General features: G+C 37.3%; 4 protein-coding genes across 6 annotated transcripts; all 4 read left to right on the forward strand.

The window, feature by feature from the left end:
* The first annotated feature begins 1,904 nt into the window (after window positions 1-1,904).
* On the forward strand, window positions 1,905-13,167 carry LOC139141941 (uncharacterized). The gene is made up of 2 exons (XM_070711716.1): window positions 1,905-2,046; window positions 10,021-13,167. The coding sequence occupies exon 2, from the start codon at window positions 10,022-10,024 to the stop codon at window positions 11,924-11,926; it is 1,905 nt and encodes a 634-aa protein (XP_070567817.1). The 5' UTR covers window positions 1,905-2,046; window position 10,021; the 3' UTR covers window positions 11,927-13,167.
* Window positions 13,168-17,156: 3,989 nt separating this feature from the next.
* Window positions 17,157-24,010, forward strand: LOC139141942 (echinoidin-like). The gene is made up of 5 exons (XM_070711718.1): window positions 17,157-17,255; window positions 17,866-18,257; window positions 19,091-19,490; window positions 23,456-23,535; window positions 23,836-24,010. The coding sequence occupies exons 3-5, from the start codon at window positions 19,123-19,125 to the stop codon at window positions 23,862-23,864; spliced, it is 477 nt and encodes a 158-aa protein (XP_070567819.1). The 5' UTR covers window positions 17,157-17,255; window positions 17,866-18,257; window positions 19,091-19,122; the 3' UTR covers window positions 23,865-24,010.
* Window positions 24,011-27,246: 3,236 nt separating this feature from the next.
* Window positions 27,247-35,552, forward strand: LOC139141943 (interferon-induced protein with tetratricopeptide repeats 2-like). Its single transcript, XM_070711719.1, has 5 exons — window positions 27,247-27,444; window positions 29,525-29,656; window positions 31,683-31,814; window positions 31,956-32,077; window positions 33,598-35,552. The coding sequence occupies exons 2-5, from the start codon at window positions 29,584-29,586 to the stop codon at window positions 34,786-34,788; spliced, it is 1,518 nt and encodes a 505-aa protein (XP_070567820.1). The 5' UTR covers window positions 27,247-27,444; window positions 29,525-29,583; the 3' UTR covers window positions 34,789-35,552.
* A 993-nt stretch (window positions 35,553-36,545) lies between these two features.
* Window positions 36,546-43,751, forward strand: LOC139141944 (interferon-induced protein with tetratricopeptide repeats 2-like). Of its 3 annotated transcripts, none has more exons than XM_070711721.1 (4): window positions 36,546-37,175; window positions 38,780-38,940; window positions 39,108-39,229; window positions 40,188-43,751. In XM_070711721.1, the coding sequence occupies exons 2-4, from the start codon at window positions 38,835-38,837 to the stop codon at window positions 41,382-41,384; spliced, it is 1,425 nt and encodes a 474-aa protein (XP_070567822.1). In that variant the 5' UTR covers window positions 36,546-37,175; window positions 38,780-38,834; the 3' UTR covers window positions 41,385-43,751. The 3 variants fall into 3 exon arrangements, with proteins under 3 accessions (XP_070567822.1, XP_070567821.1, XP_070567823.1); XM_070711720.1 differs by having other exon boundaries at window positions 36,546-37,117; XM_070711722.1 differs by lacking the exon at window positions 36,546-37,175 and adding an exon at window positions 37,183-37,361.
* Window positions 43,752-72,089: the final 28,338 nt, after the last annotated feature.

Raw genomic sequence — 72,089 nt, forward strand, 5'->3', positions numbered from 1 at the left:
CCAGGAATATGCAAATTTGCTTGTGGGTGCCTTGCAAGACGGATTGCCACACGCTAATGACGTGAACTTGAATAAGTAGACAAGTCACCCTTTCTTTTCTTCATGGACCAGTTAAGCAATCGACTGCACAACTAGGGATCCTGCAATAGGTCAGGTACAGCTTCTCTTGAAAGATATGTTCGCAAACGATTTCTTTGCTAATTATTTATTTCCTATGAGCAAGCAGGAAACGGGCGGACAGGGCTTCTCATCAGCTGGTGTGGAGAAATTATTTTGCTCTGAAATGGAAAGACAGGTTTTGCGGGTAAGAATTCGGTCTAATAGATTTTTAGGGGAAGGCCGAGCATGTGGCACAGACGGGCACTGGCTAGCCTCTTCAGTTCTAGATCAGAAAGGAATTTTAAAAGATTAAGAGGCCAAATATATGACCCGGGGCGCATTGCACCTTAAAGTAATTCAAATGGATTTAGTGTATGAGAAAACATCGTTTTGCTGTTTCCTTTGGCAAAAATATCTGTGTATGATTTTTGTAGTATCAGTGGAAAGGCCATCGTACAAACAATAGATTTTTACAAAACCTATATTCATATATTGAGTAACGCAGTGACACAATTTCAATAATAATCGCAGAATTTTGTTTTGTTTTGTACATCGAATATTTGTGGAATCAGTGAAAAAATCAATTTTGATATGAACGAGTGGCCTATGATTTAGGTGTAGCCAAGATAGATACTGTAGTATCAGTGGAAAGGCCATCGTACAAACTATAGATTTTTACAAAACCTAAATTCATATATTGAGTAACGCAGTGACACCATTTCAATAATACTCGCAGAATTTTGTTTTGTTTTGTACATCGAATATTTGTGGAATCAGTGAAAAAAATCACTTTTGATATGAACGAGTGGCCTATGATTTAGGTGTAGCCCAGACATAAGAGGAATGAAATCATACAGCAATTATAATGTAATTAAAAGTTTGCAATTTCGTACGCAAAACAAATAAACGTATTTCTGAGACATAATATCATAGTAAGCGTTTGTTATGTCTGATAATTTGCTTTCATACTTTATGTGTTTTAGAAAGTTTTATCTGGCAATTAAGATAAAGGATTCTGAAGATGCGATAGTCGATCAGAGCTCTTGTTTCTGTGAGGGTTCCAACTGTGAGTTATCACGCTAATATGTTTTCGTACGACTGTTTTGAGGAGATGCACGGGTCATGGGAGATTCACGATTTTGCACAGATTTGAAATGCTCTTGTAGTTTCACAAACACGGAGCTGAACGTTGCATGTTAAAATATCCGTAATCAAAACTTCTCTGTTCAGTTGAGCATACTGAACAACTCTGACTCTGTAAAGCGCCATTGAACACTACTGCGTTTTGGAGATTGGCAATATAGAAATCCAAGGAATGATTGGTTGATTAATTAATTGATTGATCCGTTACCAAAGGATGTTATCGATTATCGGGAAATCTTTGACCTTATAGTTATACACCACAAGTGTGAGAGGTAAACGTATTTTGACATTATAAATCGGTCAACATGTCTTTCTCGACCTCTAGTCTGAATAGGTTTGGGTCATCGTTAGGCTGACTATAGGGCAACCATTAAACTAAACATAGAGGAGAGCACTCCACTATTTTGATAAGTTCGATTTTGTTAAAAGCAAAGCATAGGAAAAGCTGTCAGAGGCTTTTATTTTTCTTTAAGTAACCTCCAAAATGTTTTGCGTAATGACTACACAGAAAGAATACTAAATAATAGTTTTTTACATGTATCACCCAAGTACAAAAGTAAAGAATGTAACACGACCTTGCATTCATCTGACAAACGACCCTCTTTCACCCGCTCTGAATGGACTAACCCATTCCGTGTGACCTACTCAATACACAATACTGCACATCCTTACCCGACATTTTGAGTACAACACGTCGAGGTACAGGTCGGTCGCAGAGTCTATCAGCACAACAAATCATTCTACCCCGGGGAACCAAAGTCACGGCATTCTTGCGTCGGCTGTTTCTTTTATTTGTGTGTAAAGGTAAGTAAGAGCGTTATATATGGGTGCAGTTGCAAATATACTGAAATTGAGCGTTGGAACGTCGGAGCGTTGGGCCGGGGATAAATTATGCGTTCTACAAGACTATAGCAGTGTTAAGAAGAAACAGAATGATGTCATAGCCGTGTGTTAGATGTTCCACTTGAAGCACTAGCCTTGAACATACACACGGTACAAGGTTCTGCTCAGCCAAACGGACGCAAAACATGACGTCAGAACGCAAATATGAGAATAATGGATTCTTAGGCGCCCCATTATTGGGTCTTTTGTAGCAGCAGCTTGGTTGTAGTTTGAGAATTAATTATGATAAACATGATAAATCATAAAACAGTCGCCCTCGACCCTGGGCGTTGGACACTTTTATAGTCATGAAAATTATTCTACCAACAGGGTGATAGCGAAAACAAAGGTTATTCTACTAACAGAGATAAACAAATTTCTCGAGCAAAATGCCTCGTTATCTACAGTACTTGGCGTTGTTTTGAATGTACATCACGTATTTGCAGTCGATTATGGATAATGCATAGCGTACTTGGCTCAGACTTCGGATTACGCTGCAAACATTTCACTGTGCATTTACCCTAGTGAGATTGCTTGTGAAATTTTAAAAGGGAGGTTTTTTTGGGGGTCAGAAACGTAAAATCGCAGGCCAAGAAAAGTGCCAAGCGGGCTACAAAATAAACTTAAGGGTAGAAGATAACATTTCATCAATCTAAATTGCTGGAATAACTTGCGAGGAATTATGAAAATATTTCGAATTACCCTTCACGTAGATTGTATTAAAGACACACTGAAGGTATGAATGTGGGAAATATCACTAATATCTTTGCATACTATAAGCCGCCTGAAGGATACAATATAGGTTGATAGGTCGGACTCAAATTACAACGATAGCTCATTTCTTCCATCGTCAGACAGACAACCACTTCACTACCGCATAAAATAAGTGATGCTTGCGCTGTGAATAGGAATACGAATTCGTTCGTCGAGTAAAACGGCCACACCAGACACATAAAAGTGCATACTATTTAATCCTGTAACTGGGTCAGTCATTTAACATTTGGCTAGCTCACTTCCTGAATTCACTGATGGCCCCATCCATGCTCAACGTTTACAGAGCGTCTGCTTGACATGGAGAACCCTGGGCGACAGAGTTACGATGTAGATGCTACCGTGTCAAGGTACGTGCACACATTAGATGATTGGCCAATAACACCCTCGTGGGCCTCCGAGTACATGTATTTCTATTTCCATGTGTCATTTTTGCGACACAAGCGAGAGCTGAAAGTCTGGGTCTGATAATTAATTCATTTAATAATTGTCATTTAACTTTCTTCGTTGTTAGCTATCGTTGTTAGTTTGATTAAAATATCACCGACTTAACAGATTCAACAGTTTTCGGGAAACCGGTCAGGATATAGAGCATACTTGAGGTCCCCTTGTTCATCACAAAATATGATAAAAAAGCAACAAAGAAATCGTCGCATTAACAATAAAGGGTTGAAGATTGTTCATCTTAACATGTGTTCTATGAAAAATAAGGAATTCAGGAATTAAGAAGTACCCTTTCCCGGTCTCGCCGTCAAATTTCGATACTCGGCATAACTGTGAATTATTTAGGATAATGATCTATTTACCCGTTATCAATGTAGATATACATAACTGTTTTTTCAATATAATTCATATATAAGTTACAGGGTAAATAGGAAATGGAAAAAATAGCAAAACTGCTAGTCAAAGTCCATTTCCTCAATGAATACAATTATGATTAATCTAATAAACACATATTTGAGGGCGATAGTACATCAATTCTTGTGCAACATGAAATAATTCTCCGTCATGTCTATGGACGCATCTTTTTATGTGTATGTCAACATTATTTTGAGGGATTGTCGGAAGGAGCTAAGAGATGGTTTTGATCTAATATCATGTGGTAGGGTGTTCCATAAAATACTTCCTGTGTAAGATATTGCATGTTTGCCCATAGTTGTGTTGATAGTTGGAACAAAAAGGTTTCCTATCTCTTTATGTCGAGTACTATAGCAGTGTGATGGAATGGAACAGTAATTTGAAAAATGATGAGGCAAGGTATCGTTAATTAACTCGTACATAAAAGAACAAACTTGTAATTTGTGAAGTTTGAAAATATCAAGAATGTGTAACTGTCGAAATAAATCGGATGAATGTGCTGTGAAATGACTAAAGGTCATTGCTCTAACTGCCATTTTCTGTGCTAGGTGAATACATGTCAAATGAGACTGGTATGTGGATCCCCAGACCTCTAGTCCGTAGGTTATATGAGGTTGAATGAAAGCTTTGTAGATTAATACAAGAATGTGTTTGGGAAGGTACTTTCTTAGTTTGAAAAGAATGCCTACTTTTTTCCTGACTGTAGATTTTACCTGTTCAATATGTTTTGACCATGTCAGATGCCTGTCAATAACAACACCTACAAATGATGTGGCTTCCACTTCTTCAATAATCTCACCATTGATATGGAGTGAACCTAGCTGAGTTATTTTTCTCTTATTACTTCTAAAGAAAATATACTTAGTCTTAGCACGATTTACGGTAAGTTTATTAACATTACACCAATCTGTAACTTTTTTGAATTGCAAGTCGACATCATGTAGAAAAGTAGTTTTCAGGGAATGTGTGGAAAATATTTGTGTCATCAGCGAACAAACGAGAATTGAAGAAGTTTGATGAGCTGGCTATATCATTGATAAATAGTAAAAACAATGTAGGGCCCAAAACTCTTATGGCTCGACGATAAAATAACAGACGAAATCTTAAAAATAAATGGTTTTAATCATATTGGACGTGATAGATCTGAGACGACAAGTGCGAAAAAAAAGAAAGATAGTGGCATTCTCGCTTACATATCGGTTAATATTGCCCACCACTGTCGAACCGATCTTGAACGACCTGACATCGAGATGATTGCCATTGAAACTAACCAACCAAAATCCAAATCTATCATTGCTTTGTTCATCTATCATCCCGCTGGTATTGATATCAAAACTTGGTTCGTCTCCCTTTCTCATACATTGGATACAATTAACACGATTGGAACTAATTTGGGATAATTGGATGTTGAAGTAATGTCTTTAAAGTCTGCAAATGTAAACTTATCTTCTTTTCTTTTTACGTTACACACTTGTTTTTATGAGTAATTTGTAATATGAAGACATTCAGCTATAGGGCACCTACCATTTTTGAGAAATTTGAAAAATATGAAGATCCAATTATCCCAAATTAGTTCTAATCGTGTTAATTCTCGTGGAAGACAAGGAAACATTGTCCTAGGTGACTTTGACATTGACTTGTCTATAAACGACAAGAAGTCATTAATGTGGTCTCGTTTCATGACAAACGACTACGGTTATACCCAACTGGTAAATGAGCCAACTAGAATTACTCCTATTTTCAAGTCCACGATAGATCATATTTTATGTCTCATACCGCTAATATAACTAAGATCTTCGTACCCAAGTAGAGTATCAGAGACTATTTTCCAATTTGTGTCACGCGTAAATTATCGTCACCGTATAAGAAAAATACACATGACAATATTACGTATCGCCGTATGAAACAATTTATCCTGGACGACTTTCTCTCGGACTTACAACAAGTCCCCTGTCACATCATTGAATGTTTTGATGACCCCGATGACGTCATTGAAATGTGGACTCACTTATTCATGTCTGTTCTCAACAAGCATGCTCCTATGAAAGAGAAACGAGTTCGCCACATGCGTCGCCCTGATTGGTGGAACGAAGAGATATCAAAATTAACCAAAATACGTGACACAGCCAAAAGGACGTCCTGCTTCTCAGATAGACAGTTAAGAAAGAGGGTCGAAAATCTCATTTTAAACTCCAAATTACAGTTTTACAATGACCTCTTATCATCTGGTGACACGAATATATCCAAGTACTGGAAATCATTTCGTGAACTTGCTTCATCGAAATTGTCAAGTACACCCACCAAACTTAGATCTGATAAAAACATTTTCACTGACCCTAAACACATCTCAAATGCATTCAATGAATACTTTATCAACACCGTCAACAACCTGTCTTCCAAATGTAACGGTAGCCTATTCAATCTCTTTCAATTTTTGACACCCAACTCACGTCTTTTTAACTTTGTTCTCTCCCAACTTAAATCTCTAAACTGTAAGAAATCTCCGAGTCAAGATTTTTTGTCAACAAATTCTTAAAAATGGCAACCAACACTATAACACCTTCCCTCAGGTATGCATTTAACCGCTGCATTATCAAGGCCGGTGTCCATCTTTATGGAAATTGGCTCGTGTATTATCCAATTTATGAAAAGGTCCAATACATGAACCTGGTAACTACAGACCAATAAGTGTTCTGTACTTTCCAAACTTCTAAACATCATATTCACAATAACCTTGAAAAATTCATGGAAACACATAATCTTTTCTTTTCTAACCAATCTGGATTTCGCGTCAAACACTCTTGTGAAAGTACACTTGCTGGTCTGGTCGACTCATGGACTAAAGAAATCGATCGAGGAAACATCGTTGGCTCAGCATTTTTAGACCTGAGCAAAGCGTTTGATCTCGTTGATCACACAATCTTGTAGTCAAAACTAAAAATCTATGGGTGTTCTGATCATACCCTGTCATTTTTAAAATCATACTTACTCACACGTAAACAATTTGTGCAGTTTAAACGTACTAACTCAGATGTAATTGACGTCAGTGTCGGTGTGCCGCAAGGTTCCATACTGGCAACATTGCTCTTTATTATTTATTTAAACGATATGCCCCTTCAGCTTTCAAGTTCACCCTCTATTTCCTTTGCAGACGACACCACATTTCATGTTTCAAATAAATCCTTAAACACCATATCTACTTACCTCAAGACTGATCTAAAAATAGTTGAAAACTTGTCTTTTACTAACATTCTTTGTATCAAGCCTAGAAAGATAAAATCATTGATACTCAAAACTTCTCAGAAGAGACGGCACGTTGACAGCGAAAACTTCAGCCTCACTTTGGCTTGTAAAACCATTGACCCCGTCTCATCAGAAAGGTTACTACTAGGGGTCACTATTTCTAATAACCTGGACTGGTCTGAACACATTTCAATCATTAAAAATAAATCAGTTCCGAAATGTTTCTATTGGCACACAACAAATTTCTTCCTCTGCACTCACGCAAACTATTCTATTACTGTTTCATCTCACCACACATCAATTACTCTTCTTATGTTTTCGAGCTTTACTACCAATATCTATGCATTTGAGCGTCTACAGAGACGTGCAATGAGACTTATTCTTGACTGTTCCGCCTCTTTCCACTTATCAGATGTATACTCAGCTTCATTAGCTGCCGATTAACACGAAACTCCGTCTCAACCGTAGGGTCCGAATTTACAGAGTAACTCACAATCTAAGGGAGCGTTCAGTTATTATGGCCGGGGGTGGGCCGGCAAATTCTTCCTGTGCATTAGTCAAAATAAGTGACCCCCCCTACACATTGCACCAAAAAAATTGATGACCCCCTATTAAGATGACAAAAATTTCATACCCCCCCCCACATTTCTGAGTAAAGCTGCACACACAAACACCTCGGCGTTGGGGTAAGGGATAGAATCAAAAAAAAGATTCTCAGATATTTTCAAATGACCTGACCTTACAAACTCACAAAGTGTTAATGTTCAAATTTCCTCTTCTGACTTGCTATAATTTTGAAATTACCCCTGAAAGGGATTGGACAAAAATTACTGGTGGATGGCAATTTTTTTGCGGAAGCGTGTGTGTACAACATTTTGATATTTGGATTCAATTGGTAATCAGCTGGTGATAATGTTGATTCAGTATACATGATAGTGTATGAGAAAACTATGTAATACTTTTCAATACAAAACTATATCTATGCATTTATAGATATTTGATAATTGACATAAATGTACTTAATTGGAATAGGGTTGTTACAACTGGTATGTGGACAAAAAATTTGACTTTAGAATTTCACCAAAAATGTTCATCCACTATACATGGGAGTCTATGATAAAATTGTGAATAATTTTTTTCCAATGAAAAACTTGCTATACTTGTGCATATACAGACGTTGAATAATTAACATAATTGTACTTGATTAGAATATGATGGTTAGAGGTGCATATTATGTGTACGAGAAATCTGATTTTGGAATTTCACTGAAAATGTTCATCCACTATACATTGGAGTCTATGAGGAAACTATAAATATTTTTTTCTAATACAAAAATAAGGTAAATCTGTGTATTTATGTACTCTCGATTATTAATATTAATGTACTTGATTAGACTAGGGTGGTAACAAATGGATGTGTTCACCAGAAATTGGATTTTGGAATTTCACCAAAATGTAGATTCACTGTACATCGAACTCTATGAAAAAACTACGAATAATTTTTTTACAATGCTAAACTCAATTAATTTGTGCTTTTATAGGTGTTTGATAATTGATATAAATGTACTTGATTCAAATGGAGTATTTGAAAGTTCAGATGTTGACAACAATTAATATATTGGAATTTCATCTAAAAGAATTATTTAATTTTTCATGGTACTATATAGTAGTCTATACAGGTGACTGTTAAATAATTTTCCTGACAAAACTTGCTATATCTCTAATACGTAAGTAATAGGAATTGTTCATTGCCCTCAGTGAGCTTTATTTAGAATAAAACAAGCCTCAGAGTTGCCAAGTCAAGATGTTCATGTAAGTCACAGATAATTATACTTTTGTTCAGATTTACAATTAGGCCTAAAAGACTTCAGAGAACAAAATCATGATGCAGCGAATCATTTTTATCTCCCAGATTTTTATTATATTTCTGAATACTGAAACTGCTTTTTGCGGACGGACGATCTTATGAAAATTAAGTGACCCCCTTCAGAGCTGTTTAAAAAATACATGACCCCCTCCCTTTGCAGTTTTCAAATTTGAGGTGACCCCCCTCCCTGGATTTTGCCGGCCAACCCCGGACGTAATAGCTGAACGCTCCCTAACCCCTGATTAAATAACTGGTATGTTCAACCCCTATATCCCTTCAGATCACTGCGTTCTTCCGATCAGAATCTCCTTCAAGTTCCCAAAGCACGTACAATTCTTTATCAAAACACCTTGTCTGTTGTGGGTGTGGACGAATACAACAATTCCCAAAAGCCAACAGGGACTCTAAGTCATTGACTAGTTTTAGGAACTCTTGTAATGACTTTCTGTATTCTAATTACTTGTCTGATGCTTCTTCGGAGTTTTATTTTTTTGTTTATACTTCTGTGTTACATTATGCTCTCAAGTTTTTTGTACCCGTTTTATGATTGTTTTCTTTTATCTACACGACCGCCATGAAAAGAAGTGTTTGACCTATGGATTTCTCGAGTTTCAATAAAGATTAATAATAATAATAATAATAATAATAATAATAATTTTTAGAATGACCTATTAATAGAATGTTATAGGTCAAGAAACGAATGGGGAACAAAACAGTAATCTTCGATAACATTGTTTACAATTACTATGAAAAGTATCGGTTCATCTGGCAAAATTTAATGAATTCTTTGTTTAAAGACATTAACATTGATTTCCTTGCTTGCTGCTGTCTCTAACATATTATTTCCGAAATTCCACAAAATATATTTGGCTTGACTGATGAAAAATTGGCGTCGTTCCCGGGCAATCATGTAGCATCTCATTTATTTTTTCTAGTATTTTACATTTGCAGAATCTTTTGCAATGTCGTGAAATGTACGATCTCAAGCACTCTTTTCAACGTGTTTTGATTCTGCTGTTTGCACCGTTCATTACTTCTTCGTTGCAATATGGAGAAGCAGTGAAAAATCACCACGGACGCGTTAAAATGTAGAAGCGCAAGGGTTTGTTATTCGCGCATTTCCACCTCCTAATACCTGTTTTTATTGTTACATTTCAGAATGGCCAGCGCTCCAGATAATTCTGCGGTAAAATCAGACGAGCTTCGTAAAGTTGGTATGGCCGAGGATCCGCCAGAGGAGACAGAACCAATAGGTTCAGCAACGGATTCGGCTGAAGCAGTTAAAACAGAAGAAATCGAAGCATATGGTTCCAGGGAGGTGACAAAAAGTGCAAAATCTACAGAAACAGATCCAACTAAGGAAGACAGGAACAGAGGAACTACAGCACAGGATTCCACTGAGGCAGGACAAAAGCAAGAAGATGGTAAAGTAGGAACGGCCAAGGCTGGAAAAGGAAACGAATCTTCGGGGCAGGATTCTAGGGAAGCAGGAAAAAGTGACGAGTTAGCGGACACACACTCAACTGAGGTAGCTGAAACAGAAAAAACTTCAAATAAAGATACCAGCGATGTGACGAGACACACAGGTCATGAGGCCGGAAAAAGTTACGAAATTAAACAAGGTGCTAAAGCAGAGAGTGACACCTTTGGACGAAGATTGGACTTCATGGAAGTCTTGAGCGTCAAATGTGACGGCTTTTCAAATGTTTCGCACGTAATGGTAGTCGAATCAAAGGTCGAAATAAAAGAAGACGTCTTGCGAAAAGCGGCATTTCTTATGAGCAGACGACATCCACTGCTGAGGTCAAGAGTCACGGGCGAAGTTGACCCCAGAAAGAGAAAAGAAGTGCTGTTTTACAGGGAGATTGAACTGGAAGAAAACTTGGTAGACATACGGGTTGTAGATGATGTTGACTGGCACGAAACACAAGTAACTGACGGAGAAACTCAGTACGATACCGAAAACGGACCACTTTGGCGACTCTGGCTTTTGAACAGTGTTGAAATCACACCTGAAGAAAGTGAAACTGGTCACCTGTTCAGGACCAATATTGTCATTGGTTATCACCATGCGATCATGGATGCCAATGCTGGAATGAAATTTATGGACCAGTTGCTTACCTATCTAGAAATGGTACATGATGAATCTGATAAAGCTGACGAAACAAGTCTGCCATTTCTGCCCTCTTTTTTTGATCAACTTCCGCCACAAGCTCTCCGTTTTCCCTGGTGGCAAAAGCCAAAATTAGCAATTCTCGCGCTAAAAGAAACGTTCAAGTCGAGCAGGAATCTTTACATGAAACATCATCAAGCTGAGATTGATAAAAACCCAGACGTTGCTAAGCGAACTGAAATCTTTCCTTTGGTTATAACGAGTTCTCTGACGACGGAGATACTGAAACGCAGCAAACAGAACGGCATCACCGTTCATGGCGCCATCACTGCAGCCGCAGCCGTTGCCATGGTGCAGCTTATATTCGGCGAAAATCTTCAATCAAAAAAGGAGTTATCGACCATGTTCCAAGCTAATTTGAGGAGGTACCTAACTTCTGATGCCGAGGACGATCAGCTAGGGGCCTTCTTTGCTGCAGCTGAGCTTCAAATCAAAGTCCGCAGAATGACTACAAATGAAGAATTTTGGAAGCTTGCAAAGAAGTGTTATCAAGGTGTACATCGTATGCTTGGCGGACAAGTAATGGAGATTACGAAGATATTCAAGTTTTTATGCGATGATCTCGGAGTAGACCTCGTGAAAATGCTCGTGAACGAGGATAAGGCCCTGCATGGTCGTATGAGAGCTGTATTCAGTATTTCAAACATGGGCAGATGCGACTTCGTCACCAGAGAGAATGGCCGTCCTTTCGAAATTACTGAAACTTACATGGCTGTCGCTGCTCCAAGATTTGGACCCATATTTGTCAATAATGTATTCACCTTTCGGGGCAAAATGTACATAAGCGTGGTATATTATACGCACATAACCAACAAAGCCCGGGCAAAGGAATATGCTGAATTCTTTGTTAAAGCTCTAGAAACTGGCTGCCAGTTGAACGACAATAACTAGTCATCGTAGGATATCTGAGATTGTCTGTCGTCCCAAACGAAACCTTTTAAGTCATCTGACTCTATCAAACTTCTTATTTGGTTTTCTACAGTACACGCTGCTCGGGTAAAAAACGTTTTCTAATACTGCCAATGCCCGCTGTGAAGGAGACAATGCTAGTCTGGCAAACAGTCCCTCCACACTGCACCCTGATTATAAAACGTTTTACTATTGTTTCCAACAGTAAACTTTAAAAAAAATATTCTGATGATACTGAACAAATACATGACTTTTTAAAGACAAAGACAGCAATAGCCAAGTGTGGGTCTATAAATAGGCGAAAGCAAAGTGTGATGATGGAACTCAGACTAAAGGCTAATGTAAGCAAATTTTGTATTTTTGCATCGACGCGTGCGTAGTTATTCGCAGTTTCTGAGGGGCTTGATAGAATCAACGAATTTTACAAGCCGAATTGTTGGTTACATTCTGTAACAAAGCAAAACCATGACTTTTAACACGACGGTATACCACGAGATTTTGACGAGTTAACGTCATATGTGTAAGAGCAATAGCAAGTGCATATATGAAGTAAACTGGCCAAAACCGAGTGGTATACCGTCTCCGGGTGTGATTTATTGCTATCATAACAGTACATTCAAATTCCGGCATGGAACTTAAAAAAGGATTTTAGCTCTTGCTGACAGCTCATGCGTGGGCCAACCGTGCTGTATCGTGAATATGCAAGTCGGGTCTTTTGATGTCTTGACCAATCAGATCGCTGCATTTGCGCCATCAATATACTGGTATGATATAATATAAGTGATATTACGCATGGTCATTGTGTCATTATAGCTGCATGGATGATTTAATTTTCCAAGGATGTATCATTTGAATTCCACAGCATGAAAAGTCATCTTTGCATTTGTTATATAGGTTTTTTCAGCAATGTATTCATATGAATATTAATGTAAAATATCTTTCTTAACTACAGCACATCTTGCGGCAAAAAAAATATATTTCAGTGGGTTAAATTTGTTCATGATTCCTTGAATAGTGAATATTAAGTGCCTCATTAAAACAGTGAGAACAGTATTGCGACTTCTGATGCCCTCAGTACATCTTCTTGGCCAAGTCACAAAGTTACGTTCTCATAGAGAGAAGGCGAGACTACGGATTTAATTTTGACAGAGCAGTAAAAGTAAAATACTTTTTTACTTTCTGAACATTTCTACCATGTAAAGTGCTGAGAGAGAGAGAGAGAGAGAGAGAGAGAGAGAGAGAGAGAGAGAGAGAGAGAGAGAGAGAGAGAGAGAGAGAGAGAGAGAGAGAGAGAGAGAATGTATGGATTTAATGTTGACATAGCAGTAAAACTAAAATAGATTTTCGCTTTCGGAAATAACAATCATAACCTTTTCTCAATTGAAAGTACTATACTAACTCTTTTGTGATCGCTGTGGAAAGATTCAGTTGTTGAACCTGATGTGAACTGAACGTGCCCCGTTGTTTGCACAGGGGAAGCCACATTTTTCTCTCTGCCTTGTTGCACTCATATGTCTTAAACCACGTCCTTGTACCAACCTTGAGAAAAAAACTACCGCTGTGAACATATATTTGAATGATGGAACAAGGATTGAAATATATGTCTCAGCATACACACTATTGCGCCAAATATCGTTGTCCAACTGTAAATTGAACTGGAGCAATGTTTAATTGAATTTACGCAGTAAGGGAGCCTTCAGTAATTACATGGGAGTGGGCCGGGGTAATTCCGTGCCCATCTGTAATGTAAAATGTGACCCTCCCCAATCCTTGTGTCTAAAATGTGACCCTCCCCCTGGTCCGGCATTCTAAAACTGGACCCTCCCCGCTAATCTCTGCAGTATTCTCCCCAGGAATAACTGAAACAGCATCAGCTAATTTACATAACAATTAGTTTAGCTGTTATCTTAGTTATGGACAGATATTACAGGGGGGGGACTGGCATTTTGGGAGGGAGGGTTGCAATTTATCATGCAAGCATTAGTAAAGGGTCATGCATTTGCAGAAGGTCACCATATTTGTACAACTTAAAGGCGGCAAAATGTGGCTGATATAGTGTTCACCCAAAAATATCAAATCATAATACATGGGAATCTATTGACAAACTATTGACAATTTCCCCCACACAACAAGCTACCGGTATATCTTTACATTTATATATGTTTGATAATATATGTAAATGTACTTTGCTTGAAGTGGGAAGTAAAACATGCATATGTGTACAAGAAATTGGATTTTTGGATTTCATTGAAAATGTTGATTTACTATACATGGTAGTCTATGAGGAAACTATCAATAACTGTTTTCCAATACCAAAATAGGTAAATCTGTGTATTTATGTATGCTTGATTATTGATATTAATGTACTTGATTAGACTAGGGTGGTTACAAATGGATACGTGTGCAAGAAATTTGGTTTTGGAATTTCACTGAAATGTTGATTCACTATACATGGTAGTCTATGAGAAAACTGTAAAGCTCAATAAATCTGTGTATTTATGTATGCTTGGTTATTGATATTAATGTACTTCATTAGACTAGGGTGTTGTAGTGTATGAGAGAACTATGATCAATTTTTTGTCAATACAAAACATACAAATAACAATATATGTGTATTTTTAGACATTTGATAATTGATATACACTTTGCCATCTGTGCCATATGCTTTGTCTCTTGTCTTTCTTCAATTTTGACCATTCAAGGTCATCCTCTTTGCTTGTAAGCTTGTCGATAATTTGTATGTATTTAAAAGAGTCAATGTATTTTGTCGGTGATTTCCTATTCAGGAAATATCAAATGGACATTCAAGGGTTTGGCCGTAAAATCATCTTCTGTTAAAAGTGACCTTCCCTCAAGATAGGTTTATAAAAATGACCTTCCCCTTTGACAGTTTTCTAAAAAGTGACCCTTTCTAAATTCCCCTCGGCGACCCCTTGTAATTACTGAAAGCTCCTTTATGTCAATCAGAGATCATGTGGCTTCAACTATCAGAACTCCACTCCAAATTCAGTTATAGTATAGACCCTCACATATATAGTGTATAGTCTATAGTCATAGCCGTAGCATTGCACAGTAATAAACAGTTACAGTACTGCCCCGGCAGTCAGTCTTAACAGTATTTTTAATTAATGTTAAATTTTTATCAACGATATTGATGATCATAAATTTATCAAATACAGTTAGATTCTATACTAAACTCTGTGGATTAGGCATAAATACTGACCATCATTCAAGATTCCAGAGCAGTTGAGTACTTTTGTAAATATACAATAATGTTTCAGATATTAGAGTTTTATCAACAGTATCATAAAGTTATCATTTTTTTAAAAACTTCCCTTATGACTAATAACACCTTCTGTGAAATATGCGTAAGTGCAAGTTACCGTAAATATTAGTCTGTTTTGGAATGTTGTCATATTTCCCAGACGTTTAAACTTTTATCAACAGCTATGGCCTCTATATTCATAAAAATCACTACGCTCTTGGATTAGGCATTGTTATACAATGTTGTATGTATAGAATCTTGCAGAGTAGCCGGCTACACTGTTGTTCAATACCTATAATATCGACGCTCACCAAAATGCATAAATCTGACACCTGAATTGATTAAACCGGATCTCTGGAGATGATGATTTTGGGTAAATGCTTTACCACAGTCTTGGCGTTCATATTGTCTGACATATTTTGAGGGAGAATTCCGTTCCTTCAGACTACCCTTAAGTTTGGAAGTCTTACCACACTCTTCACGTTCATGTAGTCTGACATTCGAATGACTCACACTATGTATTTTACATGGACCTCTTGTGTAAATGTTTTCCCCGTTGCCTTTGTATTCAATGGTCTGATTTTTAAAATCAAGAATATGCCTATGATGGTAGAATGTGCCTAGGTGACAAATATTAAGGCTCAATTTTTATGGATCAATTGATGCAGCTTAAGACTGTATCAGTTCTGAAATGTTTTGCGGTAATTTTTACATTCATATGGTTTCACTCCTAAATACGTCAAAGTATGTCTTTTAAGATTAATTTCCGAGTAAATTCATTAACCACAATCTTTGCATTCATGTGGTTTTCACTTGAATGCATTTCACTATTACTACGGCAGTAAAAAGGCGTTGAAGTCAGCGATTTTCTTGTGAAACAAATTTATTATAGCTGATAACCAAATCTTTGGGATTAAATTCTAAATAAACAAGAAGTTTATAAATAAACAAGAAGTTTATAATACTGATAATAATTTATTTTTAAAGCGTCAATATCCACAATAAAAGTGATCAAGGACGCTGAATAACATCCCGCGCCTTTTAGTAAGAATCCGTGTGCATGGAACTGGATAGGTTATGTTAATAGATTAGCAGCTGTAGATTCTGAATACTCGTCCTTTTTCTGTTTAATGTCATCACATGTCTTTGTTGTAATCCAAAAGCATGCTAAAACATCTACTAATCAGCTTGCCAACATAACATATAGGCATGTGAAATGTGCAGTTATTGTTTGAGTTTTAAATGACACCTGTCAACGATAACAATGCAGTCTACGCATGTACAGGCTGTAATTGACAAGCTGAGTACTATATATCTCATTATACCATAAACATTGCCAAATGTAATTACAACATCACCTTGCAGCATCCACAGCTGTATATAGAATTCAATTGCAATGATAGAAAACAGTTTTAACCACGTTTCTTACCAACACCTATTTTTGATAATCGCATAATCATTATGGCTACTTGCCCATAGCATTAGGACTATCAATTAACGCTCGCAAATTCACTGCTCATTTGATAGTCAAAACACCTGTACACGGATAACCTGCTGCTTTTGTAGTACATTCAGACCTCCATAAATTTTGGTTTATGTTTATATTGTTGTATTTTGTGCTTTAAATTTCTGCAAATGTCATTTAAGTTTTCTGTTCGATTGTTGTATAATAAGCTGTGGGACTTGGACTTTGTATAGGGGATTCACATCTGTTTCATGAAAGTTCATGAAACTTAATATCTTTTTTTTTCAAAGATGTGGCAGTAGTGAAAGTTTTTTTCGCAGTTTAATGTGAACTAATTACTTATTTACATCTGAGATAAATTTCGATTGAACCTTTTACGATCCGACATCACGACAAAATACGAAAACCATGGTAACAATGGGTAACATCTGGATGCCTTACGATACCTGTTATGTCCGGTTTAATGTCTTCTTCTACAATAGGTCATGAATGCAAGAGATCTATAAATAAGTGCAGGCTTGCCACAAGATCACTCCAATTTACGCCACGAAGCCCTGACAATCAAGAAATCTACAATATCGGTAAGTGACAGAAACCTGCTGTTCAATTTCTACTTTAATTATATCGTTTATTTCATTTTATTTTTTCATCAGTCTTAAGTATTTTTATTTTTGCTATGGTCCGTCAAACAGTTGGTTAGCCCTCACCGCCCGGTAAAATTTTACGACATTACCATGGTCATCACAATTTATGTTTTTGTCGTTCAACTAATCTCAGATAAGGTTTGTCAAAGAACAAGTTATGAAACGCCAACGCCATCTTTATCTCGATTTGTAAACCACATTAACAATCGTCTTTGATCTAAATGCATCCTATATGATTGCTCTCGAAGATCGTGATGTTCAACGTAATTTTTTCGCGACGGTACTACAACAAGTTTAGTTCAGGTTATTTGTCCTGTGCGCAGACACAGTTTTGCAAACATGGAATGCATACTTCAATTCTGCAAGTCGGAACCTGTACTGTGTATGCATAATAACGATGTAATTCACCGATTTTTCCCAATAGAAATGTTCTAATACCCACAAACTATATAAATATCGACATATTAATAATCAATCAGTATTCTCCTTGGCCATTCTAAAGGCATCGTGGAAAGTTATGTTAACATTGACTCGTCTTTGGTTTCAGTGAAAGTATCCAAAAATGGATCTCAAACCTTTTCTTCTTTTCGGATGCATGGTATGCGCTTCGTACTCGGTAAGTAATGTTTTATATTCATGAATAGCAGTCTAACAGTTTTGAACAAATAATTTTCTACTGAAACAAACAACGATAAATGTGGAAGCCTAGGAATAAATACAATCATGATTATTCAAGCTACGTATACTTCACATCTACCGGTGCCTACAGCATTCTGTCATTTCTAGAAATGTTTATACATATGGCATGATGTCCGTAAAGCGTTGATTTAAAATATTCATTTTATGATCTATCCTTCCTCTTCATCCCTGTTTAATATTTTTTTTTCTATTCTATTTCGATATGGACATTGGCATTTGCTGTATAGTACCAATTAAGAGGTAAGCAGCGTGCTATTTATGTTTTTGTTTATTTTTCTGGGAAACCACATACAGTCGTTTTGACACTCACGCCTCTTGCAATTGTTTCGGGAAAGAATCCATATTTCTACTCTAAAATGTCTTCGCTTTATTGTATATCATAAGCGTTCTGCTATTTTTTCATATTGGCACGATTTTGTTATGTTGGTACAATTGTACGATTCAAGTATATATCTTATTCAAGATAAGTTGGTATACGTGTTATTTCGAGACTGAAATGCAATGTGAGCGAGGGAACTGATGGACTCAATTGCAACACATTTCGTTTAAATTCTCTGTCGTAATTCGTGAGTTTACTTTCATGAGGTAGGGATCGTTTTAACGTTTTTTACAAGCACAGGGCAAATTCAGTTTTCAAAAATGTAACCGGTTGACAATTCGGAAACTGTTTCGAACGCGTAAGGAAGATGTCAAGGTCGTCTGCGATCACGACGAGTTATGTTTTGGCGACAAAATATGCTGGGCTGTGTTACAACACACTTATTGACTGGCTATATCCGGTAACAGCATACTTTTGTGTTAGTTCGGGCAAGGGAGCCTGTTTCCCGCGACGTAAGGCCTCGTGAAACAGACTGTCTTGGGCAACTTTCAGGTGCAGGCCAGAGCGAACACAAACATATGTTGTTAATAGAAAGTCAATGTGTGTGCACTTTAGCACAGTGGTAGAGTCCAACGTTAATTTTCCACCTGTGAGAAAAATAAATCTGTCCCGAAGGAGGTTAAAATTTCAAAGCCGAATACGGCCACGAGGTGTGAGAACGGGATAAAAATATTTCATCGAATATCTTTATTAGGGTCGGTCGTCGAACACACTGATGGTGACTGTATGTGCATGGTGTACGAAGTCTACTGCCAGCAACCCGACGGTGACCGCCCCTACAACTTGAAGGCCAGGCAATTCTGCAGACAACGCTCGATAGAGCCGCAGGGTCCAAAGGGTCAGCTAGCAATACTGAGAAACTCTGAAATTAACGACAAGGTGCGTTGGTACATCATAGACAATGGCCTTGATCAACCGAACTGCATAACTAAATACGGTTTTTGGATCGGACTTTCGGATCGGGTACAAGAGGGAGAATACGTCTGGAGTGATGGTGTCAGTGCCCATCCAGGAAATTTTAGCTTTTATGCTCCTGGCGAGCCTAACAACAACCCAAAAAAGCATGGTGATGGACAGGACTGTACTCAATTATGGTGAGGGAAAGCCTTGTTCGGTTTTAACCATATGAAGTATTTTCACACATAGCAAGCTTTCAGCTGATTTTTCTTTACACTTTGGACACCATAGGCCGGATACCCAATCTGTGTCCTAAGTTTCCACAATGTCCGTTAGTGTATCTGTCTGTCTCTCTGTCGGTCTGTGTGTGTGTGTGTCTGTCTGTCTCTGTCAGTGTTTGTGCGTCCGTCCGTAGACGGATTTTGTTCCAGTCATACCTTAAAAACTATTGTTAAGAATTTTATGCAATTTGGTGGAAAGATTTAAATCTAAAAAGGTTCTGGTGGGACATTTATTCATTAATTAATGGTCATTTGCTAATATAATAAATCTAAGCGTTAGGCTATGTCTCAAGCATTCCTTAATCAAATCTGATGAAACTATGCAATTACTCAATGTCTTTTATGATCTCACTATGCTGAACGTCTTATGATCATGGCATTCTAATTACAAGCCATTTGCATGTTCAATGCAATCAGGCCATTCATCAATATTCAATGCACTGATCGTATTTCTGCGATTAATGGATTATACATAGCTCCAGCTATTTGTAAGTTTTATGAGTAGAACACTCTGATTTTAGGGCCATTTGCATATTTCCTGAATTCTGTAATTAAGGTATCTATAAATACTTGATGCACTGAATTTTATTTGACTTTACTATTCGTTTGTATTACAAAGGTCTAGTTACCGTAAGCACGAAATTCTTATTACTAGCTCATTTGCATATTTAATGAATTTCTGTAATTAGTCTCTACATCAGTACTAAATGCACCCGTTTTTGCAGGACCTGTGCTGTATAATGATCATACTTAGGTCTAGCTATGTTGGAAGTTTTAAGAGGAGAAGATTCTTATTACTAGCTCATTTGTATATTTAATGAAATTTGGTAATGAGGCTATATCAATATTTAAAGTGCCGATTTTGACCGATTTACCAGTTTTAATTGATCATACCTGGTGGTACTTGTCCTAAAAGTTTGATATGCATGACATCCTAATTGATAGCACATTTGCATATTTTAATGCAATTCTGTGATGATGCCATATATAAAAAACTGATTCAACCTCTGAAGTAAACTGATTATACCTAAATTCATCAATGCGCAAATTTCTATGACCATGCATGAAGCACTTAGTAATAGCGTATTTGTCATGTGTGACATAAGCTTATATAGCCTGAATCTTCTAAAGTTGATCGGATTTCAACGCTAGGGCAGCTATACTTAGGCTGCGTTCACAAATAACGATGGGGGGGGGGGGGGTGGGAGGAATCGCGATTCAAATTTTTTTTTCAAATGTCCCCCCTCAATACCCTAAACAATTTTCAAATGCCCCCTCTATGTGATCAAAATTTTTCAAGTCCTTCCCAACTATCACAAGCTCGCATATTTGTAAAAGATGTGCGCACAGAAATAATAAACACGTATTGCGCCATTCTGCTCACAGGTGTTCAACACTACCTGTTATTAGCACTTTCTATAGTCATATTCCCAAGGCAAGTTATTTAATTGTATCAGTGAACTTTTGAATTTATTGGTCTAAGCCAACTTGAGTTAATCCAACTCTGTCAAGATCAATTGTTCCTGCCGAAAAGCAAACAAAATGACGATCATGAGAGAGTAGCCAAATTGTGAATTCTGGCTAATTGCCATATTGTAAAAAATTGAGAACAGTGACCTACCAAAACTTTGTTTCAAAGTACAAGACATATATGAATTAGATGCTACTCAAAATTGACAGTACTTGAAGGTTAAAATATTCCATCAAGGAAATGTTTTCATTTCAGAAATTTGGGGGTAATAATTGCAAATTTGTGTTAAAAAATAAATAATTCCATTAAGTCATATATTTTTTCATTTCATCTTTACTGTTCAAAGTTTACTTTTGTATTGTGAAAATTTAGAAAATCAAGCATGGTGACCCCATCTTTTTTCTTTAACCCTTTTAGTGCTGTAATTTTTTCCACCAAACTTTAAGTGCAACATTTTACCAATTTTTATGAAGTTTTCTGTAATTTGTTTATAATTTTGGACCAAATGGACATAAAATTTCATTAGTTACAGTTTTTATCAAAAGTTTAGCAAAAATCGGAAAAAATTGACTACGGTACATTTTAGAAAGGCGACAAAAATTGACTTTGGCGCTCAGAGTGTTAATATTTGATTATCCTCATATGCCAGAATTCAAAAATTTCCATATGTTCTTCCATGTGTTGCTCTCTGGCCTGATCGTATTCAGTAATGTTTCACTGTCATGTGCGTCATTTGACCCAAACTCTTCTTCAACTACCATGTACATCAGAGTCAGAGCTATCTCTGTCACTGTTCGGGTATGCTGTAACAGAGACACTACAGTAGCAGGGCAGTATCTTATAGGGACAGTTGCCTGTAGGCAGAAGCTGTATAAACTATGATAATTTTGACAATATTTTTATTCAGTTTATAAAGATACACCTGCGTTCTTGTTCTACTCCCCACAGCATGTTGAACTGTCCAGTATTCAGCTTGCTATCACAGCCTGTGTATGTGTACCATGCTTTTGTATCACTGACAACTAAATCTGTCAGTCTGGACTCTAATTAAACTATCACCTAGTACATATTTAGATATACAGGCTTTGTCGACAAACTGAACATTGTGTGTTTGAGAATGCTGTAGGGAGACTGCAAGAAACTGTAGTTGATATATTGCAGAAATATTGCAAAAATCATCAACAGTTGCAGCTTTTGCCCTGTTACTTGACTCAAGGTTGTTTTTCCGACAAATCACACATGTTTAGATTTTTTCGAGATAAAAGTCATGGAATGTGACAAAATGGTTCTAGATTCTGTTAAATTATTACTAACATTACACCATTTGGATGACATAAAAATAGTATTCATTTTTCATTAAATTACCTTAGAATTGGAATTGGAAAATGTAAAACATAAAAGGGAACCAAAAAATTTTCAAGTCCCCCCTACAGGTAGAGCAAAATTTTCAAGTCCCCCCTCTACTACCCCAAACAATTTTCGAATACCCCCTGAATTCCTCCAGCCCGCCCAACCGTTTTTTTTTTGTGAACGCAGCCTTACGTTAAGTCATGCTGGAAGTCGATGGATATGACATAGAGTTAACTACTTTCTGTATTTATGCCATGAACAAATCTGAATGCTGTGGACATGATCAGACTTCAAAGGTACATTTGACATACTTTTGCTTATGATGAAACTTTAACGAGCGTGACATGTTTATATCATACTTATATTTTGTCATGCTGGAAATTCGATGAGTGTTGCATATCATAATTAGTTCCCTTGTTTATCTGCAAATAATTCATTGTATGTTGGCCAAATACTCTGATTCGAATAAATACAATTTTTATGAATAAACTCTGGTTACCTCAAACATTCTGAGCATCAAAAGAAGCATCATGTTTGTGTATAGCATACACAAGTACAGATAAACACATATAATTTTTTGCAACCATATGGTGTTTCTAATGCATTTACTTTGGCATATGGTGTCAACCTAAGTCTCGGTTTGATTGCTTTCTAGCGAAGACTAGCCTAGTTCATAGACACCTCGAAACAAAACTTAGGCAGCGTAAATTTAACGATCAGAAGCGAAACTTGAGATAATGCCATAGAAAGCTGCTTTGATTTATCATAAGATAGAAGAGTGAATAATGAAACGTAAAATAAAGAAATTTTAAATTTTCCAAAATCTGAGACTAGAGAGTTAAGTTAAGATATGCACATATTTTCCCTAAATCAAGTGTAAACACAATATTATAAATTCCTTTAGGACACGACGGAAATGCATCTACATCCAGACAATCTTAATCATCAGTATTCTGCGTTCAAGTAAGATCAGAGCTAATTGTAGTTGTGCAACATTATCCATTTGGCATGCTTTATATATACCTGGCACTAATGGCAAAAAGCATTCTCTTGATGACAGGTTCAGATTCGGACACGATGGCAAGTGGGATGACGAGTACTGCAACCAACGACCAAAGGGTATCGTCTGTGAAGTACCAGGTAAGACTATCGTAAAAGAAATGAGGTCGTATGTAATCGAGGCCGAAACCATTTGCATTTTTGTACAGAAGACAAGTCAGACTCTTACTACGATCTAGCTAAAGGTCTAATTACTTGAAATTCCGACACAGACTTCCTGCACAATGCGAAGTGCTATAAAACATTTTCCACTTTTAGAGAAAGTGTTCTTTCAAACATTGAAAGTAAATCGCTAAGTCGCAGAAGATAGTGGCCTCGTGGAAATTGTGTTGCGAGGCTTGTTCTATGTCAACCGATGTTTTCTCTTTAACCTGATTTCAGATCCTTGCTGTAACTCCGAGGATGCGTAACTCATTAGCGTTGCTGAAATCTGTAGGCTGTTAACGTCGAAGACCTAAGCAAGGACAGAATGGCTTTATCCTCGATCGACGTCACTTAAAGAGTATAAGAGGTTAATTGATAAATAAATACTTATAACATGTACTTCTACGCAAAATATTTTTGTTGTGCTTTTTCCAATATAGTTCATGTTATGAGATGGGTAAAATTTCGCACAAGAACGCTGAAATGGATGGACAATTAAAGGGTTTATGAAAAATTTAAGCCAACGCAACTGTTATTTTTAGTTTCTAACCCTTTTAGGGCTGCAGATCACTACAGGTTCTTGATCAAGTTCTGAACGTTGGTCTTTATGACGAAAGTTCAACTTCTCAACACATAATCTGCATTCGACACTCACGGTTGTTATAATTGGCATTTGGCCTTATTTATGTTACGTAAACCTGTTTTCAGGTCCTAGTCAATACAAATGCGCTACTTGCGAAAGGACGTATCTTCTGGCTAAATACCGGGTACTTAATTTAGTTTCCATTGGGTGACTCGGAGACTGATTTTATGCAAGTAAACAAAAGGAGATATATGTTTCAAGAATACGCATAGGTACTTAGATTTAAAACGGCTGCGTACTGGTAAATGTGATTAAAAGTGAACTGAAAGAGGGGAAAAGCTCTGAGCTGGTCCTAAAGCAAAAATACGCCGAGTAGTATGAAATGTGAACTTCGTTTGTCAGGTGTTTTTCAAATAATTTGATGAATTTAATGAAACTTAAGAAGGAGAAAGAAGGACAAACATCTTGCAAATATAAATGACTATAAGGACCTATATTAGAACTAGAGATGGCGGTATAAATATATTTTCATATATCGGATATTGGGAAATCTATTTTTTGACTGTCATATAGAGTGGAGGTGATCACCTGTTTAGCTGAGAAAATACCTAAACTTTAGAGTGTCGCTCTCCTTAGATGATGTGAATACTTTGTTGCTAACCCACAAACCGTGGAATTTTATCGTGTTTCAAAACCAAAGCGTAATTTTGCCCCGTTTATCATTGAATCAATAGAAATTGGCTAATCCATTAATGAAAGGCACTCACCAAGTTGGACAGCTAATTAGTTGGACACTTATCATGTCAACGAATCAATCTAGATTCCGATCGACCTGCGGTGTTTTAGAGCCATGTGACGGGACAAAAACATATTTCATTTTAGGAAAGGGTCGTATATGTATGTATGAGCCGGTTGGGTAATCTGAAATCTTAAAGTATAAGTAGTAAGCATATTGTGCGAGACAATCATATTTTGGCATCGTTCGCACACTCGCAATACAAACAAAATATGCAGCCAGTGTATGATTTTTACTCCTACTCAATTCTGGTTCATAAAGTTTAACCCAATTTCTCTCCCACCGGTATGAAATAAGCTGAAAATGTATGTACCAGGTTTGAAGCCAGTACTGAAAATACTCTAACATAGTCATAAGAATGAGCAGTGAACCGTAGTAAGATGAAGTAATACCCTGGGATAGGTGGCAACATCCGGAAATTCCACAGGAATTTTCTTCTGTGGACGGGGAATTCCCCCACTGCGTGAGTGTTCACATTATTCCACATATTTCGATACTCGGCATATATTTTTTATTTAAGTATCATATCTAATAGCTGTACCCCCTGGCATTGCGGGAAATTCAAATGTAATCTTTCTCTCTCTGAGAAATATTTTAGTTGACATTGGCTTGGTCTTCCAGTCAACATCAAAAACCTTTCCTTTAATCGTATTGCTGTAGTGGCCTATAGGTTCGAAAATAATCTTATACGTATAACATGCCTATCCTGTTTTCTTGCCCGACTGCATTTAAATAATATACCAAGTCTTAAGATTATTCTTTGACCAATCATAATTTTACCACCGGGAGGAATTAAGAAAACCTTGGTCGTAGGTATGAGGCCGAGGTTTTTCATCTTCCAAGGGGGCTGACCATGCAATTCCAAAAACAAAAACCTTGCCAGATTTAACATTATCTGTATCAATTGTTGGCTGTAATATATATATTGTTTTACCGTGTGGAGTTTGTGATATTGTAAATGTTTGTGAAATTTGAAATTTGGCTAATTATTCACCTATACCGATGCCTGAATACTTGTACACGACTTTATGGACAATACATTGTGATAGTTTCCACAAAGCAACATTTTTATCTACACTGATGAATGAGGAATAAACTATTGCCATATCGATGTCAGTTTCCCTGGAATTGGTTGATCATAACATATAAACGGAATAACAACATAAAAGACATCCTTGTTCAAAAATCAAACACGAGGAAACAAAATGAACACGAACTATCTAAATAACAAACCTCACAACAGTTAGACCACAACGTTATGATTCTATCGTTTCTTTTTGATGAGCAGTGGCGACCATCAAACTAAACTTCCAAACAAAACCATTTACTACTGATGAAGGGACCCTTCTATTGTTCTGAAAGACTTAAGACGAATCACTCAATCATAAAACCGGTTTTACCAGGGTCAAAGCAGTTAAGATTCACCGGTGTCTCGCCATGTTTCCCGTTATCATGAGACGGAGGTCGTTGATCGACTAGCTCAGTATATCGTTTATCACTAACAAAGATGTACCGATGTGTTAAGTAGCCTTCATTTCCTATACATACATTTTAACAGTAGAGAGAAATTTTAAACTGTAGAGCGAAATTTCATACAGTAGTGAAAAAATAGAGAGAAATTTCTAACAATTCAGAAATTTATTCAGTTGAGAGAAATTTTAAATAGTAGAGAGATTTCAAATAGCAGAGAGCAATTTTAAACAGTAAAGAGAAATTTTAAACGCTAGAGAAATATTTCAAACTGTAGAGAAATTTTAAACAGTAGACGAACATTCTTTTTTTCACAAACCAGGTTTGTGCCAAGGTTTCCTCTCATCTCTCATGACAAACTTTTGTCTCGGTTACTCAGACTGCTCTGCGGGACAGGAGCGGTCGGAAGAGAGTCTCGCAGAGCAGTCTGGCTAACCTAAACTATGCAAACTCCCGTCTTGGTATCAACAGAATTACACCCAAAAGTAAAATGGGCTTTCCGTCGCAATGATAATAAGTTACAATAAAAATCAGATTTGGTAATATTAAGCATTGTATTGATTCAATTCAGTAAAGAGTAATTTTAAACAGTGGAGAGGAATTTTAAACAGTAGAGAGAAATTTCAAACAGTAGAGAAATGTTAAACCGTTGAGAAAAATTTAAGACAGAAATTTCGAACAGTAGAGCGAAATTTTTAACAGTGCGGAGAATGTTGTTTTCGGCCACGGTATAAAACATGATTCGTTGTGTCTGTGAGGACGCCACCATCGGCGGAAGTATGTCTTTTCCAGACGACTGCTGTCTGGTCGTGGTCGATGTGACACGTACTGATAATGGCAGCGGCTTGTGGAAACACTGCGTGCCTCATTCGTGCAGCATTTCCGTATTAAGGCGCTTGGGGCGTCCACCAAATTAGGGGTGTTTATTTGGAAGGACATAACGTTGTCGACTGAAATCTGGATAGAGAGGATAATTTGATTCATTTACTGTCCAAAGGTAAGCTACACTTGTCACGTGCCGTCGCAACACGAGTTACTACTACACTACAGGCTTATTACTTGCTGTGTGTTCCCGGCGTTATACGGCCTCTGAGGTGGGAGGCCGTATAACGCCGGGAACACATAGCACGGTACGCAGGCTAGCTTATTACTGATCTGTTTGATGCTGATTTTGATAAGGTTTCGGTCGGCATTTCATCATAATCGCCAGGTGGCTAATTGTGCGATAATTAACCGGGATGACAAATATTTTTTTATGGATATAGTCGGGTAAAAGCCATAGGCCTATTGTGCTTTTCACTTTAAAATCACGACTTCGATGCACGTTGTCGTAACATGACATGTTATAACATGTCAAAATTGTAGGACTATTTCATATAGGAGCCCTATCAAATTTAGCGAAACTAGCATTTGAACAAAGGTCGCTGATCTTTTAACACAAAGAGCTTTAATTTATCATGAGCTCGTAGTCAGGCCCGATGGAAACAGGCCAACAACATAACCTGGGCGTCCTTGACCTTAGGTCAGATAGCTGAAGCAGCCAATCAGTTCTGAAAACGCATGACCTACTTCTACTTTTCACTCCACGTGGTGAGTAGACTTCGTATCCATCGGTGATGAGATTCTTTCCTTCCCATGGTTTCTTCCATTACATCAATATACGTAAATATGCTAAGCGCATATCAAGCATTTTGTCTAATTGCTGCCAATCAATTCTGCGTATTATAGAAATCGGCACGTACATAAAACAAATTGGACAAACGGCCATTACGCTGCAGACGGTTACTGATTGGGTTACCATTAATTTTGACACTGCCGGGCCGTTCTCATTTTGTTACCTGAAATTTAAAATTTATTAAAAATTTAAAATGTCCCGCAGGAAAACTTTCGAACTGAAAATACAAAAATCATGGTGCCACTTTTCAAAATTAGGCAGCAGCGAAACAATTCGTCCGACATTTACAGCAATTTGAAAATCAAAATGGCCCCATTAAATTGTAAGTCGTATGAGGAAAATTAGAATGATCAATTTTCGCAAAGATGAGCAAGTGGGAACCTTATTTACTTCATGGACTTCAATATGAGCTCCCAAAGTGTTACATCAATAAGCTTGAATGCTGTGAAAGATTTACATTTTTTATATTTTCAAGCAAAGGATAGTGTCCTTCAGGTTTGGATATGAATCATAGAAAATTGGTGAATTTAATATTCACGTTTATAAATTGCTTATAGGCAGTGAGTATATTACCTTGTCTTAAAAACTATCTACTGTTGATTGACCAATCAGAGTGCTCAATTCAGGGTGTTTTATCTACTCGTAAAGCCTTGGTCACCAAATTCCAGAAACGAATGACAGCGCCGTAGTAAAGTACTGTCCAATCAAAAGTGAACATGTCATATTCTGTAGACATCTGGTACGTTTTAATATTCAAATTTGGTAACACAGCGGAAACCAGCTGCAACACAAAATCTGCTGTGCCCTAGGGCATTTATATAATGTGCCCTAGGGCATTTATAGGATGTTCCATTACATGGGAAGGCTATTTCACAAATAAAAGTTTTAATTCATATCCTAAACATGTTACATTGACAAAGGGGACGGTTGACGTAAACACATTGAAAACGAAAATATATCAGTTAGGGGCGATAGTTTTTAAGTCGGATAAAACCCTCGTACTCGGGCTCTTCTGGTATATAAAGTCCAACCCTACGATAAAATGTCTCGGCCTGCGGCCTCGACATTTTATCGTTGGGTTGGACTTTATATACCAGAAGAGCCCTCGTACTCGGGCTTTATCCTATACATCATGCCTATATATGTTGGATGTGTAAAGACCAGTTACAGATTTTCTCAGGAATTGATCTGTATGCCATGTATCATATGTATTTGGGTCAGCTTTGTTTTGACTGCCCTCTACTTATATTTATTGTTAAATGAATTATATTTCATAGTGACTTATAAGCCCGATGGGCTGGGTAATTCATCCTGTATTTTTCTCTTTGAGTTATATACTTTGGTAATTACATGTCACTATAATAAACATACTACTACTACTACTACTACTATTGTATTCAAGGTCATTCTCGACACAGCCTGACTGAAATTCCCCCTCACACAAATCACATCCTTAAAACGATGGCCACAGCTTGTGAAAGCGAGCTTTTTTGGATTGAGAAGCCCCGGGGTACTCTCATAGAATGGTGTATAGGTATGTGTCGTGCCATCCGCCGGAATGTGTCACTTTTTATCGAGAAAAAGCCGTTAACAAGGGGTTACTTTTCATCGATGCCGGTAAAAAAGGAAATCTTCACATCCTTCAGGAAAACTGTCATATTCAGTGAAGTAACGGTAAAAATTCCCCCACTTTGTCAAGATAATCTCCAACAATGGGTCAGAATTCTGGAATATTCAAGGGTAGACATTTTCAGCTGTGGGAAAACATATTAAAATACTGAACGTTACCCTATCTGTCCCTCTAAAAAAACCAAAACCAGCCCTTCACTGTAAACTCTATTTCTGACGTCAGTGGCAATACATGGTTTGAGAGGTACAACCTTCTTCCCAACAATGGGGACAACATGTTTGCGGAATACGAATGAATTAATTATTGACATGACGCTTTTGATACACTTTAGTTAATATTTATTAATCATTATTATTTTGTTGGATCTCTTTGATGTCTGGGTTTGCGGCTTGCATGCCACTGCGCATGTCTGCACGATATTTAAAACAGAAAATAGTATTTCCTATTTTCAATTTATGTCAGGATAATGAATATTGCAAATATTCGTTCAATTTTCATTAATTTTTTAACCCAAGATTAAAATACTGATGCAATGTGGTTGGGTCCGAGTCCACCTTTTAAGTTGTTAAGCAATCGTAATTGCATGATAAAGAAGTGTTTAGAAAAGTTTATTTATGCAAATGAATGCAAATAACTCGATTACCTTGCTTCTCTTTACTTCCAAATACAAGATTTCAAAAGAATTCGACTCCACTCTGGCTGAGCCAATTTTCTGAAATTTTCATACTATGATCTTTAAATGTTATATAACAAACGGCTGTTTTGTTTGGCAAAAAAGTTCTTACATCTTGAATGAGGCATTTTAATTTTGCTAATAATGTTTTGAATCACTTTTTGAGTGTAAATCTTTCTGCCCATGCTAATTTAGAATGAGGATGGATAATGCAAAAAATTGTCATGTTTTCTTACATATACTCATGGACCCTCCTGATATACTCTTCTTTCAAGTGAAATATTACATTTCAGAAAATGGTGTTAGGTTTTTAACTTAAATTAATTTTTGTCATTAATACAAAAATTGACGCTTTTATCCTAAATATACACCCCTACATCCTTTGAGTAAACTACTACCACACTAAACTTTGGATTTTCAGTTTTTTGGAAATATATAGTATGAGGGGGTTTCCTTGTCATCTTAGATGAGAAATATTCTTCTGAAAAAACTGTGTTGGCAATGTGCAGCTTCACTATAATCAACATGCATTCTTTCATCTGCATTCTCATGAAAACCCGGTACACAGTACAATAAATTACCCACAATACTCTTTGCTTTGTATCCTTGAAGGTTACTTTTCTAAAAACTTTTTCAGTGCTGCATGTAAGCACTAGTGTGCAGCATCAGAATAATTTTTAAATAATATCTAGTAAAAGTACGTTTAGATATTTCAGTGAAAGTTTGAAAATAACCACTAAACAACCATAAAAGTCACATTCTGCAGGTTCTACAAATGCCATACTTTTTAGGCAGCAAGTTATGACGAACTGAAGGGGTCATTCTCTGAGAAAACTTAGCATGCAAATTTCTTTTGTCACTTCCATTGCAAAAAATCAATATCCTTTTGTTTCATAAAACAGGTGCAACTAGTCTCCCTACTTTCCATCACATTATTCTGTATGGATGAGGACACAATCTCTGGCAAATTTCACAAAAATGCTATCTCCTCTCTCAATTATGCATAATTTTCCAAATTATTTAAAATGAGAATTGAGAAGAATGGTGTGCATAAAAGAACGTTTTCAAAATTTTGATAAATAGTCTGTGAATTTGTCTACACATGGGAGACATAGTAGACTTCACTCAGGTATCTCCGAGGAGACAAATCGCAATGAATTATGGGAAATCTACAGTACTGTGCGGTAATCGAGTTTGTATGAAGAAACAGAATTGCACATATAGGCCTATGATAAAATTATTTTTATGCTTCGGTAGGAAGTGGTATAAAGTCAGTCACTGCAATGGCAACACAGACGAAGGTTTCACTTGGTCAGGTCACTAAAGTCGTTGGGGCTTTCAAGCAGACAACACAAAGTGGTCAAGTTTACCGAGACGTCTTAATAGAAGGTAAACAATAATGTACACACATTGCTTGTCTGTATTTTGTATTTCAGAGAGACTCTCCAAATGGATTAGTTAATGTGCTGGTGCTATGCAACAGCTGCAAAGAAATAATAACTACAGGGATGGTTCTCCTTTCCTTGTCAGAATTTTCATTCCAGTTTGAATTGGTAAGAGATGGCAGAAACAGTTCATATGAAGCAATATTGAAAACACTGCCTTGCTATTTTAATTGGGACTTGGAAGAGTCGACCGACGAAGATTTTAAGGTAATCAAAACAGAGAAATATATCCAGACAGTCAATAACCTATATTTTGCCATAAATCCTCCGTAGAGAATTGTAAAAAAAGGGAGATGTTTGGTTAGCAAAGAACATGTTTATGTAATCAGACTACCATCGAAATTCAAATGCAGTGCATGCAAATCTATATCACTTTGGGAATGTGAAACCGTTTTCTGCTGCCACTAACTCCCCATGTATAGATATCAAACGTGTCTGCTCACTGGTTCAGAAAATTATCATACTGTATAAATAATAATATTTTTCGTCAAACAAATCTGACTGGGATAATGCGTTTGAATACATGAGTCCTACAAATTACCGCTTAAGCAGCAGTATAATAAAAGGTAATATCAGTGAGGAAATGAGGGCGTGAAGATGTTTTCTTAATGTTGTCTCGAATATTTCATGTGAATATATACATTGGCAACACTGAACTTATGTGATTACATTAAAATTAGTTATGGAAGAACAATATTTGCCCATACCGGTCTGGTTAATGGAAGTAACGATATTTAGGTCATTTTTCATGACCCATAAAAAGTGCTACGATATATATAGTTTAAATACCAATCAAAACGTCATAATCCTCGAAAACAACGCGACTTTTGCAAAGTGACGGTGAGAACTAACTCTCTTCACTTTGAATACGAGAGCTGACAGTCTAAACTTCATAACTACAAAGTGCTTCGATTAAGTGTGAAATCCTAGAGTATTGTATTAGATTTTGCTATTAGATTTTGATTTTGGCGTGTCTCACTTGTCATCTTTATTGCATATTTCATATTCTTCAAGTTTGTCGAAAATATTTCCATACTTCCTGGTCAGTTATGCGGTAAATTATCGTATGAAATGTGTATAGTAATTGGTAGTCTAAGATTAAAATTATCACCTTGATATTTTTCCATATCTCTACACACAATACACGTTTGTTTTTTCATTCATTCTACTGTGACAGGAGACATCGCGGTCCCACCAGATTTGCTTCCCAGCCTTTCCAATAATCATTTGTTGATATTCGTATTGTCGTGATCATTCTTGAATGACGCGAAGGAAAATAATCAGAAATCTATACCAAGTTCACCCCTGACATCCCCACCCCTTGCTATCACGTTAGAAAGGTTACTCTTTAGCAAAATTATCAATTGTGAAGTAGTCAAATTTACATTCATTTTAAGGCCCAAGAGCTGTTTCAGATTGTGTTAGAACACATACTGGAATATAAAATTAAGCGTGGTCTTTGAGATTGAATGTTAAACTCTCAGCACCATCATTTAAAACGGGAAAGATGGATGGTACTACCATTTAGCTACGTCCCTAAAATAGAAGAGAGTCTGTAAATACAATCGAAGGCCTTTTTTTATGATTTTTTATCATATGAATCATTTCTCGCTAATCATCCCATCAATAATGTGTGAGCAAAACTCAGTGGTTGTATGTGGAACTACCTAAAAGAAAATAAACATACGCTACAAATAAAGTTAATTACAAAAAATCCTTTTGTATAGGTTATGGTAAGATGTGCCGAGGAGAATCTGGTGTCAAATACAGAATTGTCTCTTGTAGCACATAAAACAATGCTTGGTTACCTGTGCATGACTGGACTCAGACGCAAGGACGACAAAGATCCAGCTGCTGCTTTATCATGGTTTGACGACGCCCTCTCCGACAATCGGTTAGATATGGAGAGTTGTAGTGACAGCGATGGACCACTAGGGGATAGGCTCATACTTCTTGGTAACATAGCTTGGGTGTACTTCATAACAGGGAGAATGGACATGGTCCACAAAACATTGCAAAATATAAAACAGATATCTGATGGTAAATTGAGCGACAGCACAAAAGCTTTCATATACGGTCACAAAGGAATATCTCTTGCGTACTTCCTTAAAGAAGCATGCTGGTTAGGTCTTGCATGTTTTGAACTCGCTTTATCAATATTTCCGAACCACACCGATTGGTTGTTTTGGTCTGGAAACATGTTAGATATACACAGGATGCGCATTTACGGAGCATCGCGTACTCCTGAGGCGCTGTCGGTATTGGATAGAACTGAGATCATCTATAAGCATATTATAGAAATATACAGTGGTCATAATTATGCTATTACAATGCTTGACAGGAATTACCTCGATAGAGGAAAATTTGACAAAGCCGAACCGTTCAGTACTTGTGCCAGTGAATGCAATACCACACTTCCAACTGTTGCCTGTATCGCAAGTTCAGTTTACGCGGCAGCCAAGAAATTTGAACTGTCACTAGAGACATTGGAGAAAGCACTTAAGTTATGGCCGAAAAACACTTATTTGCTTCATTTTATGGCCAACGTGTACAAAAGTAAACACGATTATGAATCAGCAAGAGTGCCAAATCAAACGAATCTAAAGAAAGCGATTCAATATTATGAGAAGGCAAGCACGTATTCAAAAGAGAATGCGCCATGGATCACTCTCGATAAAGCAAAGGCATACGCAATATCAGGTAACCTAGCTGAATCCCATCGCCTCTTCTTTTTAGTAGCAAGCACCGCCCGTGATCCATTCTGGAGATCGGTTGCATATCTTGAATTTGGGGAATTTTGTATGCATCACCTAAGAGAACCCAGTAACGCTATGAAATACTATAAAATGGCAACAGAAGAGGGAACTGAGTATTGGGCTGGAAAGAGGGCGGCATCTCTGCTAGGTGCAAAGATGTGAATAATGCATGAAAGTATGTAAAGCTTAAAGCTATATCTGATGATACTGTAACTATTTCCAACAATTGCCATTATTGATGAAGAAATTAAGTTTAGTTATTTGCTCTTATTTACTCTTCTGCGTGATCTAGTCACTGGAATTATATCGTTCAATATCTCATCGATCGTGTATACTTAACGTATTTGTATATTGTCGTATATCAAGCATTTTGCTCAGTGTTCTGTCATCGAAAGATAAATAAGTATCAAGAAAAAATATTAAAAAGGCGTGTCATCGGACTGGTTTTCTTTCTCTAAAGATTTTCTAAATGATTTTGGCTTATAAAATTGTGCCCCTTATTCTGTATATACTGGATTTAACCAAATGATATGATGATTTTAAGTGCTAGCTTCCATGATGAAATCACAATTAAGCCAAGTTCTAGCATGACCTTGATGCCGTGTACTTGACCTACCGCAGGAACATTTGGTTCTCAAAACTCATTGAAATTTGAGAATTTGCGGCGATGATTTCCTTTCTGGCACTGATTTTGTTCATGGCGGTCAACCAATCATGTCTACAGACGGATCACAATTAACACGTACATAAAAGTTGAGAGCACACCCCTGTGACGGTGCAGACACTAACCATTGATATTCACACTGCATCGCCTTTCTCGATGATGATTTTTTCCTATAGCCAAGTGCAACTTGAAGCCCAGTTTAATAGTCTCCTTCTTTTCGTTTTGTGGTGTATGGCTTATCATAAAGGGACTGTAGCTGTAACATTTGGTAGTGTTTTCGTTGTTTCGTATTTTCATAATTTTGAGTGGAGAATGGTGACCTTGACATCGTGATTTTGACATGAATCAGAGTAATTTGAAAATAACTCAAGAAGGAGTAATGTGTATATCACCTATGCCTTTATATTATTTCATGCTACCATACACCATTCTGATTGGACAAGAGACCGTTTCACCGATGCTAAAATACTGTTTTAGTACTTATAGCAGTGCTAAAACGGGCCCCTAAACCAGCATGTTCGAAAATTGCCCAGTCGGTGCATTTGAATGTACCTATCTGATTTTAATCCGAAACTGTCCGCTTTGTTTCAAAGACCAGCGTCCGAATTTTGACGCACAAATAAAGTATGGGTCTGTAACTCAGCTCTTGGTGAAAACAGATGTAGGTCGGTCACAGTCGATGACTGAGTGCTCGCTATCGTCTGAATTTCACCTGGACGTTTATAATAGACGTATGGTGATGATAGGGGCGTCAAATAAAATTGATAAGGTGTATAATAATTGCAATTACGATTGCAGAAATCTATATTGAGCCTGCTGTGGTGTTTTTTCGGTTGATGATTTCTCACTTTCGCTGAAGCTACCACTTTGATTGACCAAGGAAGTTTGTATCATGCAGGAAACGTGATACCGCGCCGTTCAAGCTCTTTCTGTAGAGGGAAATTTACTGTATTTGTGGTCTTACTCCCGAACTCACCGCCAGGAACTTATTGTCACAAAAAGGGCACAAATAGAATCTTTTATTCCGGATTCCAGATTCCATTTTCCATGATTCCGGTAATTCCACCCTACCCTGTTTTTGGGGTGACTCTAGTCAATATGTGTATATAATATACTTTTAGAATACCTCTCTTTAAAATGAAGCTAGTATTCGTTCATGAATAAATAAGATGACACTTCCTCAGAGTAATGGTATGTCAGATATTCATTCCAAACATTTGGGGCTATAACAGACAAGGGTGTTCTATCGCGATGTAGACCTAGAAGTTCAATATGATAATGACTCCTGGCGACTGAGACGAAAGTTGACCTCAGATGCAACGAGCAGTGTCAGTGACCAATTCTCGCTGAATCTGGCAGCACACTCTGCTAAATTGTTGATCACAGTTGCTGTCATCCTACTTCTGGAATATTTAAATACTGTGCGTTGTCTTGTACAGTCAACGTCCAAATTAGCCATCAAAACTTGCACCTTGCTTACCTATGAATGTTGCGGCGGTGATGTGTACGGTACAGAGTGAAACAACTATATTTTTAGTATGCAAAAAAGGCAGGACTATTGTCCTCATATAAATTTACAAACCAGTGGAAGCGAGCTCTTATATAGCGACAGCCAAACGTTCTTTATTTTTAGGTCAAAGGTAATACATGCTTTGTTGCACTCACTTGACTGAGGTCGACGCTTCCCAGTGAACTAACCTAAATATTATTAGACAAAAAGGTTGTCCTTGTTTGAATGATGCGCCATTTACATTTAAAAGGGTTGCCCATACTTCTAATGTGCAGTCCGTCCCTTGCCACACCGATCGAGAGGTCATCGTCTGTAAGGTACTGTATGCTGTGAGTTTGGGTACGTTTGAGACTTATGAAAGAATGCATTTTAAAGGTTATTTTTTAGTTTATTTTATATGTAGCTTTATATTTTATACATAGTTGAGACTGTCGCTTGGTCTTCTGTTGTCTACCGCATTTCATTCGCTCCCGCGAGCCACCATTTCCGGTGCGTCTCTCTTTTATTGCAATACTGGCTAATTTCGGTAGGCTGATGAAGATAACTCTCCCCCCACACCCGGTAAGTGAATGAGTGGAATTTTTATTTGAGATGAAAATAAGTTACTATTGAAATACTGAATTTCGCCCTGCAAAGCTAGACTAAGAGCAGAGGATGAATGTCATTTAGATTTGAAGGTCATTTACTGACACTTGAAATTCAAAATGGCTGCCATCCTTTAGTCGAACACTTACGTGGAATGAAAGTATCTCCCACCGACAACGGAAGGAAGAGACAAAACTTTGAATGGTTCTTCTTGCTGCAGCTGTAGTTACTTTGATCGTTGAAATATCGATATTTTGAAGAACGGCATCAAAACTACGACGTGTACAGAGAAAATGTCAGAAGTTAATTGTGTAGCCGACAGTCCCAGACTGGGGCTCAGGCCTTCGGCCTTTAGACCCTCGTGCTGTCTATCCCGTCAAACTAATTCTATCTCCCTTTTGAGAAATATTCATGAGAGATATCACAACTCCTCGGGCTCCTTAATGAGAACTGAAACCCCCACAAGTGGTAGACCAAAACAGTGGTGAAAATGTTTTAGAGATATATCTATACTAGGCCTAATGTGATTTAAAATTGGAAATCTCAGGTCAGTTTACAGATCAGCTTTGTACCTTTCGTTTTCTAACCTTTTTTAGGCAAATCATCTCACAGCAAACAAAGCAGAGCCTTGGGCAATGATAAAACTGGGCGATTTTATTTAGGCAGTTGGGTAGTTTGGATCAGTTTAGCATATTTTACACAATGCCAAGAAATGTACCCTGAATACGTATGTATGTATGTATGTGTGTGTGTGTGTGTGTGTGTGTGTGTGTGTGTGTGTGTGTGCGCGCGTGCGTGCGTGCGTGCGTGCGTGCGTGCGTGTGTGTGTGTGTATATATGTATGTATGTGTGTGTATGTATGTATGTATGTATGTATGTATGTATGTATGTATGTATGTATGTATGTATGTATGTATGTATGTGTGTGTCTGTGTGTATGTGTGTATGTATGTATGTATGTATGTATGTATGTATGTATGTATGTATGTATGTGCTGTTTTGTGAAGATTTGTGTTTACATGTGAATATAATTAAGCACTCTTTCCGAAGATAAATCATTTTGGCACCACGCAGAATTTGCATACGATGCAAAGCAATTAAAATACAGTCTAGTTGCTATTTTCTCCGAAAACATAAAATTAATTCCTGCGATGAACATGCAATAGCAAGGGTTGGACCGATAGAAGTCCATTTATCCATGAATACCGTGCAACTACAAATAAACCATGGGGCTAGCAACGATGTTTTGTCGATACTAGTACATATGTCAATATTCAATCATTGGTCGTTGATTATTGTTCTTCTCATTTTTATGTTGCTCATTGTAACTCGTGAAAAAAGCTTCAATTAATAACATACAAGTAAATGATAAATAGAAATTGCCTATTTTTCAGCTTAATCAACGGAAGGAATTTGAACTGGTGTTAAATCAAACCCTATAAGCTTACAATGGCGACACAGACAAAGATATCTCTCAGCCAGGTCGTTGACGTGGATCGAAATATCAAGCAGGCGAAAGAATGTGATCGAATGTATAGAGATATCTTAATAGAAGGTAAATGATTATTATGGTACTTGTAATTAAGCATGGTCCAATAGGTGATACATAGCTTGGCGTTTTTTATATTTCAGAGAAACGACATTGATTAATTAATGTCCTTATGCTTTTTAAGAACTGCAAAGAAATAATAACTACATTGATGGTACTTCCTTTCTTGACAGAATTTTCATTCCAATTTGAATTGGGAAGAGATGCCAGCAAAACTTCATATGAAGCAATATTGAAAACACTGCCTTGCTATTTTAATTGGGACTTGGAAGAGTCGACTGACGAAGATGTTCAGGTAATTAATACAGAGGAATAGACCCAGACAATCACTAACATATGTTTTGTCAGGAATCCTTTCTGATCCTTTTCAAGTTCGTTCAAAAAATTTGTGTAAAGGCTTAAAACCATTTTATACCTTGTCACAATCCGCGAAAAGTGGTATCTGTGTTTCTAAAGGGGGCATTGGACTCCCTACACTTCAAAACTACAACGTGAGTTGATTTGATGTGAGGTCCTGAAGTATGACAGTCACTAATGCTATTGTCGTTCTTCATTTGTTATCTCCATTTACATTGTATATGCTTCAATTACGCTGTAAAATACCGCTGTGCATGTCTGGTATATAACAAGGTATAGAAAATTGAAACGCATCACTTCGATATGCTTGCATATCTCTGGACAATAATTATGTTTCTATTTTTACTGATTCTACTGTGACTATATAGGGACATTACCAAGCTTCACTTCAAAACATTTTCAATATACATTTGTTGATATTCTTTCTACGATCGTGACGATTGTTTAGAGACGCGAAGAGAAACCATCCAAATTTACACGAGATCACCCTTGATATTTCCGATTAATCCAATCATCTTAGAAATTTTTACCCCAACAAAATTATCCAACTTACATTCCAAATGGGGTTTGCCAGACCGTCTTTCTACTTCTGCTACACATGTCTATCGAATATGAAATTAATAGTGATCTTATCGAGCGACAAGCACCATCGCTTGAGACTGTGACGATAAGACGGATGGCTATCATCAAATGCCTTGGTATACTTTTCTACCCTTTTAGTCAGTTTCTTCAACACCGACATGCTGTCAACACACGAAACGGTGTCTCTATCTCCCTGTATTGAACGTCATGACGACGTCAGTTTTACGATTTCGTGACAGCGTGGTACACTGTCTGACGAAAATCGATATGCGCTACATTAAAGGATCCTTTATGGGTGAAATTTCCTTTTGTAGGTTTTGGTTGGATGTGCAAAGGAGAATCTTGTATCAAATACAGAGTTGTCTCTGGTACCGCATAAAACTATGCTTGGTTACCTGTACGTGAGTCAACTCAGACGAACAGAAGACAAAGAACCATCTACCGCTTTATCATGGTTTGACGACGCCCTCTCAGACAATCTCAAAGATATTGACAGCTGCGGTGACAATGACGGGCCACTGGGGGATAAGCTCATACTCCTCGGCAACAAAGCTTGGGTGTACTTCGTAACAGGGAGAATGGACATGGTCGACAAAACGTTGCAAAATATAAAACAGATATCTGATTGTAAATTGAGCGAGGGCGAAAAAGCTTTCATATATGGTCATAAAGGAATGTGTTTTGCGTATTTTTTAAAGGAAACATGCCGTTTAAGTCTCCTATGTTTTGATCGTGCCTTATCAATATTTCCGAATCACGCTGATTGGCTTTTTTGGTCTGGTGCTATCTTGGACATACACAGAATGCGTATTTATGGAGAGTCGTTTACCCCCGAGGCACTGCCTTTATTTGATAGGCAAGAGAGCTTTTTCAAACGTGTTTTGCAATTAAATAACGCTCATCCTTGTGCCATGGCACTGCTCAGCAAAGTTTACCTCGATAGAGGTGAGTTTGACAAAGCTGAATCGTACATTCTTGATGCCCGTAAATGTGATCCGGGGCCCACACTGCCAATTGTTGCCAGCATCGCCAGTAGTGTTTTTGTGACAGCGAAGAAATTCAAAATGTCAGAGCAGGCCCTAGAGCAGTCGCTTCAGATATGGCCGAAAAACACTTACTCGCTACTTTTTATGGGCAACACGTATAAAGAAATGCATTTTCATGAATCCACAACGGAATCAAATCAAATGAATCTGAAGAAAGCGATTCAATATTATGACAAGGCGAACATGTGTGTAGATCATCATTTGCCAGGGATCACTATAGAAAAAGCAAAAGTGTACACAGTATTAGGGAACCTCGCTGAAGCCCGAGGCCTTTTCTCTGCAGTCGCAAGTACCGCCCGTGATCCATTCTGGAAATCGGTTGCATATCTTGAATTTGGAGAATTTTTTATGCATCACCTTAGAGAATCCTGTAACGCTATGAAATACTATAAAATGGCATCAGAACATGGGGCCGAGTATTGGGTCGGAAAGAAGGCGGCAGCTTTGTTAGATTCAAAGGTGTGAATAATGCATAAAACATGCAACTTAGTTTACCTGATGATAAAACAGCAAATTAATCGTTACTATTGGTGAAGTTTATCAATTTTGTCATATCAAATATGTAGAATATAAGTAATTTTTTTCAATTTCTAATGACAACATATGTTGACAGGGTCTTGCGTAACGCCTTCGACATACAAGAACCAATACTATCATTTGACAGAACACGATTTATTGTGGTAGAAGGCTGAACAGAGTAGAGGGTAACATTTGGATGTACAGAATAATATTACTGTGTGAAAATACACCTTGGTTTACATTGTTGTAAGTTTACTAATAAGTAGTTTAAGTATCCATTTTTCATTAGATTCTTTCCTTCTTGGTCGAAGAATGTTATTAATCGAAATATAAAAAGACCTCGCCATATGATGCGAGACACACACTTGCCACAATTTCCGTTTTTTTGGAAATAATGACAAGATCCGCATTTTTATCACTTAGTCGGCTATCTTTGATTAATCCGAATTCCTATGCCAACTGCCCATTAAAACATGTTTTGAGCCTTCGAATACTCCAGTAGCAGCCGCGTGCATGAACTTGAAGAAGGACACTTGTCTTGTTGTCTTCAAAATATTTTGACTATTGCTATTTGACTATTTTGACTATTGCTAGAATTTGTGTTTGTTTCAAACAATCAATATATCACATCACACCAGTCGAAGACACATGTAAATGTCTCAGTTCGCTTGGATAGGTCTACGGCTCTGCATAAAGTGGTTTGGCAAACAGTGCAAAACAAGGAAATTCAATATTATGGCAATGATTTCAAGTCATGCAAACATGAAATACAGGTATCCATGAATAAATTAGGTCTCCGAAATATGGTACAATCTTGACCAATGCGGGAATTATTTATAACAAATATCACATTTCATCTACGTGCAACTACGTCGTACTGACCACCACGCATGTATCCGTCAATTAATTCTGTCAAAATACACGTCAGATTTAAAGTATGAACCGTGACTGTGTCATTCTAAATGGTTCATTTTTAATGTGTTGTTGCACTAAATACAGGTTAAAACAGTAATATGTAATTTCACTAAGAGTGTAAACAGAGAGATACCAACATATAGTTGATAAAAATAGGCTCTAAAATTACACTTCACACCTTGGAGCATAAAGCTAGTTTTCCAAAGAGCATGTTTGCACATACGTCCTCTTTTGGAGCTTAATATCTTCATAGATACTTCAATCAATAAGTGTCAAAATTGTTTTTTATTTATTGTTTATTGTTTTGCCTTACTAAAGACTAAAAATTGACTCCATTAAGATAAACAAGTGTAAAGTAAATAATGTGTTGCCAAACCATTGTTAAGATTTTCAGTGACATTGTATATCTCGTAGACAACGTGAATGGGTTGAATTTTATTATCCAGTAGTTGACGAACAAAACATACAATTGTTAATCGATACATGTTGCTGAGTGGCTGTAGTGTGTTTATTGATTTCGAGAAAACTTTTGACAGCATTAATCATTCCTTGTTATTTTATAAATTGTGAAAAGTCGGCCTGAAAGATAAAGTTTTCACAGTATTGCAACCTATGTTTTCTGATGTCAAAGCTTGTATTCTAACACTTGGAATTCAACAGGGCAGTATTCTGTAACCTTTACTTTTGAACTTGTTTGTCAATAATTTTCGAAACGCCTTACACTGCGATTTTGCAGACGGACACACTTGAAATATAAAACCTTTCTATTTATTATATGCTGACGACTTTTTTGGATTACGCTTCGGAGATTGCGCAACAAACGTGACGAAAGAATTCGTGTGTTTTGTAAAAGAATATATTTCTGTTTTACTCACATTCTATCAAGAGTTACGAGCTAAATTTATTTCCAGACACTTTTATGCAGCACTGTAGTGATAAATTTCTTTCTCACCATTATGATAAATATGGTTCTCTTATGCAGTCACAGAGTTCACTCGTTTAGCGCAATTTTTTCCAAATTTGTCTTCTATTTGACATTTAAATACAACTGTTCTGCTCTTTAGAAGTTTTGATTTTGCGTCCGTCTCATCATTAAGGTTTCCATTTATATCATCATATTATATAGTGATCAACTGTTATGTGACGTATGGACAACAGGGTAAATTTTGTCAAGTCTATAGCTAGGACCATATTCATAATACATGCATGCACATAATCCAATGAAAACCAAGTCGTTTTATCTACCTGATGCCATTAGAAATAGGCCTACACCATAAGAAGCTGATGTGCAAAGCAATACGATTAATTTAACAGTGATCACAATAAAACAATGCCAAGTGCCTCGGAAAAAATAATGTTTCTCCATTGAGTAAACTAAGGAAATGAACTGGCTATTGTGTCGAAAACACTTTAAACAAGTATACTTTTATGATCAGGAATATGTTCACTGTAAGTATTTAATTAAAGTTTTGGTACACAAAAAACTCAAAGCATACTAGCATTTATTATCGTGATTTTTATTCATATAATTAACAGAACATTAACAGATACATCACAGTGGATAAACTACTGCCAATCCTCCTCTAATTTTCCGTGAAAATCATGATTATTCATCTCAGAACAAAAGATAAGATAAGATACATACCATTCTTGATGTCACATGGAATTGTCTGATTTTCAGCCAAGATTTATTACGAATGATTGAAAATACAATTTTAATGGAAAAGGAGAAATTGTACGAGTAAACACAATTATTTTTCATAATGTGAAGCAAGTACGCATACCTCAGAGACGAAGAATACAATGACACAGTTCTTCAAACTACTTATTAAAACCGCCGTTTGAAAGGGTTTACACAGGAATTATATGCATATCGCTTTGCAGGTGACGCATGCGCAATCATACAAAAATGAGTCGGTACCGGTATAAAATGTCTTTAAAAGGGGAGGGTTCTTTATCAGCTTTATCACTGAGCAAATTGACTAACTGTACACAAATTGACTATCTGTGCACAAATTTCAAAGGAGAACAAAGGACTAAAATCACATACACAGTCATGTCAACAACCACTGATGCGAGAATCAGGGATTGGAAATTGCCTCTTTAAGGTAATATGCACCTCGAAAGTGAAAGACTTAAACTTTTGCTCAAACTTTCCTCAAAGAATCTTTAAATCATTCTCTTTCAAAATCAAGAATAAAAATAGGGGGTTACCGTGCAAATTTTGGTACTAGAGAAACAAATTACCCAAGATTTACCGATATTCGAAATTCAAAATGGCCGCCATCCCTGTGTTAACTCTATGGAGAAAAATAAAAAAAATTCGAATTTCGAACTAAATGCAAACGTGCAATATCAGGACATATGAGTAACACTGCACAAACTAAAATTATGCATCTCACTTGAATTAGGCTTGTAATTATGAACGACAAACTGTCCTACGATGAAAAGTGCAAAGAAAACTTGGAAGGTGATTTATCCCTTAAAGATGACTCAATGTCAGTTTTAAGTCAAGTATTGGGTTAGAAATCAAGCAGTCGTCTTTATGTTTTCTAAATAATCAGACAAGGGTTGTAATATATTTTTGAGCGCGTTAAGATAAAATTTACTAGATGTAGGATGTATCTTACGTCCGCTCAGATCAAAATACCTCGCATTTTATTTAAGAATTGCAAAAAGCCAAATTCACAGTGCATTATCCTTTATCATATCAAGTTATTCTGACTTAACCTTATTTTATCTGCATAAAGTGTAATCTTTTAAATGCAATCATGTCAAGACAACTTGCAAAATTAAGCTATTTACATAAGCTATTTACAATGTTGTGACTCAATTGTGTGATGATGCTTATTTTACAAATTGCCTTATTGTTCCCTTTGATACGAAACAATCGCGTGAACAGTCTTAAAAGTTAACATTGATCGATTTCATTGATCCTCTTACTCATCATATTACATGTCAACAATCTTTTTTATTTGCCTTTCCTGTGATAAATTAATAATATTACCACATGACTTATGGCAAATGCTCAAACAATTATTTAAAACAAAATTTCACCGAAATATCACCATATACCACGGCACAGTACTGATAATGTGCTACTAATATGCTATATTACCGATAATATTTTACAAAAATGTAAATAAAACAATAAGTGTTACCCAAAACGTATTTGAATAAAACACGTTCGCAAATAATGTTGATAAAAACAAATTTACTAAAAAATTACATTCAAATATAGGCATCTGGATTTATAGAATTATGCCAAATTAATTTTACATGTGATTTCATTCTTTCAACTTCATAAGTGACTTTAAGTCACCGTCTTGTTGCAATGGGATTTTTTTAATCAGTGAGAAACAAGGTGACAATAAAAGTAGTTAATCCGTGTATAATGTACTAAAATTACGAAAGTTGAGTTAAAGATAATGAGAACTTGAAATTCCAGCAATCTCTGTTATAGGCAGAAACGAGACGAAGTAAATAGATAAAAATAATATCCTACTTGTTAATGTAAACGAAATTCTAGTAAAACTTTCCTTGACTGATGTGATGGTACTTATCTGTTCAAACCAATATCGAACCAGTTTTACGCGAGTGGGAAAAACTTTTTGTGTGTTAAACTGCATAATATACATTTATGTATACAATCAAATAATTTCATATGTTTCTTGATAAATATTTTAGGTTATCGTATCTAGTATCATGTTAGTACGTGGTCAGAACATGTACTTACGAGTGTATAGCAAGATATCGTTAGGTTTTGATACAGGCGTATTTTAAATCGTCAAATGACAAAGATACTGTTCTACCAAGCACAGAAATTAGAAAGGATTAAAATAAGATATATAATGGGTAGTTGAGATTTTGTAAGGGGTAGGACATTCTTAATTCTCCTCAGACGTGGCGACGGTATCGAAAACAATCTGATTCACCAGGGTTTGGAATGTCCCTCAGATTAATAAAGCCAAGATGGATACAAATGTTCAAAATTTTCGTTTTTAAATGAAAAAGTTATTAGGTAATCAGGATACACCCTAGCATCGTGGAAGACAACCCACATGCTAGGATTATGAATTTTGTCTACAACGCTATCGAAGAGGTCTGTCTCGTCATTTGTCGGATCTATTGGAGGAGGTTCTTTCATTCCCTCTGTACCCTCTGTGTACACTCCTGTGATGACACGACATCGATAGATGTAACGATTTCCAAAGTCATCAAGCTTACTGAAGCGTGACGCTGAGTATTCGATGTTGGCCGAGAAGTAACATCCATCTCCGTAATTAGCACCTTTAAATTATCACAAATAATAGAAATGTATCATGTTGAATTATTGAATATAAAACATATTCTTGATTAGTGTTGGCTTAATATCAAGTAGAACACATATTGTCAATTTATACTCACTGATAGTCAGATCTGTCGCTCGACATCTTTATTGGCCTAATTGTGTCTCGGATTTTGAATTCGTTAAAGAGTTAAAGAAAAAGACGAAAAAATCTTACTGAGGCTATACACTCACAAAGGCAAAATTCCCGTCCAAAACTGTAAAGACCTCCCCATTTGATGGTAGATAGGTAACAGGTATCATCATGACTTTTTATGCAGTGACAAATATTCAAAACTTATAGTTCTCCACATACTTACCATGTCTGCCTGCAAAGCTTCTGTTGAACCCTGTGGCATTTATTTTTTGGCAATGTCTTCGTTTTGTACCATGATACAAACAACGTTCAATAGGAAACTCGTTCCCTTGGTTTTTGCGTTTTTCCATTACAGATACCCTTTGCACAATGTACGATTTATAGAGAGCCGGGTTTTGAATACGTTCGATCTGAAATAAGTGATGATCAGTTGAGCATACGGTTCTTTACAAAAACGGGTGTAATCAATTTTACGCTTTATGCAAAATAGATTGTTCCCACACAAATGAGTGAACCGCCTAAATTTGCATTATTAGGGAAGTCAAATCAAGTGAAGGCAAGTTTGAAAGTCTAAGAGATACGAGCATGGAAACCGAACGACTCAGCGTCAGATAACTTATTGGACGATACATCGAATATAAGCTATCGCGGCTCTTTTAATATTTGGCGACTTCAGCTCTTAAAAATATGGTAGAATGTTCTCTGACGCCTACTTAAGGTAGCTTTCCGCCTTTGTGACTTCTTTTCAAACGTGCATTTGCCGTCAAATTTGAATTTAGACCAAGTACTATATATCTCTTGAAAGCTATTTCTATGAATTGTTTTGTTGGATTTACCAAAATTAAGGGGCGATGAATTTTATTAATATTTTAGTGAAAGTGTAAAGAAATTGGGTAAACTGACGGAGAAAAGTTTAAGTCGGAGCGGAAGGGGGCTGTTATCTAGATGTCAACGAGTAATTGCACTTTAGAAGACTGGCTACAAAACCGTGTCTCTGAGTTTTGGAAAAGGCCTTAGCTTTTTCACAGTCACTGATATTACGTTCTTGTCTTTGGGTCGAATAGTTGATAACTATCTTGATTTTGTGTTTTATCAGTCTCGTAAATTGTTTATGGCCATTCAAAAGGAAAAAAACCAAAGCAATGTACTAAATCACCCTTTTCCCACTTTGGCATTTTGTCATATTGCAACACGCTCAAAAAAGTTTAACTCGAGAGCGCGTGAACGGAAGTTAACCAGATTTTCAGGGATATTTATCGAATAGGTCGTCTCCAAAACCATGCCTCAGTTTTTAATTAAGATCTTTAGAGTCGTGTTATTGTTGCTCAATCAGACGGCATAGCGAGAGCAATCGGTTGATAAACGTTGATTAAACACAGTGACTGTGAAAAAACTATTGGTGGAAGGCAACCTTAAATAAGTTCATACCGGATTTAGTTTACACAAACTTTAACCTGCAGGCAATTGTGATCATTTCCTGCCATGACGTGCATATTTACAAACTTAATGTGGAAAACGTCTTACACAAGCTCACAAACGGATTGGTATCCTAAATGTTTAAAGTCAATTCTTTCATTGAAAAAGTCAACTGACGATTACTGTTCATGATCTTCCTTTAATATAATTGAATGCACTTTGTTTAAAGTGCTACCAGGTGAAGCGGGAATTGATTTCCTTTGCACAGTTTATTGTGGCAATTTATTTCCTTTTCCAAAGTTTATTGTGGGCATGCTCGCCGCTTTTGTAGAAGTACAAGAGCTCAACCGTCTTTGGTAGACTCGTACACACAACTCCTCAGCAAGGGACATGATGCCTACCAAAATGTCAGCCAAACGCAGTGCTCTTAAATTACTGGCTCACGGGGCATTTAATGACTTTCTAAGACAAAATGACAAATAATAATAAAGTTGCATTTTTATTCTCGTACCTTATGTATTTCGGCATTCTCCAAAGATAGAAGAAATTCACCACAAACGCTGTCATATTCTTTGCTACCAAAGCGAACTTCAACAGCTTTTGCTTCGTCGTTTTCCATGTTTGACCAAGTACGAGGAAAGCAAATGCCTGTCGGAGTAGGGACAAACAAAATGTTTTAGTTTTTGCTTTACGATGGTCTAGGATAGATGTGTAATTGCATAGAAGAAAAATTGCATGTCTTCTTGAATTTAATGCATTCATTAACAGTTTAAGACGCCGTAAATGCGTCATATATATAAACGTTATGTTACGCCACTTAGTCCTCACGAATATCTTGTCAGCAAATGAATCTTACTTCACGTAGCCTGTATAGAACATTGTAATGGCGAACATTTATAATTAGTCCTTTTAAGTTTGCGACCATATATTGCCAATTTTAAGTGATCAACGTTCTGTTAGCGACCATCTTCGAGAATACAGTGTGTCTTCAAAAGCAATTAAGAGAAACACTCTTAAAATGTACACTTGTCAGGATAATTCAAAGTAAAGGTAGCCAGATCTGGGACTTAAGCAAAGAATAGGTGTTGATATAGCACCTACGAAATGAGGATAACGACAAATACACTATACTATTTGTTAAAGACTGAACAAATGACATAGATTCCTATGTCTTACACACAATAATTATTTTGGAAAAGACATTATTTCTAATTATACCTTCTGATGTTTCTCTACGAATAGGAATCTTGAAACCTGTATTCAAATTGATCTCTGTACTTTCTTCAAAGATTATTTTATAATCACATTGCCTTGTGGAAAACCGCACTTCTGAAAGGTCATTGATGTACGCGTCTTCTATTGTAGCATTTGTTTCATCGTCGTAATTGACGAATTCCTCTTCAGCCCAGAATAACCACGTCACATCTCTTGCCTGTACAATTTTTTTCTGAAGATCCCTTTCTTGTTTCTGGCGGTTATGTAAGAGTTTGCCGAGCTCATCAGCAGCTTCTGAAACGTTGCGGTTAAATCCTTTCAACAGCAGAATACATCGTCCATGCTCAATGGTTCGTGTAACCTTAACCTGTAAATTACACTGTGACAGTTTAAGTAAACTTATATACCCTTTTAAGGTAGTATGCGCCTCGAAAGTGAGAGACAAACATTTGCTCAAACTTTCCTGAATGAAACTTTCAACCATTCTCTTACCAAATCAACACTAAAAATTGGGGGTCACTGTGCAAATTTGGAACTAGAGAAACAAATAACCCAGCATTTTGTGATTTTTGAAATTCAAAATGGCCGCCATTCCTGTGTTAAGTCTATGCGGAAAATCAAATTTTAAATTTTCAAAAAACTAAGGGGTTGAAAGTTTTTCTTCCTCCTAGAGCTTTGAGTCCAAACAATTGGTAGATCAGAAAAGACGTAGAAATTTGTCCGACTATATCCTTCTCCCAGGCGCGTTCTACCTTAAAAAGAAAGCTTTGATTTTGAGTGTACACTCCTGAAACAATTGTCTCGTTTCTAGCAGTGAGAAACGCTGACAAATACAACATAGGGTATGGTAGTGCTAATTAGTTACACAGCAACTTATCGACCACACATCTATCTGTGTAATGTAGGAAAACAAACCCCACGACAATTTAAATATATTTGGATGTCCTCTATTTCTTCCTCTGGAAGTTTCTCGATGACCTCTTCATAACGCAAAGGCTGAAATGAACAAAGTTTGAGAAAAAGGAGATTGAAATAAATATCATTGCGTTGTATAACTTAACTTTCAAACGACCTGTCATAACCATAAAGCTGGATAAATATGTATGGATGATAAATCGGAATCGCAGATATTTCATGACGTTTTTAATTCAAAAACATTCGAAAAAGCGTTTCTTGGTTGTATCAAATCATTTACCAAATATTATATTTTACGAGAATGCGGAAAAGACGTTTCATAGAAATGCATGCACCATTGCAGCGTGTTTTAAGTTTATCGTTTCGGACTAAAATTCGTACATGTTTCAGAACGGGATATCAATATTGATGAAAACGTGAACTCGAGGACACATTCATCTGATTTAAGTCCGCAAAAACTTACCGGCCTAGGACAACAGAATAAAACATTGTAAGGGCAGTAACAATGGATAAATAAAGTACAATGGATGTCAAGTACGGCATTACATGCAGCAAAAATGATACTTAAAATCAAGTGAAGAAGTAAACATGAACTAAGAAAGATTAAAGTCTTCATGACACATACTTACCACTGTTATAGTGTTATCTTCGATGAATTTGTCAAGTTCTACCTTAGCATTTTTTATTGTTTTAGGTGATTCAGCGTTGATTTTAACAATGACAGCTTGGTTTCTGTCCTTTGTCCGTTCTATAAATTCAAAGAAAAGATCTTAGTCTTTTGAATCAAGGTAAAAGTGTAGTAGCAAGACGCATATGCATGCAGACCTTCAATTCAACTAGCATTTGCCTAGTGTACATGTACCTTCCTCCCCTCCTCCCTGCCTACCTTCCTCCGCAAATATCCATACCTACCTTGCCATCTACATTTTTTGCTTTCTTGCTTTTTTGACCACATGCTTGCCTGCTTACTGAATTACTGACTGGCTGACTGAGAGGCTGACGACTACCTTTCTTGTCCCTTAACCATCTATGTACTCACTCATCCACTGATCGATCCACTTACACCCGTGGCCACTTTAGTGTTGATCAAGCCTGTCTGGTACAAGCAGAAATTCTGTCTGCAGAAGGGTGATAAAACGGTTACTTTACCCTGTATCAGTGGTAATAATGATCCTACTATCGGTACCCCATGGACATGCCGATTAGCCTGAAATTAGGGAGTGATTATAAAATACACTGTATACAAATGATGTTGACCACAGCATTTGCCCTATCAGTACTCAGTATCTGCTAAAATTCATGTGTTTCAAACGCAGTCAGTGTTAGAGAACATCACACATTTTGTGCCGATTTCAATATTGCAGTGAATGAATACCAACGATACTACAGCGTGTATCGCAAGTGCGGTGTTCAGACTCTGTTCAGACGCGGGAATTGAGAAAATGCCACTTTGAAAATGTTAGCGATTAAATTACAAACATCGCCCGTCTTGCCTGCAAAACTTTCGAAGTAAACATTCATTTGCACTAAGCCGTGTTTCTTTCCTACAAACCGTGATTAAACGTACTCCAATTTCACTTGGTACGAGAGAAAAGGTAAGAGTAAAGTACAGTCGGGGTAGCATTATACATGTACATGTATTCACATGTGTGTAACCATATGAACAACACTTTTCTCATCCCGGTTGAAAAGAACTTGTCCTCATACATGTTCATCTCTTCCAAACTTTTCTGGCTCCCTCCACGCTTATCTTAAAACGCTTGCTTGTTTCTTTGTAAGCTCCTCGTGGTACCTCGCTAGGTGCCGAATTCCACCACAATCTCTTATATTTGAACAATCAAGCTTGCTACGTCCTCACTGAAGGATTTGCCCCTATGGTATTCGCGACCGTTGTTATTGATGTTCACTGTCGGAGTGCAGACTTACAGCGTGTCTACAGTGCAGTTGTGACCGATTTGAATTGGGCAGGCGAGACATTTTAGTAGAACGTTATCTCAATCCTAACAGTGGGGTGCCGATAGTGAACCTTGCATTTATTACACCGATCACCACTTTGTTTCGTTTATACAAACAGAATTTCTGCTTGCACCAGACAGGCTTAATCAACACTAAAGTGGCCACGGGTGTACTCACTCTCTCACTTAATGACTTAATGACTGTCTCCCTGAATAACACACTTTCATATTTACATACTCACTTGCAGACACAGTCAGTCTGTCAGGCATCTTTATATACCGAATCTGAATATTTTCCAAGGGAGTACATTATTCAATGCAGTATAAAAGTAGAGTACATGAATAAAAAACATTAATTGCTCTGAGTTGGTTTTTTGAGATATACTCAATTGTAATCTCAGGAAAAAACTTTAATGGGGCCATTATCTAAAACTGAACATATAACTTAAACTTATATCGGGTCTAAATGTTTTGCACGTAAGGTTTGGCTGATGTATGACATGTGAAATGTTCTCATAATAAAATTAGAGATTGTGTACAACGCTATTTCACTTTACCCGTAATTTGTGATTCTAATGCAGCTGTCCCTGACAGATCCCAGATGGAGGATAAAATTCTTGAAATTCGCCTTTCCGCATTATGACTTTGCTCTCTTCTCGATTTCGTTGAAACGGGTTCTGAGTTGCCTAAGTCATTGACATGAATGAAAGAAGAACACAAGGTCGATCACGTTTTAACTAATTGAGGATTGTTAGAGTTCCTTTATACCAGATCACGGTAAACGTCATTCACATCAGCAGTAACATTATTGATGAAAAATCACATATTTTTAATAATGGGTATGGTTTGAATGGTAGAAACTCTCATCAACATAAGTATATATACTCTTGGCGTTTATTCCTGAATGTCTGTCGTTATATGGTTATTGTAAATGCCGATAATTGATATGCTCGCTAACGCTACCACCTTTAGAGTGTTTCCGATACACATTAGAACTTGAAAGTAAAGAAAGTATTAAATGAAGGGATAATTCATCGCAGACAGGATTTTACTAACCTGCTTCCAATACCTTATGTCTGTGACACACCACGTTATGTTGACCAAAGTGATGGACAAGGGAATTGTGGAATTGCTGACACGCGTCATGAGATACATCCACAAGACAAACCTCCTTCAGATACTTCGGCTTTTGTGTCTCGAAATACAATCCCAATGTCTCAATCATTACATCTGCACAAAGATCCATTGGAAAACAAGACGCCCTTGAACGAATCGCGGGCATGGCAACTGATTTATATCTGTATTTATTGGCCTTTTCTAGGATTTTCTTTACTGTCTCTCTGAGTAAATCGATACTTCGCTCATCTCCACGTCGCCATAAGGGACCAACGACGTGGACTACTTTCTTGCACTGCAAGCGTCCTTGATTTGTTGCCACGACGAAACCCTCTTGTAAAGTCCCACCGTGACGTTCCAGTATTGCGCTGATCTCTTGCGTTATTTCCTTCCCACCTTTGAGAGAAAAAATCTATCTATTTACTGATTTGTATTTAGTTGCAATAAAGTAGAATGGGCTTTGGAGACACGTATAACATTCTCAAAAACATTCCAATTCTTTTCTGGTGTACTAATTGTGGACGCTCATTTTGAAGCCTTGGGGGAAAAGTATGTTTTGTTGAGATTTCGTAGTGTTAAAAAGTGATAAAATGTGTCATGATGTCATAATCTATCAGTTTCGCAAAGTTGCCGTATGCGTAATATTTAGAGGTTTTTACCAAATATCGCCTGTTCCTGTGTCGTATCAGTATGAGTGTCATTTGTGCTGCGTCAGACACGAGACGAAGTCGAGTGTCTGACGCAGCACAAATGACACGAATGCTGATACGACACAAGGAACAGGCGATATTGGGTAATAACCGATTTATCATATACCCATGCCCATAATTTTACTAATAGAACGAAAAATCTTAAATTTTGAGGCTTTACTTTATTACGCCTTGCGCATAAATATCAGAATGTTTATGTGAACAGGCTTCATTCATAAAGTATACGACAAAGCTGTCAACATCACGCGCGACATCGCTGCAAGTGCAAGTCGCCCATATCGCAATGAAACCCAAGAAGAAAGACACCGGGATGCAAAAATCGTCAAGGAAATGTTTAAGGTGCAATATGCTATTACAATTGTAACCGATCAAAAACTGTGCTCAGCTTTAAATCTATCCTGATTTCGATCGTCGTACGGCACGGAGCTCGCGCGGAGAGGGGACGCCATTTTGTTAGTTTACCCTGAGAGTTGCCATGTCAACAGTCGTCGCGCGCGCGACATCGCTGTCACGCCACGCGCTCACTACCTGTTCGGGGGAGACCGTGCACAGTTCCGGCGCCGTGCGAACGGCAGAATGTTTGCTAGAACTTGACCAAAAAAAATACCATGGGAAAACATTTCAAGACTCAACGTGATATTTCCGTATTTTGCAACCAGAAATACCCGTGTTCCTTGAAGCCCTTCAAAATTACGTCGGCGACATCGCTTCGCAGGCGGGGAGCGGCAGCCATTTTGTTGTTTACGTTGTTTACCCACAAACTGCTAATGTAGTTCGGGAAAGGTCTAAAACTGATGACGTTCATCGTGCATATCTCGACGTTTACCGTGAAATATCACGGCTGATATTTTACGTTGAACGTCACTAGGATGTAGCAATATGGGCATGGGTATATGATAAGGTGGAATAACATACCGGCATCGACGATGGCTCTTGCTACTCCGATTTGATAACTTAGGTTTTCATCGGTTACGTTGACAATAGCAGCTGCTGGCACCTTCGTAATATCACCGTGACGAACCTTTATTTCAAAACCTCCTTCAGTCAAACAAGACCATTTGAGCTGTGGTTGGTTGAGCTTGGAAGTTTTAATCCTCATTCCCTTGATTGGCGTGTCATCCTTCTCTTGATACGATGACCTAGTCACCTCTATCGTGCATTTGCACATTTTCTCTATGTAACGTAATGGGCTAGTACCTCTGTGAACACAAAGCAAATCTGCAATACCTGGCTCATAAATGGTTTGTTCATCGGTCACGATGTTTTGAATTTTGTCCTTCACCATATTTGCCAATTCATAAATGTATGCCGAAGGTGCTCTTATAAGTATGCCGGGTATAGGCCCCCGTTTATGCCTGCTAATGGCGTCATCTGTTATAGCGCCACCATGGTTAATGTTGCCGATGATGTCAGCCCGCTTCAGAAAAATGTACTTTAACTTTCCGGCATCCTCTTCAATGAACTCTTCGATGACACAATTAAAGCCTATAAATTCTTTGACTTCCTCAACACAGGCGTCTAGTGATCTTGGGTCGGACTTTACAACCACCAGTACCTCTTCTTGTTCGGTGTCAACGTCCACCATAACGTCAGGGTAGCGCTGTCGTAATCGATCCGTAAATCTTCGCCATTTCTCTCCTTGCAGACAAGTTAATACATCGGCAGTTACCTTGATACGCTCAGCATAAGTTGAAGGTTTCCTTTCATACATGGCTTCGTCTCTGTCTCTGTCGTTAGCTGAATTGCCTGTCGCGTTTATGTCTTCTGGGACAAGGGGAGGCGCGGATTTGTCCGAGAAAGCTGCTTCTGTTGTCAACGAATCAGAAAATTCAAGTTAAATCCAAATGATTCTATAGCTATCTTCCTGGAGTGCTGTTACTTTGACGAGGTTCATTCATTTGTCTGAAAAATGTTACTGTGATTTTTGCCCAACCCGTTCATGAAATAATGCGCTCAAGAGAAAGTGGACTGAAATGGCTATCATTTCGCACGTGTGCCGAAATCACTAAATTAAACATAGAGTTAAGACGAAAAAATCTTTTCAACCAACTCCAGTGAAGATTTCGAAATTAAACGAGCATCAAATTAACATAAAATATATCTTGCTCTGTCTTTCAATACCGTTTTCCAACTTTTCTATACAGAATATTTCAATAATCTGCGATAACAAGATCTTGCAATTACAAGACTTCATAAAGCCCTCCTACCTTGAAATCACATACTCCTATAAAAATGAAGGCGATTGAGACTGGAATCTATAGTTTATTACTTCGAAACACCACCTCCACCTTCATAATATCAATGGCAAATTCATTCTGTAAAGGCATACAGTACACTAAAAAGCAACATTGTCTATCAAAATTGTGTACCAATATGTTCAAATAAGAGAGTCCTACCTCTCATTTTAGTACCGACAAAGCTGCCTTCCTCAACCCTTTTCTGTGTACTGGCAATTCCAGACAATTCCGACATTTTCTTGAGATCTGAGGGAGGGTTTGATGCACTCACAGTCTCTCTATCACTCAATGCGCGCGATATCTGTTGTGATTCAACGTTTTCTGGTCCAGAGCTCCCATGCCCCATAGCCATAGGCTGTTTCTTTTGTAGCAAGTCCTTTGACTCGCTGCGCAAGCTCAAGCTTTCGAATTTTGCCAGATTTAATTTGAAGTCGACTCTTCGCTCATCAACGCCGTCCTTAAAAGAAATAAAGCATACCCGGGTCAGGCAGATCGTTGTTATCACTATGATTTGTTTATTAGTATTTAGTATTATTTAGGTGTTGCATGAGAAAACCCCTTAGCACAAACTCGGCTGCTAGACACTTAGTACAATGACAATACCGAAGTGTAGACAATGTTTGCTATCAAATAAACACCCTGTGTTTTTGTAAATAAACAAGCGCGTGTACAAAAGTGCACGGGGAGTGGTAATAACTAGAGTACTTTTACAAAGACAACAAGAGTGCTGGTCCGTCTGGCTACTGTTGGTACACATGCCCCTTGACTTTTAAAGCACAGTCTCGTTCAAAAGATTTATTTTCTTAGATCAAGATATCACTCAAATTTGCTCGAATCGTGTCTCTAATGGGGCTGTTTCTGACTTATATGATGTATATAAATGCTTAATCTTTCCAAAAGGCACCGCCAGAAAACGAGACGAAAGGATCTCCAGGCACCATTGCGAAGGCACTGGCTATGGCCGATGTGGAACCAGCAAGGGAGACCCACCCGGACTCCGCTGATTTTAGCACGGGGGACGCATTACCCCAATAAATTCTCTTACACAGTGATAGAAAATATCTGAATTGGATGGCAGTGTAAAAAACTGCCTGGTGACAATAATGAACGTACATTTATCAAATAATAAAGTAATGATAGGCTCTAACAATTATAAAGTAGCTCAGCCGCTTGTTTTCCGAAACACGCTGGTCAGCCATGCTGGGGTAAACACCGTGTTTACTACATTACGCCGCCGGCCGACCGGCGTGTATCACGGTGTTAACTGCATCACGGCGGGCCAGCGTGTATCGGACAACAAGCGACTGAGTAACCTACCAAATAATTCGCCACTTATAAAATACCACAAAAGAAGCAGACGATGTGCGATAGATGAAACACGGAGACAGTTGGTATGGTATTGTTAATGTCTTTTTCCACGGGTTAGTCGGCTGCATTTATGAAATAATAGACCTTACTCTAAAAAATTGCTACAAAAGGTTTCTCAATGGTTTATTATACACAGTAAAAATCTATCAAAATCTGACCACCGGAAACGTGTCATTTTCAAGATGGCGTCCAAGATGGCCGCCATATACTTAAAATGGCCAAAACTACTTAAATATTAAACCTAGACTAGTGATGTCTGTGTTTACCACCGTGTTTTAGTGGTTTAGGAATCCATGTACCATATTTAGATTATAGGCAAGTGATCATAAGTCCCATAATATGCATATTTATACATGTATTAAAAATAATCACTGTCACATTCTTCGTCCGGAACATGTTGCTCATGTGGATTTTCACAATTTCCGAGGTTAGGTAGTAAAGGGAAAGCAACTCCACACATCGTACATCGTTCATATTTGGGTTGTTTGCGTTTTGTGTATGAAAGTGTGTATGATATAAGTGTATGTCATGTTTTGTTTTAAAACATTGCTTAGCCATGGCGAGATGTACCCGTAATCTACGTGTCTTGATGTTACTTCGCAATGGAGCGGAGAGACTAGTGTGACACAGCGATCCTTTGGCGCAACGTTTTGAAAACAGAGTTTTCTTCATCAGTCGCTTAAAATTCATTTTTGATTCGTGAGACGTTTTGAATGGTTGATTGTTTTTATTTGGTAGTATAATGTTCCACTTACTTTTGTTGTTCAAGTAGGGAAGCTAGAATGACTCTTTGGTCTTGTTGTGTTTGTGTAGGTTCGTTTGAACCTGAGCTCGAGCTGTTGTCGTTTTTGTGAAGTCTGGCGCTTATACGTGTATATTTCTGTTCCTTCTATATGCGATTATTGGTTGATTTTGGAACAGTTTTTTTGTGTTTCGTCTTTTGCAAGTTCACTCCAGTTTTCTGTCAGGGCTTGCTTGATTTTTGTCGTTTCGATGTACGGGCTATATATTGTTATGAAGGCTATTGTATTTTTGGTGGCGTTCTTTCTTTCTTTTTGTTGTTCAAGCTGTCTTTTTCTACTTTTATGATCTGTTTCTCTGATAATGCGTTCTATTTTATTTTAGCTCATATTTGATATGTATATAAATACCCAAAAGAGCTTATATAGTGAGTCGGTGGCGTCTGCATGTCTGTCAGTATGTATGTATGTGGGTATGTATGTGCGGATGTATGTCCGTCACACGCAAAAGCTCCCATACCGCCAAAGCTACCATCTCAGTATTTGGTGTACAGGTAGATGCAGGGGTTGAGATGTAACGTTGTTCAAACGAACAAGTAAGTGGTAAAAATGTGCAAATGAGGTAAGAAATAGGGAAATCCTGCAAATGTGCAGAAGTGGTGGCATGCCAGTGACTCAAAACAGGCTACTCCATTTACCTTGAGTTATTTCCTATCATTGTTTATGAACTGTTACATATTAACAGACCTGCTCAAACTAAGAGGGACTAGCTGGTTTTGCTATGCATGTTGCATGCTAAAGTTGACCTCCAGTACCTTCAGATGTTATTTACTTTTGTCATTCTTGTTTTTCTAGTTTAAATATTTCTTGTTGTTTTTCTGGTTGTACTGTGCAGAAACCATCGTCATAACATCAACGTAGAATTTTCCTGCACTGAACAGATAGAAACAACAATTACTGTTGATCTCTAGTACCCATACTGGTATGTGCCGATTCTGATTATAATGTGACCGACACCGTATAATTGCGATATTTTTATATTTTCAGTCTTGTAATTTTTCACTAATTGTGTGACTTTCTGTGTAAAATCTGTTTCGTTGTTGCATTTTCTGATGTATCGTAATGTTTCACCTCTGATCAGACCTTTGAATGTTGCTGCCGGGTGGCATGAGTTTCTCTGTAAGAACTGGAATGTATCTGTTGGTTTTATGTGTGCTTTGGTGTCGAGAATGTTCTTTTTGTTGTATCGACGACCTTTGTAGATAGTCAGGTCTAAATATGTGATTTAGACGAGTTTTAAAACAAAGATTTGAAAGTAGGATGCATTTTGTTGATGTTTGATATGAATTCATTGAGTTCGTGTTGTGTTCCAATGAAATACGGCTAGTTTTCAATCGGGTTCGAACCCACAACATACGGCATCAGTCGCCTAGCGGAGAGGCCACAGAGAGAACCGCTCGGCTAAATCTCCACTCCCAAAAAAGAGTGGTTCAATAGCCGGCTAAGTTGTTACATTTTTCCGACTGAGACCGCTCCACACGTTGTGGAGTTCATGAAGCACTCACTCATGCTCAGTATCACACATCGCACATACAAACTTTATCGAGGCGAAGAAACGAATTTCATCGCTTTGAGTGGGCGAACGATAACCTCGGGGACAATTCTGTCCACCAGCAGAGTTACCAACCCAGGGTAGAAAATATGGCTAGTTTTCAATCGGGTTCGAACCCACAACATACGGCATAGCCGGCTAAGTTGTTACATTTTTCTGACTGAGACCGCTCCACACGTTGTAGAGTTCGTGAAGCACTCACACACGCATGCTCACTATCACACATCGCACATACAAACTTTATCGAAGCGAAGAAACGAATTTCATCGCTTTAACTGGGCGAACGATAACCTCGGGGACAATTCTGTCCACCAGCAGAGTTACCAACCCAGGGTAGAAAATACGGCTAGTTTTCAATCGGGTTCGAACCCACAACATACGGCATCAGTCGCCTAGCGGAGAGGCCACAGAGAGAACCGCTCGGCTAAATCTCCACTCCCAAAAAGAGTGGTTCAATAGCCGGCTAAGTTATTACATTTTTCTGACTGAGACCACTCCACACGTTGTACAGTTCATGAAGCACTCACACACGCATGCTCACTATCACACATCGCACATACAAACTTTATCGAGGTGAAGAAACCGAATTTCATTGCTTTAACCTTTCGTCCCTGAACCTCAGCCAGGTTGGTATTTGTTGTTTGTGTTTCTGTATTATTCTCATTTCTGTCTCGGGAAATGTAATATCTGCTATATCCGGCGACGGGGGAGACCTCCTAGTGCACCCCATATTTGATTTAAACTTTTAGATTAAATGCCATGTCCAAGAAGTTCTGGTTTGTCTCAATTTTGATCTTCAGCCCAATATCATGAAATACCTTAGTAATTTCCTTTGTAATATTTCTGCCTTGCTGGCTGTGGTATTCTTGAGTACACCGAGCCCGTCATCCTGGTATAGGCCGATTAGATCTCTATCATATTTCTTGGCGAGTGTGCTAAGGATATACAGACCCACGTATTCGCGTATTTCAGCTCCGTCGAAGCTCCCCATTGCGACATCGAATAAATCCTTATTCTTTCTTTTAATCCAGGGTGTCATGCTCGTCAAAAGGAAGGGTCTTTCTCGAGTTGATTATGATTATTTCATCAGAAATTGCAGTGTATTCCCTCGCAAAATCAAGCGATTTGCGTAAGAGATTTTCCGAGATCGATAGGTACGGTAGAAGTTGACGATGTCAACTGTAATTAATATACATTTTTGACTATTTCCTTTTCCCATGACTTTCGAGATAAATGGCAGATTAGAAACCGGGCGATAATTTTTCAGAATGTTAGTATCGAATTAATCATTATTAATTAATTATTAGTGATGGCGTGATTCACAAGTGCGGTCTTGAAGGAATCTGGAACAACGCCTTTCTTTAGAGAAATGTTGACAATGTTATCAATGGTAGAAGAACGTTAATACACTGCTTCAGTAGTGATGATGGGATGGGGTCCAGATCACATGATTTTGTAGGTGGACTGAAGATTATTTTGCGAATTTCATCATTACTGGAAAGACGAAAATTGTCAATACAGAAGTAACAGGTGAGTCTAATCCTGTATAAATTGTGGTAGTTTCCATGACATTCAAGGATGCTCGAATTTCGGCAATCTTGTTTATGAAAAATTGACAGTTGTTCAGCAGTTCTGGAATTGAAGTATGACTTGGTAAAACATTGTTATGGGTGTTACCAGACCAGATTGAAATTGTGCGGAATGATGCTTTCTAATCGGCTGAGTTTTCTTCAATCAAGTGGCTGCCTCTATAAGTTGACTGACTTGTCTGGATTCTTCTTTCCAAATTTCTTTGTGAACTAATTCAATCTTTGTATTTCGCCATTTTCTTGAAAATAACTGTTTTATATTCCTGAATCTACTGATACCAGCTCTGGTATATGTGTGTAGTGTGTAGATGATTTCCGCTAAAGGTTCAAGGATTGGATAGTTTCCAAATCGATAAAGGCAGTCTTGAGTTTAAAGAAGTGTCAATGAATTGTAAAAGTTGTCTGCTATACTACATTCCTTACCGGTTGTTGTTATTTACAGAAGAGTACGCATAAATAATACGTTACTGTGCAGCTGCTGGGCTGCCAAGTTCAAGTTCTGTGGCGGAAGTCACTAAGATATTCTTGATAGCTGTATCAATATAAATGTGTCAGATTTAAGAAAGCCACTGGTCCCACTAGCGTCTCTGGTTGTCACAAAAGCGGTATTCTTTGGCGAAGTTAAAAGAATATCGTAAATGAAGGCAAAATCCTGGACGACTTGGAGCATAAACTTGAGGCTGCCAACATGAGTGCGCTCTCTAATTATGTATGTAGAATATGGCTAATAATATCAAATCGTATGGTAATCACCGGGGACCAACGTAAAGATCGACCAGCTGTTTGTACATGTAATCGCCGGGACAAGTCTGCATGCCCCTTAAAGGGTAACTCTTAAGTCAAAGGTGTGGTTTAGAAGGCCAAGGTATCAACGGGGACAACGCGGAGGTTTACATCAGCCTCAATGATAACACCTTCAAGACGAGCTTCGCTAGTTTCATGCAATCGTTCCGTAATGAATGGTGTCGGCACTGCACAGAGCTATCCATGTTCACCTGGTCCTTAAAACAAAAGGACCAAAGGTCAATTATTGACAAAGCATCGAGTTACTCTAACCACAGAGGAACATAGAGTCGCAACGGGTATTGTTTAAGGCGTGAAGCGGTTACGTAACCCATCCATGTTCGCCTCGCCTCAGGTTGCTCTCGCCTCTCTTTTCCGAAGAGTGCCGACCATGCATCCTTTGGTAATTTTCGGATTTTCGCCAATTGTTAAGCGAAAGTATGTTCGGCAAAGTTTGTGTTGTTGTTGTCGTGTGGTGCTGAGCGGAATTGACGTGCTGGCAAAAACGGGAGTGTTTTGAGCTTCAGGAAAGTGAGTTTTACCGTTTTAAAAATTCCTCTCATATTTTTATGAATATATAATGAGTGTGTTTGAACCAAATTTGAAAGTCTTTTATCGATACTGTCTGGTTTTACTCAATGGTTTACGGTCAGTCATACCGTCTTTTACACGTGCGTCAAGGAACGACATGTTTATGAAACTGCTGGCGTGTTATGTTTTGATTGGCGTGAAGCAGTGTTTCTGGCCTGAGAGCTCACAAAGTAACTATGGTTGCTACGCGACTGGCAGTACGATGCCATCTCGTCGTATTTTTCGCATAATCTCGTGTAATTATCAACCACAAACAAAGCCTCCAAAACGTTTAACACCTTTGAAGCTCATTTTAATATGAAAAGCCAATAGTCTACCGAGACGACCATGGAACAAAAGGCATGCAAGTGTTGCGTGTTTATGTTTCTCTGTGCTCTAACATAAGATACATAAGAAAGCGATGTTATCTCTGTATATCAGGAAAGCTACACATTATCAGTGCTGACAAATCTACGCTGTTAACGCTGTGAGTTAGTCTCAAAATGTCGCCACTAAAACAAATATTATTTATAAAATTTAACACCACCTACTTATAGAATGGTACATCCCGAACATATAACTGAGAGTGTAGATCTAAGTAAGAATCCTTTTACTTCTTCTGCCTGAAGATTGCAAGGTGCATGAAACTTGAGTAACAGGGATCATTTCATGCTATGCAAATCATATCCAATCTTTGCGAAGCAAGGCATACGCCAACAGCACAGAGTTATCAAAGTATGTCTGTCACTTGAAATCCAAGGAAAAACCATCATGATCAATCATATCGATAGGATTGACCATGATATACTAAATGGTTTGTAAGAAATGCAACCTTTGTCTTACAGAAAAGCTATTAATAATTAATGCAAATAAATCCAGCCTTTTAAACAAGCGTTCCGAGTTGGTCTCCAAGTGCCGATACAAAAACAAATTTTACTTGTCAAATTTCAATCCAACCCACCACACAAATGGTTCGACCCAACCTGATACTTTTATGTAAGCATCTGAAGCAAATTTCAGAGAATAAAATATACCTAACTGACGATAGCTTGTATGCGTGAAACTCGAGTAATATATACTTGATGTATATATATTATATATATATATATATATATATATATATATATATATATAATATATATATATATATATATATATATATATATATATATATATATATATATATATATATATATATATATATATATATATATATATATATATATATATATATATATATATATATATATATATATATGTATATATATATGTGTGTGTGTGTGTGTGTGTGTGTGTGTATGTATATATTTAGGATGCCTGTGACCTATGTTCGTTGATTCATACAATCGTGATCAGTGCTTGACAACAAACAAATCCATTTTGCATATCTCCGAAGACACAAACCAAACCTTTGTATAGCTGCACCTCGTGATGTTGATTGTATTCAAACATGTTTCCCTATATCCTAACACTTACCGTAGCTCAAATTGCAACACCGAACAAATTTTACTACCAATTACAAACGAAATTTACCTGAAATAATAACAACGATTCATGGGAAAACTTTTCGCCCAAAACAACTGAAATGCAGGCCATTAAGTAACTCTCTCCGTCCGTGGAACGTTTTCCCTTCAGTCACTATTTAATCATTTGTATGGTCAAAGCAATTAATCACCGTGCCGTTAACAAACATTACTTGGATAAGTTCAGACTTCGTGAGGCAATATTTAGCCTAAACCCTCCAGGTCATAAAGAAATATTATCTCAGGGTCACACAGTCAATGACCATGATATAATTATTTATAGAGCAGAGAATGACAGGGCCACACACTAGGTACCTAAGGCACGATTTATAAGGGTATCAACCTCAGACAAAGAAAAGGTTGAATAAGTTTCAGCGGTTCAGTATAATAAAGATTGCAGAGTTCACAGAGAGAACAATTTCAGAATTCTGACGTGCGATCGGTAAATACCTTGTGTAACTATGCCAAAGAATGACCTCTACTCTTGTATTATCACTGTGTATAAAAATTTATAATTTCATTTCCAAAACAATAAATCAGTGAAAACTTGTAGTTCCATGAGCTTCATAATGAGTTCCCACAAGAGCTGAACTAAAATAGTATTATTACATTTTGGTAGTCCAAATATTTGTCGCAGAGGTGAATTTTATCTCAAGCTGAAACAAAATCTTTAAGTCGTATAACACAATTTTAACTGGAAATAAAGATGCAAAACAATGATAACTGGTCTAGACTGTGAAATTTCGGGATGTACATGTCTTGACACCTTGATTTACGGGTAGAGTCGTATCATTATGCTGTACTAACTGTTGTCAGCACTTCATTTCTGTATGTCGGGTAGCTCAAAGTGAGCTTTATGACGAAGTAACATTCATAGATAGATAACATATGTCCTTCATAGTGGTTCATTGACATATCAATTAAATAAAATTGTTGAACAAGGCCCTTTTAATTTTTTAATTTTCTTTTTGTAAATCAGTATGTTAACTGTAGGCTCTGTGGTTATCAAAATGATATAGTGGGGTATTTAATCATATTTATTGCCGTCATATCAACCGATTAAACTTGTTCAGGATTATTATCAATCATCGGTAAATGCAGTGCACTACAAGATATTCAGATCAGGTAATAGAATTTGCATTAATTATGCATAGCCTTTAATTAAATCTCTCGCACTATTTTTCACTACAGAATAAAATGTTTGTATCAAATTTGAATCTTATCACGTTAGCCGTTCTCAACATATCTCACCTATAGCCAGACGCACACACACAATGAAAGTGCCGATAATTATATTATTTATAGCGACCTCTGGAACTTATCGTTCATATAAAGATCCTCTTTCTTTCTTTCACAGTATAACTTCATACATTGTGAGGATGGTTGACTCTTGGCTGGCAATAATTAATGATGCTGACAATTTTATTACTGTAATAGGTACACATAACAAACCCTAATTAGTTCTGCAAATCAAAGTCATTTTTACAAATATTGTGCCGCGGCCAAGCAGTAAGTCCGGTTTTATTGGAAAGGGTTTCCCTAATTTCGGAAGAGGCACAACAAGCATTTGGAGGTAAATCCGGTTGATAAATGGACGCCTTCAAACGCTTTCAAGGGTTGAGTAACGCTATCATTTCCAAGGTCCCATATATTGTTGTATCGAACCGTGAATTTCAGTGACGTTTAGTTGTGATACAACCTGGAAATCTCTTCCATTGACAACTTACAAACATCGTGTCCTCCCGTTTTGTGACTGTAGTGAAATAGACGAGAAATTATAGGTTGACAAGATCGCCTACGAATATCAAATCTACACTCCAGGTTTAGATAATCGAACAGCTAAGACACCTTAAAAAGTTAATGCCCCTAAATTGAATCGGGTATTATACCCGTCATACTAAAGGCGCTTAAGGTTGATTACGGATTCATAACTTGTTCAGGTAAGGACATCGTCACTAATTTATGGAAAAGATATTTATGTGAACAGCCTTAAGCCCAAAGAGAAGTTACAGTACGGCACAAGTCAGCACACTGACGCCATTCAAAACTGCAAAGAGACACACAAAGTACAATTGAATGAGCCGTAGACACTTTGCTTTTCTCGAAGATAATATTTTCCGATGTCGATTCTTCCTGTCAAATTCATCAACTTCATTATTATGACTAGTAACCATAAAGGCAAATCAAGGTTCATTGTTCTAGACTTTTCCAAGAATCAAAATAGCCCGAAGACATATTAATGCTCTGCAAATATATGACCTAAACAGTGAACTTGTACACAATGCCTCGTTGGAATCATATTGACTATATTGGTAACAGGCGCTATTACTGATTTATATCAAGTTCGAGACCAGCTCGTGTCAGGCTAATCGCTTCGATCCGGTACAAGTACATAAGAACACCAACAGGGTTCACAAGAATAATGTTTTGACAACGCGGTACAGCAGAAAAGTATTTGAAAAAAAAATTGAGTCACGATATTGTCTCCAAACGCATTCTGATTTAAATACAACAAAAACAATTGGCGACTTTAAATTTTGGTCTTAGTTTCTGAGAAAATCTTTACTTTTACTGACAACCAAGTAGAACGAATAAGTACTCTTTACTGGTTTTGGATTCGTGTTTTCAATGGATTAAACACACTGTTTCCATGATAAAAAAATATTTATGTGAACAGCCTAATGCCCAATGAGAAGTTGCAATAGACATAAACATAATGCATTTGACATAAATACAAGCATGTACTGTTTTGCAAGGTATTTACCAATCACACATCGGAATGCTGAAATTGTTCTCTCTGTGACCTCTGCAATCTTTATTATACTGAACCGCTGAAACTTATTCAACGTGTTCTTGGTCTGAGGCTAATACCCTTATAAATCGTGTTCCAGGTACCAAGTCTGTGGCCCAGCCTTTGTCTGCTCTATAAATTGTTATCTTATGGTCATTGATAGTTTGACTCTGAGTCTAACATTTCTAGGGGGTTTAGGCCAAATATCACCTCTTAAGGTCTGATCGCCTACAAGTATATTTTGTTAATGGCACGATTATAAATTTTATTGGGCTTGCCAAAGAAATAGTGATTAAAGGCATGCGTTACACGAACGAAGTTACTTAACGGCCTGCGACTCAGTTGTTTTTTGTCCAATGGTTTTTTTTGTGATCAATTTATAGACTGTTGGTGAAATTCACAATTATCATTTTCAGACGTTTGCTGGCACCTTCCCTTTCAAGTGGTTCACATATTCCTAGCTAAGTAAGTTCACTTGACGTCGAGAGCAATGTTCCCGGTAATGTTTAAAACTTCAAAACTGCCGCCCTATACCTATAACATGTAAATATAATATAACTTTCAAACCTTACTACTTGTATATTGTTAAGGAAACCGAACTAATTGAAAATCATATCTTGAATAAAAATTGAGATCAGACGTGTCCTGGTCAGAACCGAAGCTCTTATACATACCCAAGTTTACAAATGCGGATATCAGAGTGAAATACAACATACACTCAAGTTGACCACCTAGGAGGATAGCGGGCAAAAGCTGCTACTTTATGGTACCAGTAAGTAAAATTCAGAATTTGAAATCCCAAGGAGGGCGGACGGAAATTCAGCTACATAAGACCTGAAATGTTGTATTCAAGTCCATAACAAAAGATGGATGATGATGATGATGATGATGATGAACACCTCAGTGTTCACTCAAATCAACGCATGTGCTAAGTACAAGACAAGGAATAAGTAAAGTATTCAGGGAAATCTTGTGGGCAACTTATTTTGTGTAAGCTGACATTAGCAAGCGACCGTTAGGAATTTTAACCCTATGAGCCCGGCTCGGGCATAAATGTCGTCATAGAGTACCAGGGGGTCAGGGTGCAAAGGCTTAAAAGGTTTTTTATTGTAATAATATTACTCGCATCATTTCAGTTCATTTTGTACACTTTGCCGTTACTTTCTTTTGATCATCGAACAATGTCTGCAATATTCACCCACTACAATATTGTTTCAGGTTTCGAGGGCCCCCCAGTGTTTCAAAAACTTTTGGCCTGTTTAAATACCACAAGGTTTGAGGAGAACTAAACCCTGACCTCTTCTACCTTGACGCTGGTAAATAATATGTAAACGGCAATGCTTTTCTTTCGGTGTCGCATCATAATGGCATTTATTATCTCGACTTAAACTTTTTCACATCTATAGACACATGTTTCGTCTGCTTTCGCCAATTCCACGTCAGTTTTCTAATTCCCACCTTCTTTCTTTTCAAATCCCTTCTAACCATGTTGGCAGCACTGCAATTGTGTCACCGTTTCAACCACGAGTTCATCAATCCCCCGTGGAGCTTCGGCGGGACTGGGTCACTGTGTCATTGCTGTGCGGCCAGACCAGAAATAAGCAACCATCCTGAACGATGTTACTGTATATTTATAAATCGTTGATCTTCTATTCGATCGATTGTCGCGACTGAATATATTTCCTATAGCAATAAATTTGTTAAAATGACTTCTGTGTTGTTTGCGTGTTTTTGTTCCAATTTGAAGTATCTTGTTCCCCAAGGAAAGGGAAGTTTAACGAAACGAGATTAGTTCCGTATTACCTCCGCCATTTTTAGGAGAAAATCACTACATAAAATTTAAGAATGCGCCCGGGCATTGCTATCATAACACTGCTCTAAGTATCTTGTTAAATGGTTCGTCGAGAAGACTAATATCATGAAAACTACAATTTTATTGCTTGAAATATATAATAAATTGTAGAATCCTTTGTGTTTGGTTAAAACACATTGATGACCAACTTTGCGACCGTACACGGAAATATTTTCAAAGTTAAAAATGTAACAGAAAAAAAATGAAATATTTAGAGCCTAGAGTAACAAACGAGTTCGATAAATTAAATGTTGATAACAGGTTTCTGTCATAAACACGGTAAGTAGAATCAAACAAATTGCTGTAACGTGCCACATTGTTCTCCAAATCAATGAAATTATTCAGGAAAAGAGCCGATAGAAAATTGGTGAAATGGGCAATGACAAAATAGCAAGGTAAAAATCGAATGGTATAAGCAGACAAAACATGTAAACAATCTCATCAGACAAGTACTCTCCGGGGTAGACTTGGGGAATTTAATGGCATGGAGGAAACTGAAGGAAATTTCTTGGCAAGTTCAGGTCTGTAATTCTGAATTTCAAGGGGAAACATAAATGTGCGGTATTGCAGTTCTTTAATTTGATGGCGAAAAGTAGGAAAAGATTTATTGATAAAAATGAGTATATGATTGTTTGTGCGATTCTTTTCGTCTCTGTCTTTTGATAAGGGTTTTTAATATCCCATTGTATTCAAAATGTGTGATTTTGTGGAATTGGCTATGAGAGTGTTTTATGACAGGAGTTCCCTTCTGACACATTTTGTTGTTAAAAGCTGATCAGGTAACTTAATTTCAATTTTTGAACTCCATGGTTAGCAGTTATCGCTGTAATGAAAGGAATGGGTTTCCAGAATATTTGTTCTTGATATTTTGACAATTTGGGCAGTATTAATTTTCAACAGATGCATTTTGTTGAATGTTGATTACAGGAAAATATAATTAGGTAACGACAAGGAAGTCTTTCTCTAACATTGTTTTGGCAACTGCAGAAATTAAAATCTTTACCAGCATTGTCTGATAATCGATGGAATAAGCAGAAGACAATGGTTTTTGGCCTAATGATACTGTTCCAGACTCACTTCATAAAACGATTGGATGCGATCGTTAATCTTGGCTCTGTTGACATTCCTGGACAGATACTTTCCCACAGAACTAGGTAGACTACTGAAATACAGTTTTTAGCAAGTTGCTGTTGTGCAGTCTTTCTGTAGATGAAATCCGTTTTAGCAGCGCTTTGATCATTTGCCATAGCGGAGATCTAAGATCTAAGATGTAAAGATCTAAAGATCTAAGGAGTAGGTACTCTACGAGTCCTACGGTGATGTAATGTGTTTCTTTGGGTTTCATGTGTACAACGATGTACTTCTTGTTAGGCGTGTTTAATAAAATTCATTGTTGCCGTCCGAGTGTGGATAGGTTTCAGAGAAAATTAAAAACACAATCACAATGTTAACACTATTGCAAATACAAATATTATGTTTCTATAGCAAACCAAATGAAAACTGAACTTATGTCAATACACTTGTTTTTTGTCTCTGTTTTGTTTTGTCCCTGGCTGGTCGGTAGCTTTCTTAAAAATCTACGGATGGCAAACAGGCTATATTTCAAACCATTATCAGGCATATCAGAGTGCATAGGAACGGCAATTTGCTGCTACCGTATGACATGCAGAAATTAGTTGTAGAGTGCAATTTCTCACAGTGTTCATTTCAGGTACGATAAGAATCGTGCAATGGATCCTAAGTAATCTTTTGTAATCAATAATATTCCTCCATTGAAACGAATTTTATATGTAATCAGCAAGACTCTGCTTTTGATGTTTCACAGACTGAGTGTTGATATGAGCGTAAGTTGCACGTAGCACCCTCTGTAACAACTATGTCAAGTGTGCTTTTTCCTAGGCCCGCCTCTGTCCTGTTCCTCAGTCAGAGCTGTTGTAGACTAACAGACCAGGAGTCAGCTCACATCCGTTCCATAATTTTATTTTATGAGTCTTCTATAACCTCAAATTTTAATAATAGTTTTTTTCTCAGTCAAGCCTTATCAACACGGACTTTCAATACGATTTCTACGGAGTAATCATGAGTGTAATTGTTAATGAGCACATTTTGGCCAAAAATGTCTTACCCGCGGGCATACATCCTTGGTTAATTAGCTGGCAAACTGTTAGTTGTTGCTTATCAAATTAACAGGATGTAAACATGAATTACCAAGCCATGTTCGAACATGTCAAACACTTAATAAGTTTTGCGTATTCTAAACATTCTATTAATATCACACTTCGGGAAGTCGATACAAATTTCTAATCCGAAATTTAAGCCAGTACCTGATCTCTTCCCTGGTTCCCACTCTCCACTGCTTTAGACATGGTGGCATGAAACAGCAACCTCAGAAGAAGTTACACTAACTATAAGAAAAACAATGTGATTGATATGGCATGAGTATGTCAGACACTGACTCATCGGACTAAAGCACAAGATTGATCCTGTAGATTATTCTGTCTTCGTATTGATTCATTTTTCTCTATTCATTTTGACAGGAACAACAAGAAGGAAATAGTTTCTATGTATATTGTTAATTGTACATGTTTCACCCCGGTGCTTTCATTCTTAAATATTGTGCCACAGAACTGTATTAGAAATCGAAGCTCTGGAATTATTTTTTCTCTCAACTTGCATCGATTCAAAGACCTGTTAATAAAATATTGCACCCGCAATCGCTTTGTATAATAAATGGGAGGACGTGTAAACTGATAATATACAACAAGTTACACACTGAACGTCAGTCTATCGCTTCAACAATCCGTACAGTTTTCTCTCCTGATAATACAGTACTTCATTTGTTTACGTTAACTGGTAATAATTGATAATTTTCGGGATGTTGAAAATACACCTTATTCTTGATTCGATAGACCCAGTATAA

The sequence above is a fragment of the Ptychodera flava genome, chromosome 10 (genome assembly GCF_041260155.1).
Source record: "Ptychodera flava strain L36383 chromosome 10, AS_Pfla_20210202, whole genome shotgun sequence".
NCBI classification, from domain to species: Eukaryota; Metazoa; Hemichordata; class Enteropneusta; family Ptychoderidae; genus Ptychodera; species Ptychodera flava.

Bases quoted from the DNA above. Each gene is read 5' to 3' on its own strand.
- LOC139141942 (XM_070711718.1), top strand. From the start codon at position 19,123: ATGTGCATGGTGTACGAAGTCTACTGCCAGCAACCCGACGGTGACCGC. The intron at 19,491-23,455 runs GTGAGGGAAAGC...TCTTGATGACAG, and splicing joins CAGGACTGTACTCAATTATG to GTTCAGATTCGGACACGATG. The intron at 23,536-23,835 runs GTAAGACTATCG...ACCTGATTTCAG, and splicing joins TATCGTCTGTGAAGTACCAG to ATCCTTGCTGTAACTCCGAG.
- LOC139141941 (XM_070711716.1), top strand. From the start codon at position 10,022: ATGGCCAGCGCTCCAGATAATTCTGCGGTAAAATCAGACGAGCTTCGT.
- LOC139141943 (XM_070711719.1), top strand. From the start codon at position 29,584: ATGGCCACAGCTTGTGAAAGCGAGCTTTTTTGGATTGAGAAGCCCCGG. The intron at 31,815-31,955 runs GTAAACAATAAT...TTTCCTTGTCAG, and splicing joins CCGAGACGTCTTAATAGAAG to AATTTTCATTCCAGTTTGAA. The intron at 32,078-33,597 runs GTAATCAAAACA...CCTTTTGTATAG, and splicing joins CGACCGACGAAGATTTTAAG to GTTATGGTAAGATGTGCCGA.
- LOC139141944 (XM_070711721.1), top strand. From the start codon at position 38,835: ATGGCGACACAGACAAAGATATCTCTCAGCCAGGTCGTTGACGTGGAT. The intron at 38,941-39,107 runs GTAAATGATTAT...CTTTCTTGACAG, and splicing joins TAGAGATATCTTAATAGAAG to AATTTTCATTCCAATTTGAA. The intron at 39,230-40,187 runs GTAATTAATACA...TTCCTTTTGTAG, and splicing joins CGACTGACGAAGATGTTCAG to GTTTTGGTTGGATGTGCAAA.